At 33.3% G+C, this 72089-nt stretch overlaps 3 protein-coding genes across 3 annotated transcripts; 2 read left to right on the top strand and 1 right to left on the bottom strand.

Moving 5' to 3' along the window:
- Positions 1–41256: 41256 nt before the first annotated feature.
- LOC113689025 (U-box domain-containing protein 7-like) lies at positions 41257–46772 on the top strand. The gene is made up of 2 exons (XM_027206858.2): positions 41257–41661; positions 45721–46772. Exons 1-2 carry the CDS (start codon positions 41330–41332, stop codon positions 46529–46531), a joined length of 1143 nt encoding a protein of 380 aa, XP_027062659.1. The 5' UTR covers positions 41257–41329; the 3' UTR covers positions 46532–46772.
- Positions 46773–51574: 4802 nt separating this feature from the next.
- On the top strand, positions 51575–53869 carry LOC113690116 (uncharacterized). The gene is made up of 2 exons (XM_027207939.2): positions 51575–51690; positions 52161–53869. The coding sequence occupies exons 1-2, from the start codon at positions 51682–51684 to the stop codon at positions 53628–53630; spliced, it is 1479 nt and encodes a 492-aa protein (XP_027063740.1). The 5' UTR covers positions 51575–51681; the 3' UTR covers positions 53631–53869.
- Positions 53870–58703: 4834 nt separating this feature from the next.
- LOC113691099 (probable E3 ubiquitin-protein ligase XERICO) lies at positions 58704–61502 on the bottom strand. Its single transcript, XM_027209301.2, has 3 exons — positions 61247–61502; positions 60304–60370; positions 58704–59367 (listed from the first exon to the last, which is right to left on the bottom strand). Exon 3 carries the CDS (start codon positions 59352–59354, stop codon positions 58896–58898), a length of 459 nt encoding a protein of 152 aa, XP_027065102.1. The 5' UTR covers positions 59355–59367; positions 60304–60370; positions 61247–61502; the 3' UTR covers positions 58704–58895.
- Between the last annotated feature and the right edge of the window lie 10587 nt (positions 61503–72089).

Here is a 72089-nt window from a genome sequence, read left to right as displayed (position 1 = left end):
GAGAGCAGATGAGGCTAACCTACCCCTTATATCTAACCTTAAGGTTGCCTCGCCAGGAATGCGAAATTCAACTATTTTCGTTTTACAGTCCAGTTGGGCGTTATATCTGGCTAACCAGTCCATACCCAGGATTACGTCGTACCCCTTAATGGATAAGCTAATCAAGTCCCCTAGAAACTTCCTTTCACCTACCCATACATCGCAATCCCTATAAACCATACTAGTCACCAAACGTTGACTCCCCGTAGGTGTACTAACTTCTAAGTCATATGGTAAACTAGCAGGTTTTATATCGATGCCACACATGAAATCAGGGTTAACAAACGAATGAGTGGCACCAGGATCAATTAAAACTTTGGCAAGGCGGTGGAAAATAGGGATCGTACCTTCCACCACCTCGGAAGACTCTGGGATCTGGTGAGGCTCTAAGGAATATACCCTAGCCGGAACTTTTGGTTTGGATCCGTCTCCCTTGGCCGATCCAGTATTGGTTCTCGACGGTAGTTGATTCCCCTTTTCGTCTTGTTTCAGGACCGGACATGTAGCCAACTGATGGTCCGCACTTCCACACCGCAGACATTTCCCCAGTTTCCTCCAGCAATTGTCCTCGGTGTGGTTTGTCTTTCCGCAGTGCCCACAGGGTCCACGAGGTGCCGAAGCCAAGCCACTCTGGATGTTTCCCCTTTGCCCTCGCCCAGCTTGGCCGCCCCTGAACGGAGTCCCTCTGCCTGGTCCAGAATGACGACCACCTCCAGTTCCTCGTCCAAACTTGGAGGGAGTGCTCTTCTCACCTTGTCCAGACGTACTCCCAGGAAATCCACGCTTCTTAGCCTGGAAGTTTCGGACCTGAAGCCGTGCACTCTCAACTCGTTGGGCTTTTTCCATAGCCTCGCTAAACGTGGTAATTTGAGCCGCCGCGAGGTCCTTCTGGATCTCAACGTTCAAGCCCTGAATGAAGCGCCTCACTCGTCTTTGCTCAGTCATGATTAATTCAGGCGCAAATTTGGACAGGCGGGTAAACTGGCTCTCATACTCCGCCACAGTCTGAGCCCCTTGCCGGAGCCGGATAAACTCGTCTTCCTTCCTCTCCTGGACTAGAGGAGGGAAAAACTTGGCATTAAACTCTCGTATAAAGTTCACCCATGTCCTCGGTGTCTGCTCTCGCTCCCATTTCTGCCTAATTACGTTCCACCAGGAACGGGCAGCTCCTTCCAGTTGAAACACGGCAAAAGTGACCTGCCGTTCGTCCGGGTAGTGTAAAGCCGCGAATATATCAACCATTTTCTCCAGCCATTTCTCGGCGACGTCAGGGTCGGGTCCCCCAATAAACTTTGGTGGGGAAAACTTTTGAAAACGCTCAAGAGCTCTATCCTCGCTCTCAACGTGGTTACCAGGATTTCCGGGATTAGGGTTTGGGTTTTGGCCCTGTTGTTGCACTACTTGTGCAAGTAGGTTGGTCATTTGCTGCATAGCAGCAGCTATTTGCACATTAGGGTCTATTTGGGGTTCAGGATTCGGTCCAGTAGAAGCTTCTCCCGTTTCCCTAACTGGTGTGGGTTGCCTAATACCGCGCCCACGTCCCCGACCACTTCGCGTTCCTTCCATAAGATATACTTGGTCTAGGCAAGATTACTAAACCAAAGCAGTAACAAAGCATATAAGTAGCAAATAAACTTTCACTTAGCACATAACGATGCATTTCAAACAAGATCAAAAGCACACATATATACAAGCCAAACATATATACAAGCAGTCAGTCAGGTACGGCCAAAGCACGTACGTACACAAAAGATCCACCTGAGGATAGGCCTATCAAAAGAGATTTACACGTAGCTAACTCTACATCCAAAACGGTTAGCTAAGGCTCTATCCCTATCCCTATGTACACACAAGAGCCACCACTAGCCAAAAGAAGCCTCTAAGATCAAGGCCTAGTCAGTCGCCGGGGTCTGAGACCCAGGCGATGGGGTAGATTCCTCCCCAGCCTCGGCCCCAGCATACGAGGCCTCGTCACTAGACTCCTCAAGTCCGTCGTCGCAGAGGTTGAGGATCGCCTCAGCACGACCCCTCACTTTGCGAGCTCGCTTAGTCTCGCGCTCACGTGTATCTCTCAACTGATCACATAGATCATCAACTCTTTCCTCGACCTCTTGCACGTCATATTCTAGCTCTTTAATACGCGAGGCTTGCTTCTCATTGGTCGCCTTAGCCTGAGTCACCTCAGCTTCCAACGCAGCAACCACAGCTTCAAGCTTAGTATTTTCCTTAGCAAACTCCTCGCGTTCCTTTGCCACCGACAAAACTAGTGTATTTGGGTAGGCAAAGTTGCTACGACACCCACACTGTCGAACGCGGCTGGCCGGGCTCCAACGGACCACGGCCCCCTTCTGCCTAAGTTGATACTTAATCGGCGGCAACGTGCTATGAGGACGATCTCCTGCCGGACGGTCACTCGGGTCACCACTGGCATCCATCCTATAGCAAAGGAATAAACAACATGAATAACCTTAAAAACCATAATCAATAAAACCCTCAAGTCGAGCACTTCTATTACACCCAGGCTAATTCAAACCTAGGCTCTGATACCACCTGTGACAGCCCCACCTTCCCCTAAGGCGAACCAAAGGGGTTAGCGGACTGCCTGCCCAGCTCTCGCCAGGACTAACGGTACGGTTTACGTCAATCTAAAACGTTCCGGAACATAACATCGCGCGCAAACAAGTCAAAACACGAAATAAAATAAAACGAAAGAAAAACCGGAAGCCGAAATTTATCTAAACCATAGCCAAGCATATATATACAATGGAAATCAACATTTACAACCATAATGGCATGCCAAAACTATTTATTAAGGAGTACACATTCGATTTGCCTATCAAAAGGAAATGAACCCGTTATACATTAGGGTTTCACTTCAAGAGCTATACAAAAGACATTTACAAGCTCAGTATGGCAATTGACTATCCAGTCCATTTTCAAAAGCAATTATATCCCTGTAAGGAAAACAAATAACACGGAATGAGCTAAAGCCCAGTGGTATACCACCGAATAAGCAATCAAAGTCATATAAGAATGAACCTTCATTTAAAGTGCACAAATAAGCAATGAAGCAAAACGGTAAAAGGATACGGTCAGCTCTCAAGAGCCCATTTCCACGCTTGCAATCTTGAACCAACCTCATTGACTCTCCGTCAATGTTAAAATACCAAACCGTAGACAACTCTTTACTTCCATTCCTTCCACCCAACATACCCCAACCGGGCCCGCACTCCATTCAGTAATATTTTTGGTAATACTCGAGTTTACCGGAACCAAGGGTCTCATTACCACAAGGTTCCCCAGTACAGTCCCCGTGGCGATTCAATCTTCACGACCAAGCCCTCGCCGGCTCGATCCAATTGACTACCAAACGGGGTTGAGCTCAGTAATGCAGTAAGGCCGTTGGACATCGTCCAAACGACATCAATTCAGTTTCCATGAAATGGAATTCACCAACCAATATATCAAGTTCAGTAATGCAATAAAACGGTAGCCATTCAGTGACAATATCAAAAGAGGTGAGGGCGGTCAAGTACACCCTCACCTTAATCAATTTCAATATTCGAATAAGCCATCAAGGCATCACATAACATTTAACAAAGCCACATAGTAACAATTTAGTGAGTGGTATACTCACCAAGCAAGTAAGTGGTATTTCATGTACCACGATCACCAAGCCGTCGTGCACTACCTTCACGCCCTAGAATCATGCAACACATACAATAAGACTCCATGCCGAGCCATAAACAACACCAATTCACAACCCTAATAGGGTTTCATATGCATAAATGGGCATAATAGCAAACCAGAAATTAGAAAATGGCCTTAGTCTTGGCCCCAAATAGAAAACTGTTTTACACTCATTATGCGGTAATGGTACAACTCTCACTACAAATATCGGTTGGGGGTGTAAGACCCACCGTTTCGAAGCTATGAAACAGGGCTACAATAATGTAGAAGACCACTCAATCCAGTTCGTAACACAACTAGGTCAAATATGCCAAATACTAGCCCAGAATTCCTAAAACAGGTTCGCAAAACACAAAAAACTGTAATCAGTATATCTCAGTCCTTACAAGTCCAAATGCCGAAATTCCAAAGGCATATGTTAGCTAAGACACTCAGCTACATTTCATCAGAAGACACCAACTCCAAAATCCAAACCAATTCCAGTCAAAATGGCCAATTACTATCGCAGTTTTCGCATTCTGCTCAAAGCAGAACAGCTACAGTAATTTCGTCATAACTCATTCTACATTAATCCAAATGACCTGAAATTTTACAGGCACATCAACCTCATCAATACCTACAACTTTCATGTTTTGAGAAAAGTCAAATTCGGCCTCTAACACAGTGATCTAAAACCGGACCTGAATTGGGGTTCAAGAACCCTAACTTTCCATTTTCCACACCAAATCCAAAATTGATTGCATTTAACCACAATTCACACTCACAAGAGTCATTATCAACCATTACCATTCATCATACAAGGCCACAACATATAATTCATATTAAACCAGAAAAATTCCCAATAAAATAAAAACTTCACCAAAACAAGCCAAACCAAGAGATAAACCACATTTTCAACCACTTAAGCCACTTCTAAGCATCATGTAACCATTATTGAAGGTAGTAGGGTGTTCAAGCAACACTTACCAAGAGATCAAGAGAGAGAGGGATGTAGGACACCTTTGCTCTTCAAACAAAGTTCACCAAACAACTTGCTAGCACTAGAAGGAAGAAATTTATGGAGTAAAAACTAAGTTAAGCAAGTGGTTTAGTTGATTTGAGCTTGGAGTTGGCTAGAATATTGAAGAGTTTTGTCTTTCTTCTTGCTTAGGGAGGGCCGGCCATGGAGGAAGAAAATGAGAGAATTTTTGGTGAAATTTTTTGAAGATATTTACTTATTTGGGTCAAAAGTCAAAAAAATGTCAAAAGGTGAATAGTAACTCTTAAAGTAAGACTAATGACATGGTGACAAGTGGCACTACATTAAATGCAATCTTATCATTTCTTTTCTCTCTCACATCAATCACTTCACACACACTACTTATCTCTTAACACCCGATAAATTTATAACAGTATCCGAAACTTAACCTTATTGGCCGAATTTTTCTGAACTTTTCGCACTAGTGGGTCCCACGTCCATTATTTATCCTTAATTTTCTAAAAACTCGCCAATGCTAGAAAAATCATCTTAAAACTATAATTGCTCATAAAATCCTCTCAGAAAATATTTCTAAGCCAGAAAATGCAAAATTATGCAATTAAAGGGGAATAAACCCTAGGAAAATAATTAGGGTTTTACGGGCTCTCACATATATATATATAAAAAAAAGAGAGAGATGAGTAAGTAAAATAAATCCCTCTTTAAAAGAAAAATAAGAAGTTGATCATGAGATTAGTTAGCATCTTTATTGACTATAGGAGTTGCTTGCTTGCGAAATTGGATAAAAATAAGAATTTGAGTTGAATTGATAAAAATTATGGTATATTTAGCTCCTCTTTGCTTGATATGATGAGTACTTAAGGTTAATTAAAAGATCACATAAGGGTTATTTACCTTGATTTAAGGAAACGGAGTTGAAATACTACATATGTTTATTTTCAAATTTTTGGATCATTGATGGTTGGAATTTTATATTGCTTGAGGACAAGCAATGATTCAAGTGTGGGGGTATTTGATAAGAGTTTATTTTACGTATTTTTAATTGCATTTTATTAGTTAATTTTGAGTTGATTGTTTAGTTTTACAAATAAAATAAAGAGGTTTTTGGTAAAATTATATATTTTTGGTAAAAGTGGATAATATTGCATTTTTAGTGATTTTAATGGTAAAAACTTCATTTTTATGCAGGAATGATGATTCAATCACCAAAGGATGTCAAATGAGATGAAAATAGAAATTTGGTGATGAATTCAAGTGATAACCAGAAGAATGAAGTGAAAAACGTTCAAGTAAGGAAATGCAATACAAATCAGTGTTGACACTCTTCGGTATTTTGACCATATCTGGAGCTACACTTATCGGATTAAGGTGATCTTTATATCATTTTAAAGCTAAGAAAGAGACCTACAATTCGTATGAAGACATCGAAATCCAATTCGGCCATTTTCATGGACAAAAAGTCGGAATACAGAAGCTGCACTCTGTGGTCGGAATTGGAAACAGAGGTTTGACCAGGTGATAGTATTTCGACCATATCTCAGGCTGTACAACTTCGATTTGGGTGATTTTTATAGCATTGGAAAGCTAACTCAAAGGGCTACAACTTTTGTGTTTTGCACAAAAGCCAGTTCGGTCTTCATCATGGAGAAAATCGCAGTTGAAATAAGGGTAGAGTGAAAACGCGAGTATACAAAACGCGAGTTTATGCCGCGTTTTGTGTAGGCGCGTTTTGTAGCCGAAAATTTGCAATTTGCTCAGCCATTCCTCTTGTGTTCAGACTACTTTCCAGCTATTTTGAGGGACAGAAATCGGTGGCACATGCTTCTGCAACAAAAGAGAAGACCAAATGAGTATGGACAAAAGGAAATATCATATCTTTGACTTCTTTTTACAAAATCTGAGTGGAGGAAATTATGAAGTGAGAGGAATGGAACGGGGAACGTTCCACGTCCTGTTCAGGAGCGGCGACAGAAGGCTAGACATGGTCGCGATGAAGCTGGAACATCTACTTCAGCACCACCTCCTCCTCCGCCACAAACCAATTGGCAGCGGCTTTTCGGTCGCTTGGACGACATCGACCATCATTTAGCCCGACTGGATACTCGCCTAGACCACATTGAACATCATCTAGGCGTACATCCACCTCCCGTCAATGATGATGAAGATGACGATGAAGAGGATGATTGAGGCTGCCCTTTGGCTGGCTTTTCTTTTGTTTGCTTGTTTGCGTGTTATTTTTATCTTTTGTTTGAAAAATGTTAACTTACATTCCTTATTTTGAATATTGGAACTTGTGGCAGTAACTAATAGATCGTTGACTGTAGATGGTTGAGCGGTCGATGGCTTATCATTCAAGGCTTCACTGGACCGCAGCCATATCACTTGGGGAGTCACTTGTTCCTTTCTTTTGTTTCTTTTCTTTTCTTTCCCTACACATTGAGGACAATGTGTAATTTAAGTGTGGGGGAGAAATATGTGTGGTACTTGTGGATTTAGTTGTGTTTGATATAATTCTTGTGCTTAAAATTGTGTTTCTTGTGGTTGCTGGCAGGGAGTTTAGTCCACTTTTAAGGGGAGACTCTGTCAAAATTTTTCCAAAACCTTATACATATATATATGTTATTAACCATAATAAAATAAATAAAATTTTGTCACTTATCCTTTTAAAATAAGTATATGTGGTTTTGAAATTTCTTTTCTCATGGAATTTGGAAATGATTTTTATGTGATTATAATTTTTACATCTATAGGAAAGTATATCTAGTAATGTGGAGAAAATTATACCTACATTTTGCATATTTGATGAAAATGCTTCTTTTTATCTGATTTTATAAGATAAGAAATTAATATGGTCAATAAGTGTCATACTTTTCTCATGATTATTCTTAGAGGGAATTTTATTATATATATATATTAAAAAAAAAAAGGGTTTATTCTACTCCAATGGTTTTTGTACTTAGTAACCGGGAGTCTTCATTTACAAATGTCGATTTTCGCGTAAAACGGTACTTAAATTAAGAGTATGAAAGGTAACTTGAGTATGTGAAATGTTGAGTAACCGGGGATCTTCATCTAAAAATGTTGATCTTCGCGTCAAAAGGCATTTTTCACAACTTAAGTAATATTTAACCCTTAAAATATATATATATATATATATAAAAGAGAGAGATGAGTAAGTAAAATAAATCCCTCTTTAAAAGAAAAATAAGAAGTTGATCATGAGATTAGTTAGCATCTTTATTGACTATAGGAGTTGCTTGCTTGCGAAATTGGATAAAAATAAGAATTTGAGTTGAATTGATAAAAATTATGGTATATTCAGCTCCTCTTTGCTTGATATGATGAGTACTTAAGGTTAATTAAAAGATCACATAAGGGTTATTTACCTTGATTTAAGGAAACGGAGTTGAAATACTACATATGTTTATTTTCAAATTTTTGGATCATTGATGGTTGGAATTTTATATTGCTTGAGGACAAGCAATGATTCAAGTGTGGGGGTATTTGATAAGAGTTTATTTTACGTATTTTTAATTGCATTTTATTAGTTAATTTTGAGTTGATTGTTTAGTTTTATAAATAAAATAAAGAGGTTTTTGGTAAAATTATATATTTTTGGTAAAAGTGGATAATATTGCATTTTTAGTGATTTTAATGGTAAAAACTTCATTTTTATGCAGGAATGATGATTCAATCACCAAAGGATGTCAAATGAGATGAAAATAGAAATTTGGTGATGAATTCAAGTGATAACCAGAAGAATGAAGTGAAAAACGTTCAAGTAAGGAAATGCAATACAAATCAGTGTTGACACTCTTCGGTATTTTGACCATATCTGGAGCTACACTTATCGGATTAAGGTGATCTTTATACCATTTTAAAGCTAAGAAAGAGACCTACAATTCGTATGAAGACATTGAAATCCAATTCTGCCATTTTCATGGACAAAAAGTCGGAATACAGAAGCTGCACTCTGTGGTCGGAATTGGAAACAGAGGTTTGACCAGGTGATAGTATTTCGACCATATCTCAGGCTGTACAACTTCGATTTGGGTGATATTTATAGCATTGGAAAGCTAACTCAAAGGGCTACAACTTTTGTGTTTTGCACAAAAGCCAGTTCGGTCTTCATCATGGAGAAAATCGCAGTTGAAATAAGGGCAGAGTGAAAACGCGAGTATACAAAACGCGAGTTTATGCCGCGTTTTGTGTAGGCGCGTTTTGTAGCCGAAAATTTGCAATTTGCTCAGCCATTCCTCTTGTGTTCAGACTACTTTCCAGCTATTTTGAGGGACAGAAATCGGTGGCACATGCTTCTGCAACAAAAGAGAAGACCAAATGAGTATGGACAAAAGGAAATATCATATCTTTGACTTCTTTTTACAAAATCTGAGTGGAGGAAATTATGAAGTGAGAGGAATGGAATTTCTCCCACCTTTTATGCAGAAACACAGAGGAGAAGCCTGAGCCATACGTAGCTTAGCTTCTTACAGAAAAACATATTCTCTCTAGCTAGGTACTTGCAAGGGGCAATTGAGGTTTCATCTTGTAATCATCTAAGTTCAAGAAAAAGGAGATTTTTGGAAGGCTTCACCATATCTTGGCTAAGACTTTCTTTACTCTTTTTGTATTTGTAATTCATGATGATTTGCATTAATGAAGTTCTGAGTTTTTCATCATTCATGAGTAGCTAATTTCCTTAATCTAGGGAGTAGATGAAGCTTATGGTCAAGTGATATGAAGTGATTGTGATTTATACTTGTTATATCTTGTATATATTAACCTATCTACTTGTGTATGTTGGATTACTTGTTGTTGTTTGATCACCAATAGCAGGTTTGTAGTTGTTTTTACTCATTGAGAAATGGTAAAAATAATGGAATGACATAAGTAGAGCTTGAGTAGTATATTCATGAGAATAGAAATACATTCAAGTGGATGAAATTTACATTTCCTGTGTGCACAAAACAGATTTAGTATTTACCAAGAGATTAGGGAAAACTAATCTGTTTTAACCCATTATTATCATGAGAATGTGATTTTGGTATTGTTGGAAATGAATCCTTGGTTAAACAAGAGTAGTAACAAGTGTTAAATTCATTCGTTTTAGATCTTTTGTATTATAGGTGGAATCTACATCCCTAGATCTTAATATTTAGTGAATTCTACTCCTATTGTGAATTGCATTTATCTAGCTAAGAATTTTTGTAGTTGAATTAAATTCTGAATTTTCTGCTCAAATTTATTGTGAGTCTAAATAATAGATTAAATTAGTATCTAATAATTGTTTTAAATTGCTCCTCGTGGGATCGACCCGATACACATCTCGTACTACAATTGCGACCTGTATACTTGCAGTCCAACGGGTGTAAATTCGGAATTAAACTTGCACTTAAAGTAAAAAACCCGTCAAAATGATCCAGTTGAATTATTTGACTACACAGATAGTGATTAGGCAGATGATACAGTAGAGAGAAAGAGTACTTCAGATTATGTATTTTTATTTTATTGGTTCTGGCATGTTTTCCTGGAGTTCGAAGAAGCAACAGGTGATTACATTGTCTACAGTGGAGATGGAGTATGTTGCAGCAGCTAACAGTGCTACTTAAGTTTGTGGTTACATGGCTTACTTGGTGTTCTACAACACAAGCAGGTTGATCCTATGAAAATTTATTGTGATAGTAAATCAGCAATTGAATTGTCCAAGAATCCAGTACTCCATGGACATAACAAGCATATTAACATCAAATATCACTTCATACGTGAGTTGGTTTGAAAGAGAGAGATTGACGTTGATTATTGCAGAACTGAAGAGTAAGTGGCTGACATTTTCACTAAAGCATTGAAGTCGGAGTCAAGTTGAAGAAGATGTTGGATATGTGCAAAACTGAGGAATTTGGTTTAAAGGAGGCAATGTAGAAATATAAACCAAACTAGTGTTGATTGGTTAGTTTTATTTTATTGGCCACATTTCATTTCTTTATTCGCTAGTTTTATTGGTAAGTTTAAAGTCATGGGATAAAATCCCATATTGATAGTACTAATAAGTTGGGCAGGTCCGTAGGGTACATATGTTGAATAAAAGTTCTGCGATTTTTAGTTTTTTATTCTTCTGTAGCCGCAATCTCCTTCGAATAATAGAAGAGAATTTCTTTCCCTTTACCTCATATATCAAATTCTTGAGATTGTTCCTGTGAATTTATGTGTGTTTATTTGTTTGGGTGTTTATTTGTTTGGGTCCTACAATATTAAAGAAAAAAAAATATCAGCACAAAGTAAACTAAATGTTGTATATGTTCATGATATACAACTAACTTTTCATGTTTAACGTCTTCAAAATTCTATAAGTAAAATCATATAATTGCATTAAATATTCGAAATCATGAAATTTTTGTATGGAGAATAATTTTCACAAAATAGGATAAAATGAACAAAACTTCAATCTAAAGAGCTATAGTTATTGGACAGCCACAACACAAAAATTCATTTCAATCATTTATTTTTGTTTCAATTGGAGAAAGGTCATTTTTATTCTAATCGTACAAAAATCACAACCCATGATCATTGAATATCTTATAGAACATAAATTTGATTGAAACTTGGTGTATAGTATACTTCCTGGCAAAAATTACTTTACCATGTTGCTTCGTGTACTTAACATTATCTCTTATCCTGATATCTGGTTTTAGATATATGGTTTTTTTGCATCTTATCTTCATACATAATTGATATTGATATAATTGTAGGACTCTTCATATAAAATTGATATTGATATAATTATAGGATGGGAGAAGGGTTGGCATTGTCCAAGCCTATCACCTGACAGACATGGAACCAAATGATTTAGCTTCCTTCATTCTTCGCCAGCCAATTATAATTGTAATATAAGTATCACGTGCATCTTATCAGGGAATATTTAAGAATGACATGGGTTTTAAACCATTTGAGCGTGATTTCAAGGGAAAATTAATAAGAACGGGCTGTGGTTGTTATTGGCTGGTACTGTTCTAATGGGGAGGTGTCATTTCTTATTCAAAATTCATATGGAAAGAATTGGGATTTTCGAGGATGCAGATATATTCATCAATCGTGTAGGTTGGGAGTTGGGACCGGTCATTGCTTCCGATCGTGTAGGTGACTTGTGAAATTTGCAAGTCTTTTTTGAATTTTTTTGGTGTATTCATTATCTAATTTGATTTGTTTAATTTGAGAGAAAGGAAGGCTATAAGGTGTATGCAAAATCATTTTAATGATGTTCCCAAAGAGTCAATTAGGCCTAGCTGGATTTACCACACCTAGCAAATGTTTCTTTTACACTTTTTTTCATTGCTACGAAGAATCATTGCTACGAAGAAGAGAACTTCTGGAACTTTGTCTTTGACATATTCTTGTCAGATTCTTGACTTTTGGTTTATTGGATTTGTTATTTGGACTGAAAGTTGTCAAATGACAAATTGAGTGTTAATTTCATTATCAAATTAGATGGAGATGAAGATAGTGACAATGATAAAAAATAAAAATTAAGGATAAGAAGTGGAATAGGAACTAAATATAGGTTATACTGTTATGGTTATCATGAAAAAAGTATTTTTGATATATATTTATAGCTGCATTGTGTTTCTATTTTTTTATTTACAGTTATTAATATTATTCCTATAGAGAGAATTTGATAGATTTTGAACTCTGTGCCAGTGGAATATATTGGATACTGATATTAGTAGTGATGGTTTAGATTATTTTGTATTAAAAAGGTGGCAGCCATGGAATTGAAATTTAAGAATATTGATGAATATTGTAGTATATTAAGTAAAATCTGATATTGTTATGAAATTGTAGATAAGTTTTTGGGTATATGATATAGCATTAATAGTTGATACAATGGTCTGCATCAGAAATTTTTAAGTAAAAGCGGAACATTAGAACAAAAATAAGTGTTTATTTAGTGGTGATTTAGATGTTGATAAGTAGGTAATAGTGGTAAGAAATAAATATAAATGAATAGAAACTGTAAACTATTTTTTTCCTTTATATTTTTGTTGTGAATTATAACTAAAGGACATTATAAAATTTTGAAAAAAAGTATAATTTTTTGGGTCTAGAATGTTACTTAAATAGTGAAAATAAGGGAGGTAGGTGCAATTTTTAGAAATTGAGGAAAATTTTCTGCAATTGTTTAAAACCTCAGGGGAAGTATGTGAAATTAACCCTAAAAAAGACATACAAGGATATTGAGTCAAATGGACAAATCAATCAACCACTTCAACAACTATGCCAACCACTCCAACCACTATGACAACCACTCAAACTACTATGCCAACCACTCCAAAAAAGAAAGATAAAGAAAAAGGTGTTAGTATGGCATTCAAGGCAATTTCAAACGACTTCTTGATGAAAAAGATGATGCAGAATCTCGAGATGCTTAAAGAATATTTGGATTATTTACAAAAGCAAGATAAGAAGGAAGAAACCGACAAAATTGAAGAGTCAGCTGGATCATCCGAATCTACTTTTGATCCTTTCGGAGGACCATGCGGACAAGACCCAAATGACTTTTGAAAAAGATGTCGGCCACATTTCAAATGAAAGCAAGATGAAATTCAAAAGATAATATTTACAGTTTTCTCTATTAGCTGTATTAAAGAAAAATTAATACCTCAGGATTAGTAGTATGAAATTTTGATCTTTCTTCATATTGAATATCTGGAGGGCTAGGTCTTGGATAATAATTTTTTGTACTTACCATTTTCCAATCTTTATTACTGTTATTATAAACTCTTCTTCTTCTTATTTTATTTATTTGATTATCTTCTTTTTCTTCAAATTGGGTTTTTATTGGTAGTATTATATTTTCTATATTTGAATCTATTGAATCTTCTGATGAATTATCTGTTTTTTCTGAAGAATCATCTTTTATTATTTGATGTAAAGTACTTATTCTAGGAGTTGAAGGTTTTACTTCTGTAGTTAAGTTTTGTAATGCTTGAGATATTTTATTTAATATATTATCTGTATTATTAATTTTTTGATTATTAATATTTTGTACTAAATCTTGTTCTTTTTCTTTTGTTAAACTTCTTGGTTGAAAATGAGGTGCTGAAATATCATTAGGGAATTTTAAGTCTGGTTTCTTTATGGTATCTATTTTTGTATTTAATACTTCCATATGTTGAGAAATTGTATGAAGAATTTGATTTGTATAATTATTTTGTTGATAAATTTTCTTAATATCTTCTAAATTTATAGTGTTATTTGTACTTGATTCAGCTTCTCTTCCCTTTTTAAAGGTGAGGCTATTATATCTCCTTGTCCTATATTTATTTTTACTTCTTGTAATGGAGGATGTATAGATGTTATAATTTGATCATCTTTTAATTTCCATTTTTTATATAAATTGGTTTGAACATTTATTTGAGATGTATTATAAATATTATTTATTCCTAATTTTGACGTATAGTATGCTATCCATGTAAAAAAAAGGGAAATCAAATTTTTGCTTATTTAATTAATTTTTCCATTCTATAATTAATTTTCTTTTATATTCAGATTGTAATTGAAAAAATCAAATTCTTTTTTCAGTATTTTCTTCATCATCAAAATCTTCTTGTAAATATTTATGATTTATTTTATATGGTTTATTTATACCATTTATTTCTCCTTTCATTTGTGAATGAGTTGAGAAATATTCTGATTGATTTTGATTTATAACTTCTGGAACAGGAGTTTTATATTTAAAAGTTGAAGTACTTTCTAAAGGAAAGTTAATTTCAGTTGATTTATAATTAGAATGTCTTGGTGGTAGTCAGGAATAAGTTGAATTAGGTCTTTCTCTTAAGGATGAAAATCTTATTAAAGTTTTGCCATCAGGTTTTTCTATAATATTTTCTACATTAGTTTGTTCTATATTTCTGGCTATTTGTGGATTTTGTATTTCAAATTCACTAGGTATAGTAATCTCATTCCATTTTAATCTTTTTGGAGTATAAGTTGTAGGTCTGTCGGCATCTACTTGTAATAAAGTTGTTTCTTCTTTAAGAGTTGGAGTCATTATAAATTTGGGATTTAAATGTGAAGATAACGGTCTATAATATATTCTATATATTACTGCAAAATTCTTTGTGTGTTTTTCAAATTCATTTCCTTGTAAATGAATATCTGGTATGACTGAATTCAAAATATGTGGGTCTGTTAAATCTATTAAAAAATTTGGAGCACAGTTAAAATATATGGGTCCATTACAAACATTTGTTTGAATCATAGAAAGTAAGGAAGTTTTATATTTTTTAAGTCTAGTGTCTCTTAATGCCAAATATATTGGTGCATCGACTCCTAGATGAAATAAAGGTTTTACGGCAATTTGTATTAAACCTATATGAATATATCGATATCCTTTACTTAAATATTTTTGAATTGTACTATGATTTAATAATGGAATAGATTGATATTCTTCTTGAATAGATATTGTTTCTTCATGTGTTTTAACTGATAAGGCTGTTTTGAAATCTAAAGGACCTATTCTATAAATATGTTCTATCTTTTCTTCTGGAATAGTCCAATCTAAATTATTAACAGGCATATGATATTCATGACTTTGTATTATATTATCTTGCTTTGAATTAGATCCTATTTTTAATTGTCTAAGAAATGCAGTCATGTTTTATATTTAATTAAAGTTTTACCTAATCAGGAACAACTGAGCACTATGCCGGGAACATCCTACCCTGGACTTACCAACGGTCTAACAAGGCATCAAAGTCTTACCAATGATTTCAGTAAAAGTTTAATAAAATATGTAAACATAAATGCATGAATTAGCCAAGTCAAAATAGAAATGTAATTCAAATAAAATAATAGTAGTTCAAAATCTTAAATATGCATTTGCATGTATAAGTCTGTGGCTCTGATACCACTTCTACCCAGGCTACTTTTTCTATTGAAATGTTCATAGAAATTTAGTATAAAATTGGACTTACTGGAAATTTAGAGTGGCCTTTGATAACGGAAGCTTGTTGAATGATGTAATCCTTGATCTTCTTATTAAAATAGTTGGAAGGATACAGAAGAAATTGAATACAAGAGTAGTTGAATAAAAGAGGGTTTGGGAGATTTTTCTAAGGATTTTACAAGAGGAGGATTTGTTCACTCATTCACCGATGATTTGTCTTCTGATCTTGAATCTATTTATAGGGACGTTCCTTCTTGCATTTTATTTGAATTTGAATTTCATCTTGTTTTCATTTAAAATGTGGCCGACATCTTTTTCAAAAGTCATTTGGGTCTTGTCCGCATGGTCCTCCGAAAGGATCAAAAGTAGATTCGGATGATCCAGCTGACTCTTCCATTTTGTCGATTTCTTCCTTCTTATCTTGTTTTTGTAAATAATCCAAATATTCTTTAAGCATCTCAGGATTCTGCATCATCTTTTTCATCAAAAAGTCGTTTGAAATTGCCTCGGATGCCATACTAACACCTTTTTCTTTATCTTTCTTTTTTGGAGTGGTTGGCATAGTGGTTGGAGTGGTTGTCACAGTGGTTGGAGTGGTTGATTGATTTGTCCATTTGAGTTTGTCTCCAGTTGTCAGGAATCTTATCACATTTGTTTGATCTCCATATTCTTGATTGAATCATGTCCACCATTTGATCTTGAATTCTCTGACTAAAGACATTGGAAGGGGTTTTTCTAGGTCTTGATGAATTTTGAAACTCCAGCAAAAAATCCATGGTACTTTGAATTCTACATGGAATAATATTGGCTTTGTATACTCTTCCCCCCTGGCTTTTTTGAGATAGGTTTGAAATCCCATTAAGACATTTGGAGGTAGTATTTCTTTTTGAGGGCCGAACCATTGCCACCAATGGCTAAACCAAATTGAAAATTCTCTGTTGCAACTTTCTTTGAAGGTAAAAAATCATGAATGGTTGAATGGTCTGTATAGGAAAGCACGATACCAGGCCATTTTGTAATCCTGATATGTAAATCCATCTGGAATAAATCTAACTGAGAATGATTTTTTAGAATAAAGAGAAGTCCATTCATTTGGAGAACAAATCTTCTTTATTATACACTTTGAATGACTGATTATATTTGGATTTTTTCTATCTGGAATAGGGAATATTTCTACAGATTGAGTATCTATAAGAATTAATTCATAATAATCCAAATTTTTTGAAGGATCATCTGGTTGCCAATAACATTTTTGAGGAAAGATTCGTTGAGTAAGCTGGTTGAGTGTAGAATATAATGGTATTTCTTGGAATCTGGTTAAAGTAATATGTTGAGTGAATGGTTTTGTGAAATAGGAATTTTCATTGGCTTTTTCTATTGGTTTTGGAATTTGTTGAAGAGGTCTTATTTGAGAAGAAGACGGAGTACGAGCAGCTTGACTGTAAGTCAATGCTGGAAAATCTTGTAATATTTGAAATCTATTTTGAGTTACAGGAGTAAGACTTATCTCATAATCCTGAGGAGTCTTTGGTTTAGAATTTCCTGCTTTTGAATCCATTCCTGCAAAATCAATAAACAACATCTTTAAGTTGGTTAGATAATTGTTTATTCTGATCTTTGTAATATTGAAGAATCTCCTCATTTCTTGCTGATCTCCGAAGAACTTGAATTCTAATAGTATTTCTTTGAATTTCTCTCTGGAGAAGAAAAGCTCTGTCTTTTGGTGTAAGGGTTGCATAATGGCTTTGCTGAATATATACTGTATTATGTTTAGGAATTTGATAGGCTGGAATGCTTTGTCTTCCATTGCTGGTCTGAATAAAATATTGATATCCTATGGATTGAAGAACTGCTTCTTTGATTAAGAGTTTAGGAGAATCTCTTTGGGTTCTTAAATAATTTGTATATTCTCGATCATTTCTTTGAGCCATAATGTCACGATCCATGTCCGTGTAAAAATTCTCTAGTAAGAAAATCTGGTAATGAATTATTTTCTCCTTTAATAAATTCAATTTCAAAATCGAAAACAGATAAAATAGCTTGCCATCTTACAAATATTTGTTTTGAAACTATATTTTGAACATCTTTTTGTAAAATCTCTTTAGCAGATTTACAATCTATTCTAATTAAAAATTTCTTATTATATAAATCATCTTGAAATTTTGATATGCATAAAACTATTGATAATATTTCTTTTTTAATTATTGAATAATTCTTTTGAGGGTCAGACCATGTTCCTGAATGAAATCTAACTAATTCTTCTTTTGATTCTGCTATTTTTTGTTTTAATATACCTCCATATCCTAATTCTGATGCATCTGTTTCAACTATCATGAATGCTTTAGGATGTGGTAAACATAAACATGGTAATGATTTAATTTTTTCTTTTAAGTATCTTATTTTTTGAGTGTGTTCTTCTGTCCATGGTTTTGAATTTTTCTTTAATCTGTTAAATAGTATTGAGCATTCTTGTCTTAATTTGGGAAAAAAATCTGCTATATAATTTAAGCATCCTAGAAATCTTTGTAATTGATTTTTATCTTTTATTTCATCTGGAAATTTAGTAGTAAATTCTAAAGCTCTATTAATTGGTTTTATTGTTCCTTGGTATATGTCATGTCCTAAAAATCTTATTTTTGTTTGGAATAATTTCATTTTTGGAGCAGAAACCACTAATCCATTTTTCTTAACTATTTTTAAAAATATATTCAAGTGTTTAAAATGTTGTTCTAGTGATTCAGAAAATATTAACACATCATCTATATAAACTATGCTAAATGAACTATAAGGATTGAAAATATCATTCATTATATTTTGAAATTCTGACGGTGCATTTTTTAATCCAAATAGCATTACATTCCATTCATAATGACCAAAAGCTGTTGTGAATGCTGTTTTATATCTATCTTTGGGTGTTATTAATATCTGCCAGTATCCTGATTTTAAATCAAATTTTGAAAATATCTTTACTTTAAATAATCTATTGAGAAAATCTTTTTTATTAGGAATTGGATACCTAATCCATTGTAATACTTTATTTAATGGTTTATAATTTATTACTAATCTTGGAACTCCTCTTTCTTTTTCAGCTTGATTCATGACATAAAATGCAGCACAACTCCAAAGTGACTTTGAGGGTGTTATTAATTTTTTATCTATTAATGCTTTTATTTCTTTTTTACAAAATTCTAATAAATCAAAATTCATTTGTATTGGTCTAGCTTTAGTTGGAATATTTTTTTCATTGAACCCTGTTTCATAAGGTAATTCTACCATATGTTGTTTTCTATCCCAAAAAGCATTAGGAATATCAGCACATATTTCTTTTTGTAATAATTCTTCTATTTCCGAGATTCTTTTTTGTATTTTATCATCTTTTAATTGTTCTTTAATTTTTAGATAAGATTTTTCTTCCTTAATATAATTTATTTGTTGTCGTATTTTAGTAATACTATTTATTGTTTTGTAAATAGAAGAGGTTTGTAATATTTGTAATTCTCTTTGTTTTACTGGGGTTAAAAATCTAAAGATAACCGTTTTTCCCATTATATTTATTGAAATTCCTTCATGGCTTACAACAAATGGATATATTTGAATTAAAAAGGGTGTTCCTAATATTACATCATGATTTATATTTTTTACAACTATGAAATTATGCCTAATACAATATTCATTGTTACATATTGATCCTTTTGTAAATTTATATTTTACTTGTAAATTTTCTCCATTTGCTGCCATTAATGTTTCTTTTGTTTTTTCACAATATTTAGTAGGAATTATTCCTTCTTTAATACAGCTTGTATCAGCTCCACTATCTATCAAAGCTACATATGTTTCTTTGAAATCTTCTACTGTGATGGTTACTAAAGCATACCATTTTTGGAATGTCATTTTTTCTATAGTATTTAAATATTGAATTTCATCTGTTGGTCTTACGGATATATTTATTTCTTCTGTTTTAGAATTAGAAGTTGAAGGCTGATTTTCTGTTAATGTTAGTTTTGCTTCTATTTCTAAATCTTTTGTTTTTAGTTCTATAATTTCTTGTTGCAATTGTTTTACTTGTATTTTAAGATTATTAATTTATGTTTGAAGATCTTTGGTAGTTTCTTTTTTCATTATATTTATATTTGGATATTTATTTATTAATTTCGAAATACTAAAAGGTTCTACTATTTTTGGCATTTTATCTTCTTGGATAATTAGACTTTTTAATCTTTCTAAATATTCTTTTTTAGCTACTGGATCTTCGATTTTCTCTATTATGTCTAATAGGAATTCTTTATCTTCTTTCTTAGTTATAACATTTATATATTTTGCAGTACTAGAACAATTACAATTTTCTTCACTTTCTGAACTATATATATCATCATAATAATAGTCTTCAGAATTGTTATCTTGTTCATTTATTAGTAAAGGGAATTGACAAGGTCCAACAAAATAATTTGATGATGTTGAAGAGGAAATTTGAACTTATGACGATGGAGAAGCCAGAGTCTATTGAGTCATATTTTTCTCGTTGTTAAATATTAAAAACGAGATGAAACTCAATCAATATATCCTTCTTGACAGAACATTTGTTGAGAAAGTTCTTAATACCCCACCCACGAAATTTGATCATGTAGTAGCTGTAATCCAGGAAACGAAAGATTTTGAAGATTTGAGTATTGAAGACTTGCATGGGTCATTAATTCTACATGAACAAGAATTAATGGCAAATTGGAGAATACCCCGGAGAAAGATACAGTAGAGAAGGCGTTGCAAGCACAGTTGAATTTGAGAAGCAATAATGATGTCAGGGAGTAAGGCGAATTCAATCAGAGGAGCAAAGATGGTTACAATAACAGAAATGGTCGTGGCAACAATAATAGAGGCCAAGGAGGTACATCAAATCCTGAATACGATAAAGGTAATAATTTCAATTTTAGAAGTGGCCCTGGTAGAAGCAGAGGTGGTAATTTTGACAGAGAAAATAATTTTAATCAAAATAATTTTCAGAATAATTTTTGATAGAGAATTTAATGCTATAATTATGAAAATTAGGCCATAGATGATTTAAATGTAGATTTGGAAAAAATATAAACAGAAATTTTCAAACAAATATTGCTAACAATTAGGTGTAGGATAATAATAAAAAATTTGAAACTCTATTATTGGCTTATAATGCTGTTGATGTGGTTGATAAAAATAAATGGTACTTGGATACGGATTGTAGTAATCATATGTCTACAAGAAAGAATTATTTATTGAGTTTGATGAATCTGTCCGTGGTAAAATTAAAATTGGAAATAACACTGTTTTACCAATGATTGGTAAGAAAAAAATTCCTATTAGTCTAAAAAATGGGTCTACTGATTTTATTTCTGATGTTTTCTATGTTCTTGGGTTGCATCAAACTTTGTTGAGTATGAACAGCTGTCTAAGAGCAAAAATATGATATTCGTATCAGGAATGGTACTTGTACTATTTTTGATAAAAATATTGAAATGATTGCTAGTGTACCAATGATTTCAAATCGCTTATTTTCACTGAATTTGAGTTGTGCTAATTTTTTTTGTTTGAGTACGGTGATAGATGACAGTAATTAGTTATAGCATATGCGATTTGGTCACTTGAATTTTGATAGTTTGAGATTTTTTGCCAATAAAAGAATGGTTGGTGGACTGCGTAATATTAGAAATCCTGATAGAGTCTGTGATATTTGTGTTTTGGGAAAGCAACACAGGGATACTTTTCAAATTGGCAAATCATGGAGGGTTAGAAGACCATTAAAAATTATTCATTCAGATGTTTGCACTATGGAGATTCTTTCTAATGGTGATTGCAAGTATTTTATTACCTTTATTGATGATTTTAGTAGAAAATATTGGGTATATTTTTTGAGACAAAAATTTGATGCATGTGATACTTTCAAAATTTGTAAGACTTTTGTTGAGAGGTAAAGTGGGTGTCAAATTAAAATTTTGAGAATACATAGGGGTCAGGAAATATTTGATGTGTAATGAAGAAGAATGACACCTGGGAATTGACTTCTCTTCCAATTGGTAAGAAACCTATTGGAGTGAAGTGAATATACAATACAAAATTTAAATCTAATGGAGAAGTTGATAGGTACAAGGTGAGATTAGTGATGAATGGATACAAGTAAAAACCCGAGATTGACTATTTTGAAATATTTGCACCCGTTGCCAACTTGACACAGTCCGTATGATAATTTCTCTAATTGCTCAAAATAACTAGAGAATTTATCAAATGCATGTCAAGTCAGCTTTTTTGAATGGAGTTCTTAATGAAGAAATATATGTGGAGCAGCTAGTAGGATTTGTCAGAAGAGGTCAAGAAAATAGGATGTATAGATTGAAAAGAGTCTTATATAGATTGAAACAAATCCCAAGAGCGTGGTATACAAGATTGAAACAAAATTCTAAGCTCTTTCCACCTTTATTTTGGAATGTTCAAAATCCCTTCCATCTTTTTGTTCTATTACCAATTAGTAGAATTCTTGTTAGTTTAATCAAAATTGACTATAAAATTTTTAACAAACTATACTAGTTATTTTTAAATTATTTTTCTTTGCTAATTTTAAGATATTGTTCATTTAAACTTCTGTGCAAATGTATAGGGATTTTTTTTTGGCACTTGACATAGATAGTGAAAAATAATAATAAAGAGAGAATATGAATGTTTAATTTCATGTGATTTAATTTTTTGTAAGCTAGTAATTGTCTATTATTTAAAAAAAAAAAAAGCTAAGTGGATATTCATATTTCAAAAATAATGAAATATTATAATCAAATTATTTGAATAGGTAAGTACATAAGTTATTCATAGTATACAAAAAAAAAAGGGTCAAAGTTCAATATGTTAAAGTTCAATAAGAGGTAACAAATGGCATAGCACCAAAAAAAATAGCAAAACACTAATAAACAAAATATGTTAACACATATAGTGTTCAGTAATAGATTTCAGGGTAATTAAGTTAATTTTATATATATTTCATTCCACTCTGGCATCTAAAAATTGATTGTACCAAACACTGAAAATGAAGTAGATATTCCATTCTGACATGCGTACCAAGCAATGAAATGAAAATTTACTTTTCATATCATTCTAACAGGAAAGACATTAAGTAGAAAAAGTTTTCCATTTTGAGCATTCCAATATACCAAACGAGGGATTAGAGGCTATATGATCTCGTAATTATGGAGCAATTCTTCAAATAATTCTTCATGCTGGGAAGGAAGTTTGGAGAGATCCGAACCAATTTCTAACTTATTTTAGGTCAGCATTCCAAATATATCCCAGTACTTGGATATAAACCAAATTTGATAAACTTCTCCGAAATCCATATATTGCCTCAATTTTTTTTCTCACAGTATTTTGTAGAAATTTAGGATCGAAGTTAAAAAGTCTTTTCTCATTCATTTGAGAGGAGGTGATAAAGGAACCAGGATTTCAAAACTAGGGTAAGACATGAAATGTAAGCTAATATCTTTTAGCAAATCATATTCGTAAGTTTAGAGGGCAAAAAGACAATTTTTTTTTTGTGTTAAAATTTTATATTCGTATATAAAATTTTAAAACCTTTGGGAGGCAAAATAAATTGTATGGCAATAATTGCATGCCATATTCTTTGGGTGGGAAATTATTTAATTACAATAACTTTTTAATGGAAATTTTGACGAGACAAATATAAATTATAATTCTTAAAGGGGCATGGTAAGATCTTTGGGTGGGAAATTATTTAATTACGAGATTAGTCCGGCTAGAAGTTAGTAATTTAAAATTTTACTTTTGTAATGGGCCAAGTCGGAATGGAAGTTAGTTAATTTTATAGCAGCTCTACCCCGTTTAGTATACTTCTAACAATAACAACAATAGAACTCTATCTTTCTTTGTCACGGCTTGAACCCGATAAATATCCATCTTACCTATAATTATTTTACAGCAGGCATACGTAATATGAAATTATTTGACAACTCTACCCCAAATGTGAATCAAAATTATTTTGTGAAACAAAATTATCTGGAACATCTGTTGCTCTCGTTAATATCCATACACAACATTCATCTTTGTTTAAATTGAAAACATTTTGGGGGTTTATCTAATACTGCTAACTTGTTGATTCCATACACTTCTACTATGGATGCAAAAGCCAAAACGATGCATATCATATTAGCATGACCTGTTGTTATTATAACCATTGAAAACCTATCTCAACTAATAGGTCAATGCAAACGATATCTCATATCATTAGCTAAATACCAAACCTTATTTTGTTAATTCGAGTGGTACATTTTCTTAAAGATTAAAGATTACGTAGGAGGGAAAAACTTGGTCAAAGTAGGAAGTTAGCCAATCGAGTTCAACTTATATAAAGTTGGGAACTCATCAAAATGTGTGGTACGTTTCCTTAAAGATTAAAGCCAATATATTTCAATATAGGTGAAAAGGGAGGACTTTGTTTCTCTTTCCTTTTCTCATGTATCTAGTGATCTAATCTAATTATAATTATACATCACCACTTTAATAGCTTATCAGTTTCTTTTTATTAAAAATGCCAGGTGGAAACAACTTATTAAGGAAAGCTTTTGACAAATCGATCCAAGTAGGAAAGGTATTAGGCAAATGTGATTGTAACCAAATCTTGACCTTATCTCTTAATGAAAATGGGAACAATCTAAGCCTAATTGCATCATCATTAACACCATTAAATTTAATTGTATCACAAATTTCTAAAAATGTAGACAAATAAGAATTAGGATCTTCGGTTGCATTACCTCAAAATTGATATTGCTGCACCAGTTGAATTAGAAAAGGTTTAATCTCAAATTTATTAGCATTTACCGTATGTCTCACTATGCTAGTTTGCAAACCATCACCTCTAGGCAATGCAAAGTCCCATAATGCTCTTCTATTCGCGTCCTCAACCATAGGTTCAATTCGTGGAAGTTCAATTGTTATTTCACTTTCACCTTGAGTCTTCACAATTTCTCGTAGTGCTTACCTTCGTTGCCTCCTTAAAGTCGTTTCAATTTCGGGATCCAATGGAATAGTGACTTATAGACCTCTCTGCATATACCACAAGGAACTACAATCAAAAGATTAACAAAAAATAAAACCTAGCAATAAATTACTTCAAACTACTCTAACTACTAAATCTAAATATATTCACAATATAACACAATATTTAGACTAATAAACTTGCTTAGCCTCAATATTACTGTGATTCTTGGGCAACAGTACCAAAAACTTGACGAGGTTCTAACCCACGTTCTAAATTTTAACCTAATTCCCTCGTTCAATGCAAGTATACAGATCGTGGCTCATAGTACTAGGAAGTTAGGATCAATCCCACAAGAATCACTTCCAATTACTAAGCCTCTTAGCTCACTTTATTATCTAAACTAATCAAGAATTTTAACTAAGTAAAATAACCACAATGCTGAAACAATGCAAGAAAAATTAACATGAAGAAACTCAGCTAAATACAAATATCCTAAGGTATAGAATCCACTAAATGCACCAAACTACGGATGAAATAGTCGATTATCACTAATGCTCGTCTTGTTAAGGATACATTTCACTCAAGCCATTGGAACTCGCTCTCACCAATGAACCGAATTTGGCCAATACTATAGTTTCCCTACTCTCATAGTGAAATCTAAAGTGAGACTTAATCTAGATCTAGAAATGCCAAAAATATCCACCTAAGTGTACCGCTACTTTCGTGTGCCTACTCCTTAAGTTCCACCTATTCCATTTCCATCATTGTCAAATATTCTCATAGATTAACGACAACTACCATGACTTGTAAATGGTAATCAAGCATTCGCAAGTGTTAAAGCAAGAATAAGTGAAGTAGCAAGTACAAGATATAATAATAATCAACTTTATTTAACTATAATCAAGGCACAAATAATTTCATTTATCCCTAGAACAAGCAGATTTAACTAGACATAGTAAATTTAACAACAAAGATCATATGTTCAATGTAACTAAATATTAATGAAACAACAAAGAGAACAAAGAGAAAGAAATGCTTAATCACGTGAAGAAGCAAGATCTTCAAGTGTCATCATTTTCATTGCCATCAAAAATACATTGTTACATCAAGAGTTCTTCAAATGAAATGAAAAACTAGATCTCAAACTACACTAAACTAAGCTAGAGAGGAAAAAGAAGAAAAAGTTCTTCTTGTCAAGAGCTAACCTCTCTCCTCAATAATGTGTTTCTTTCTAATTAAGAGTCAAGAACAGAAGCTCCTAGATACCCCAAAAGTTGGTACAAGTTGTTTCTTTTTGTCTTGTCAAAAACGGAGAAATAAATAAAAGTCATGCAAGTTGACAACTTGCAACCGCCATGAATCCCTCAAGGTATTCTCCCAGGGATTAGGCAAAGCAAGTGATTCTCTGCGAAATGAACACTCTGCCTATAATCCCTGGCAAAATCCATAAAGTAACCCTCGACAATTTCTCTCTCTATTTTTTTTTAAAGAAAAATCCTTGAATTGCACCACCTCTTTTAAACATTGTTGTGACCTCTCAAGCTTCTAATCCTCGCTCTATTAAATCACCATTTCGCTTCCAATTGAGCTTGATCATTTTACCTACAAAAACTAAGAGATTTTATAAGTAAAATGACAAAATCACAACAAATTCATCTATCAACTCAAGGTGCAAATTAGTGACATAAAATGGATAACTTATACCAATTAATATTACAAATTGACTCAAAAATAATATAAAACACATTCAAAAGACTCACAAATTTAGCCACTATCAGGCCCAATTTAGAAAATTATTTAAATTTCTTCCTTTTTGATGCATGAAATATTCAAATGCATGGGTAGGTATTGTTCTCCCACAGTTACAAGATATAGTTTGTCACATTGGGGCTAATCTTGGTTTTTGTTAATATTGTAAATATTTAATTAATGAGAATTAACAAAAGTTATTTTGAGCACACTAAAAGTTTTAGTTTTTTCTAATTAAAAATATAAAATCTAAATACAAAAGGAGACTGGAACACACACAAATTGATTTTTAAAAATTAGGATTTAAAATTAAGAGTAACTCTGGGGAGATTAAACATATTTTTAACCTTTTTGTCTTTTGACAAATCTAAAACCAATTGCAAAAGAAAATGAGCAAATAAACAAAATAATTTTTAGAAATCAAAATTTAAAATTAGGTAAATTAATCAAATGAAAACACTCATGTCGCTCTATATTTGGATAGAAATTCCAATTGACTAGCTATTACATGACGGAATTTAATTCCCTTTTCTTTCAAGAGTACCAATACTAATAATTAAGTCACTTGCTGTGTCCAGGAGATAATAAAATGGTTTGTCCAACGAGCGTTTACTAGTTAAGATGGAGTTTAGGTGTTCATATTTTTAAAAATAAAAATAACTAGAGAAATTTTATAAGTGTAATATAAGGTAATAATTGTTATATTTACATTTGCATGATAAAATGTGTGTTATCTAAGTGTACTAATCTGGTGGGCATCCGTTAGAAAAACACATCACAAAATTATGGTTATGTTAAGGAATCATACTAATACAAATTGATTTTCCATTTTGATATAAATTTGTAGAGAATATTATGGTTAAAAAAATTTGTAAATTAGTATTTATTTGGTAGTTATCTAAGTCGTGGATAGTAATTGACATTCATCAATTTCTTTATAAAAGAAATATAAAAGGGGGAAAAACTAAAATAGAAAAGAACTAGGTTTTTTTCCATGCTATGCACGAGATTTACACATTATTAAAGTTTTAAAATAAATTATTCACCATTATTATTATAATGAAAAGCTATCTAAAATTCTTAGAGTCAGTTCCGTATGAATGGACTGTGAAGTTTGGCATAGATATACGAAAATTAATTATTGTCTAACTTTTTTGAAAGATGTAGGTATTTTTAGCACCAATCAATCTTCAAAACATGTTGCACTAATATAGGATATGGTAACTAGCTAGATTATACATTGACGAGTTGTAAATGTAGAAGCACGATATTTAGATGATTACACCCTTTTCCTAAAATAAAAAAAAAATTTGAAGTACGTGGTGTATAATACAATGGTGATAATTGATATTCATTTAAATAAGATGCAAAGCAATGGAGGATTATTTCTGTTTGTTTACATAAAGCCCAAGTTACATGCAATCAATTGAATCCAAAATGGTAATAAACTAAATATATTCTTTGTTAAACTAATAATCACAATATTGCAAGATAGTAATCTATTTTACATGATTATTGTATTTACAACGTCATCGCAATTAACCAAATTATTTTTTCATAATGTATAAGTACTTCCAAGCCATATATTGTGCAATACTCATTCGACATGTCTTTTATATCAATGTCTTCAATGTAGCAGAAAAATTGAACCTTTAAATATTATGATTTAGATAAAATAGAATGACAGACTAATAAATGTATTAATTTTTTTTGTAGAACAAAATTAATAACTTACTTTAGGTTTGGGCTCGTAATTAGTAATCCATATCTTTTAGGCATTTGAAATAAGTAATGAGCTTGACATCGAGAATTCATTGGTGCGCATCCATACCATTAACTTTTGAGCACAGCAAAATTAATAACAATAGTATTATGTGTGTTTGTAATTTTGAATATTAAATTATAATAAAATGTGTAAAACTTATAAGTTTGCAACATAAAAATGCCAGCTATCTGCAATTTAAATAGTTGTATTGTATAAAAATATTTAGTTTATAAAATACAAATTTGTAGCATACCTTAGTGGTCGACCAAACTATGTTGGAAATGTGAAATATTGGTATGGAACTAAATTTGCTGGCCATTTTTTTGAGCAAATTAAATAATAGATTTACAATTAAATAACACAATTTAGTGAATATTCTGATGGAAATTCACGTTATTGTTGATAGTGTGTTATTAAATTTTTTACCATCTTGTCTAGCCCTTTTTTCCTTGTAGTAGATGTTATGTGTCATCTTGGTCTAATACTTGATTCACCAATTTCAAAGTTTGAAAATATGAATAATCTCCTCCTTTTCATGCACAACTTTTTTTTTTCTATACTCTCTTGCCATCTTGAATTGAAGGAACTTTTCATTCATTTTGAGTATTTGAAATGAAACTCATATTCAAACGATGTAATTGTTAAAATATGTGCATGGAGTAACCTAAAGAAAAGGTCTAACAGAGAAAAAATTAAAGTTACACATAAATAGCAATATAATGAAACTTACACCAAGTGCGTTTGAGTAGTTGACGGCAAGTGAAAGAAGGTTTGATAGGATAGTGAAATGGAGATTCAGAGATTGGAAAGAGATTAATACAGTTTGCTGGTGAAACAGCAGAGGTACTATTTAACATAGAGTTTGATTGGTTTAAATTTTGGATAGTTAAAGAGATTGGATTTGGTAATACTTTTTTAACTAGTGTGAATACCCGTGCTACGTACAGTGCTGACATTATTGAAAAAATGAAAATAAAAGGGTCAATTAAAAAAGGTTAAAAAATTATACCAACACAATTAAAATATAATATATATCTAACAATAGTTTGAAATATGATAGAATGTGTATATTATTCAAAAATTACCTTTTCTCGGAAGATAGATCCTGAAAAAATAATAGAAAATAAATGATATATGAATAACAATAAATGTAATTAAATATTGTTAAAATGAAATACTTACAAATATTATGCATTCAATTTGATAATCTTGCACGAAGGTGCGAACACTCTTCACACCAATCAGCTTTTAGTACGAAAGCCAAAATTGGTGATTTAATTTATTCTGTTGAATTTTGTGGAATGTGTACTACAAATGAAAATACACGATCTTTGCATGAATTGATTCGTTGGTTGAACAACCTATCACCATTGTCCTAAGAATTAAGTACGTGCAAAATTCAAAATTAGTGGATTTTTTTTTTACACAGTTTATAAATAGTATTATAAAAAATGAACATATATCAAGAAATTCTACCTTCCTTTGTAATTCTCTAAGATAAGAAACATCATAGCCAAATACGAATCGTGCATGTCTGTCCTGTAGATTAAGATGCATCTTACCACTGGAATCTTTAATTTGTATGTTAACATTGTACCTGTTTGACAAATAAAATGTTATATACAATACAGAAAAATTTGTTGAAATTAATTACCTAACAACAGTGTCGACCACGTAATTACAATGCATACACACTATTTTTGAAAAATGACCTTCACATAGTTGTCTACAATTTTTGCATAGCTTATAGAACATGTTTTCTATGTTAATGCTCTAAATGTAAGCAAGTATTCGAAAATATTTAACCTAATAAGAATGAAAGAAAATATAGGTTATGATTATAAATTTAAAAAATTTGTACAGTAATTAAATTAAATAGAGTAAGTTTACCGTAAGCATGATTGTATATTCGAATATCCATATTCTCTTTGAATTTGCTATCAACAATGCCTGTAATGTTGTAAAATTGTTTGACCTCAACCACGTAACTAACTTTCGAACACATGTATCATTTTCAAACTTACAATTTTTTGAAATACATGTTAATAAGAGTATGAAATAACATTAAAAGTTTGATGAAGTGTTACTGATGGAACTCACTAACTGCGCAGGTATCGAACAAAATCTAAATTGTGATTGATATACAATTTGTTAGCTCCAATTGTACAAAGTAATGGTCTTGCATAGTATGGTCATATTCGCTAAAAAACTATTCAAATTATATAAAGTATAAGTAAAAGCATTTAATTTACCTCTGAAATTTCGTATGCAAATACCACATGCTAGTAAAATATTATTTTTTGTAGGAGATTGATATTATAGGATTTTTATTATATTGAATAACTTGATACTCAAATCACCGATGAGGCAAAATTTGCCTAAATAAGCTTTACAGTATCTTAACTCCTTGTAAAAACAAAAAAAAAACACACTAAATAGTCCTAATTGGCATCGCAAGTTACGGCAACGTGCTAGTGGCATCTATGCCTAATTTTTTTTGGGAGGGGGGGTCAAAATCTAGTCCTAATTGGTTCTGCTGTTTTTTGATCATGTTGTATGGTTTTGAATTAAAATTGTATTAAAATAGCATGTGAAAGAGCATTTGTCTTTAATTAAGGAGTAAAAAAGATGTAAAGTATAAATAACAAACTATAAACAATTTATGAAGTTAATTATGGAAAAGTTTTAAATTTTAAATTTGGTTGGTGATAGGGTTGGTTATAACCTATTACTTTTTATGTATTAAAATAAATACAAAAATCTATAACCCACTCCTTGTTCCATTTTTGGGATTTTTTTTGGGTTAAATATAGTAAGCCCCTTAACTTTACATTTAGCTGCACTTTACCTCCTCAACTTTACATTTAGTTACACATTTGTGATTTTTTTGAAACGTGATTGTAATTTGCAAGCTCATTTGTAGGGGTGATTATAGAGTTAGTGTGGTGACAAATATTTCTTAATTATAAAAATGTAACATTGTATTAAAATAGCATACGAATGAGTATTTGTCTTTAATTAAGGAATAAAAAGGATTTCAAGTATAAATAATAAACTATAAACGGTTTATGAAGTAGATAGTGAGAATGTTTTAAATTTTAAATTTGATTGGTGATAAGGTTGGTTTTAACCCACTACTTTTTATGTATTAAAATAAATACAAAAATCTAGAAAAAAGAATGAGAAGTTTGGAAGCCATTGAGAGGGTCTCTGCTAAAAACACCTTCTGCAATACATATAGATATAGATATATAGATAGTAATAATCTATAAAATATTTAGCCACACAAACCATAGACGCTCAAAAAGATCAAAAAAATAACATGAGATATCGAGATATAGTTATAATAAGGGTTAAATACCAAAAAACCCCATGTGGTTTGACTAATGTTTACTTTACCTCCTTATGGTTTGGAAACCTACAATTTAACTCCCTGTCGTTTCAACTAAAGTGAGAGTCTAACAGAAAACACCTACAATAACGGTATTTCTTTCAAACTTTCACTTTAGGTGAAACGACAGGGAGTTAAATTGTAGGTTTCCAAACCATAGGGAGGTAAAGTGTACATTTGGCAAACCACATGGGGGTTTTTGGTATTTTACGCATTCTCAAATGCACGAAACATTCTTCCAAGTGTTTGACTTATAGAGGGGCAATTTTGACATTTTCCTTTCAGACGTTAGTTTAGATGTTTTCCGTCAGACTTTTATTTTAGTTGAAACGACGGGGAGTCAAATTGTAGGTTTCCAAACCATAGGGAGGTAAAGTGAACATTAGTCAAACCACAGGGGGGTTTTTGGTATTTAACCCTTATAATAAAGATAAATGACCTTTGCTATACCTTTGCAAGCAGACTGGAGTACACTACAAAGCAAATACAGAACCACACACAAACCAACTAGATTGTCTAAAACTTTACTGTAACTTACTGTAGAAGTTTTTAAAAAAATTTTTTGAAATGTGTAGATTTTTAAATATTTTGAAGTGTATAGTTTAAAAACTTTAAGAAATTTTTTGAGATTACTGTAACTAAAGTTTTTAAAAAACTTGTAGCAAACAACTTGGGTTCCAGACAAGGGACTTAGTTGTAGGTAGAGGTGGCAATATGGATAAATGGTTCACAATTGGTTTTGACTTAATAAACGGTGGATAGTTGTAGGTAGAGGTGGCAATATGGATAAATGGTTCACAATTGGTTTTGACTTAATAAACGGTGGATGAAATTTATCCAATCCATTTAGATCCATTTAATAAATAGATCTATATGGATTAAATAAAAACTAATTATTAATTTATAATTCATTTAAATATTTTGGTAACTTTTTTTTTTTTGTCAAATCCCTTGGTATGCAATAGCCACTTTGGGTCCTAACTAATCCGAAGTAGAGCCAGGTTGCACCCCTTTAGAGGTGCAAGCTCTCCCAACACCCATCTCTCCATTCACAGGACTTAAACCCGAAACCTTGCTTAAGGGGAGCCAAGTGCCTTGCCAGTCAGACCAAATACAGCACTTGGCCTAACAGCAAGGGTGGTCCCTCTCGTTTCTCAATATCAGATGAAACTTTCATCACGAAAGCATTTCTTTAAATGCATGCCACAATAGCAAAAGACAAAAACAAGGTTTTTAAGTAAATGGATATATATGGTTTTTGTGGATAATTCATATAAATCCATTTAATTTAATGATTTTACTTTGGTCAATCATTTAAAACCATTACTATAAATGGATAATTTAAATCTATTTAATTATGGATTATATTGATGGATAAATGGATCTTAATTCAAATTGTCACCTCTAGTTGTAGGCATCGCATCAAAGGCAGAATGATGAACAACAAGAAGCAGGGCTGGACCTTCCTTGTGATTCAAGGCAAGTTATTCAATTAATTCTTCCAATCTATGTCTAGGGATGGCAATGGGGCGGGGGTTCCTTCCCCCATCCCCCGCCCCGTTGTCAAATAACTCCCCCCATCCCCCGCCCCTTGCCCCCCACCCCCCGCCCCGTCCCCGCCCCGTTTCCCCTGCGGTTCCCCGCGAGAAAAGAAATCAACTTATCATAAAATGTTCATTTACAATAATTCACTGAATTTTTTATTAGGTTGCACTTGATTGCCCCTCTATGTATATCTGATTTTTCAGTTACTAGCCCATCTCCTGACCAAAATATATCATTTGGAGTTATTTCAGCATTATACGTATATTCATGGCTATCTTTTTTTTATATAATACTAAAATCTTAAACCATTTAATTGCCGTAAAACGAGTATTAGTACATAAGATGCCAGAGATTCATATCCAAAGCCACATCATAGCTTTACAACAACATAGAGCTTTTCCCATTAAGCAATAGCATTCACAGGTCTCCTGAATTAATTAGCTAAAGATGACCCCCACCATAATAAGTTATATCCATGGCTATCTAAAATGATTAAACAACTCAGAAATAAAACTACAAATGTCATTTAATTTTGCTCAGTTTATGTGTCCTTGAAGAAAATTGATCACGGAAATTCACTAGCTCAAACTACATTTTGTCTTAGAAAACTTGAAGAATTCATGTCTACACGCACTCATTCTTGGAATTTGGTAATTGTAAGTCATGAGTGCACAAGATCCTATGCTGTGAAGCATCGTGGATCCACTTATTTAGTAGTAAAATCAAATCAATTATCCCTGCCTGAAGTATCCTGTCAGATCCTAGTGTACTGAGGCTCCTAAAAGAGGAGAGGACTAGTTATTGTGAGCAACTACTGCCACGACTTGAAGCTGCAAAAACTGGACGTAGTTGTTACTTTTATGTATTTATATATATATATATATATATATATATTTTATGCAGGGGACGGGGCGGGGGATGGGGCAGGTGTATGTTGCCCCATCCCCCGCCCCTGCCCCCGCCCCCGCCCCGCCCCATTTGTACCCCTGTGAGGCGGGTGCCCGCGGGTGCCCGTCCTCGTTGCCATCCCTATCTATGTCCCATGAAAATGCCACCAAAATTATGTTGCTCCATCCGTGGACTAGCATTGAATAGCAAATCAAAAGCATCATTATTGGAAGCATGAACAGGAGCTTGACGGATTATCAACCATGGACCACGACCAAGAGCCATATTGTGTTCAGGGACCATGCTCGATCTTGATCTAATATCAAAATCAAATTCTTATCTGCCATCCTCTGTTGTACACAAGCAAGTGCGTCCACAATTCCAAATCCATGACCTGAAAAAGGTTGCATAAATCTATCCTCAGAACCTTTCTCTTTGGGTTCCCAACCCTAGGGTTCTAAAATGCTGACCATTGCCAAAAGTATTGCTTCCAACTTCATTAAGCTCTTGAACAAAATCTCCATCTCAATATAGACATACAAGATCACCACTTCGAGGCTAGACTAGTCAGCTGCATTGGTAGAACAAATGTGTGCTACAAATGTGTGTTTCTTTGACTTGACATCATTTTTGTCCAATGTGTTAACTAGTCAAAGCCTAAATCACAACCTCAATATATAGGTCATCTAGAGAGAAGATTGAGATCAAGAGAGAGATGACGATAGCTGAAGTGGGGGAGAGGTCCCTGAAATTGATGAAATTGATACATATGAGTGATAACCTCTTTTCTGATAAAAGCAAATTTCATTAACAAATTAGCAGGAATTAATCGTCCAGTGCAATTTGATTAACAACAGTGCCCTAATGGTAAGTTAAACATGTACTAAAAATTATAGATCTACAATTTTAACAAATACAATAGATCCAAAAAATTATGAATATATGTTAAAAATACAAGAAATTTCAAAGTCATATGAGTGATAACTTACTAATTTGTTGATGAAATTGATACATATGAGCGATAACTAACATATTAATTGGATTAACAAATGCAAGTAGATTTGATTTAATAGTAGTTTTTGAACTTTGTGCACATAACTAACTACAAAGTTTAGATAACCAAGAAGATTGGATTTGAAATTTGAACAAATACCTGAAAACTAACTAACTAATAGCTCTCATAAATATTGTAAAACATATGTCAGGCTCTAAAAGTATTTTAAACCTTCTAGAAGATATAAAATATGAATAAACAGAGTAAAATTTTTCCCATCTTATTTAGCCCCTCTTTTTCTTGTAGTAGATGTTCTGTTTCATCTTAGTCTAGTACTTGATTCACCAATTTTAGAGTTTGAAAATATGAATAATCTCCTCCTCTTCATGCACAATTTTTTCTACACTCTCCTGCCATCTTGAATTGAAGGAACTTTTCATTCATTTTGAATATTTGAAATAGAAGTCATATTCAAACAATGTAATTGTTAAAATATGTGCATAGAGTAATCTAAAGAAAAGATCTAATAGCAAAAATAATTAAAGTTACACATAAATAGCAATATAATGAAACTTATGCCAAGTGTGCTTGAGTCGTTGACAGTAGATGAAAAAAAGTTTGATAGGATAGTGAAGTAGAGATATTTAGAGATTGGAAAGAGGTTAATATAGTTTGATGTGGAAAAGCAGGAGTACTATTTAACATAGAGTTTAATTGGTTTAAATTTTTGTAGAGGTTAACTGGTTTAAATTTTAGATAGTTCAAGAGATTGGATTTGGTAAAAGTTTTTCAAATTCATAGAGATATCTGATAATTAACAACTTGGTTGAATGTAATTTTAAAAGTGACCAAAGTTTGGATGACCAACCAGATTAATTTTAATAATAATCCTTGAAATTTGTACAGATAAGTGATAACTAATTAACTAATCCTTTAGTAAGTAGATTGAATTTAATATTCTTTGAAATTTGTGCAGATAAGAGATAACTAAGTATCTAATCCTTTAGTAAGTAGATTGAATTTAACAGTACTTTGAAGTTGATGAAATTGATACATATTAGTGATAACTAACCTTTTTTTTTTTTTTTTAAATAGGGATGCCATCCCTTAATTTATTTATAACCGAAAAAGAGTACATCAAATTAAAGAGAGCCAAACCTGACCTCTGTTAAAGGAAAAGAAACATCTAATGATAAAAAATAAAACGCACATATGAAGGAATTTTAAAGACATAATAGATCAATCCAAAGAAATCATCCACACGAAGGTGCCCCACATTTGTGTGACTGCGAGTGAGCATAGTGATAACTAACCTACTAATTCATTTAATGAAAACAAGTAGATTTGATTTAATAGAACTCTTTGACTTTAGTACACATAACTAACTAACTAATACCTTTGCTAAACGTTTTAAGAGTAACCAAATTTTAAATAACCAAGGAAATTGGATTTGAAATTTATACAAATACCTAAAAACTAACTAATTAATAGCTCTCATCCACATTGTAAAACATATGTTAGACTCTAAAAGTATTACGAATCTTCTAGAAGATGTAAACTTGTGAATAGATATATATATAAACTAGCTTTATAACCTATGCTATGCACGGGAATTATTAAATTTTTAAAAAAGAATTAAAATTTAAAATAAAGATGTAATAGTAAATAAAAAATTATCTAAAATCCTTACAATGAAATGCAATTCAAACTAAGAGTGCATGAAATTTTTGTGCAATTGTGTAAATATTAATTCTTTTCTAAATTTGAGATTATGCTGGAAAGATGTAGGCATATTATTCTATAACATTTAATTTTCAACAATTGTGGTTACAACTCTTTTCAAGACCCTCGCGCATATACTTGTAAATATAAGTACTTGCTTCATTCTCGTGTTTAAACATAGAGATGAACTTGATTGAATTTGTTGAAATCAAGATAAAAATAAAAATCTATTGCAATTTATTGAAACATTCTATAAAAGGTATATAGTGTAAATTTGTTTAGATAATTTTTAATTCATTAGAAAATAAGAAGTCAAGAATAAGTTGAATATTTGAAATATTAAATTAGATTAGTTTATCATAACAACCTAACAATCTACATAACTTTAAACATTTCTACTATATTATTATGTTTACAGCAAGGATTAGGGAAGAGGTGGAGTTTAAGAAGCAGAGAGGGAAAGGAGGTTTAAACCTAAGAACTCTAAATTCCAAAGCTTCTACCTTAACCAGCTTATTTAGATATTTAACCGTTTCATAATAGGAAATGTGCTGCTTGCTCCATAATCTAATAGTATCCTTTGCAAATCATGTTTAACTTCAATATATATTAAATAATATTTTCTTTTTTCATAGCTTGAACCGCATAGAGATTATCATTCTTCATCTTTTTCAACCAAAGCTAGAGCTTACAAATTTTCCAAAAGAAAATGAAACAACATATTTTAAATTTTCAGTATATGATACCCTTAAATGACTATGACACAACTAAGTTATGAAAGATAGTTAACATCTCAAAATTCATAATTGAAACACTTATGATTGTGCCTTTATTTTATGATGTTATGGTTTCCTCGAAATATGTATATACTTTATTAAAAAAAACAAATAAAAAGGAATATTGAAGTTTTTCTTAAACTTAAAAATACAAAAGAAAACCACTAATAGCAATGCAAACAAAGGCCTACCTAAACATAGTGGTAAAATCACTCTATCTTATTTCCAAAAGGCATTCGAATAACCAATCACCCCAGAAAAGATAAATATAAATAAAACACAAAAAAGAATATTGAGACTTTTTTGGTCGTTTTTATATTAAACATATAATTGAAATATTGTGCAAGAAGTAATAGATAGAAAAGGTCTATAATGGAAAAGAGAAAAATTAAATTTATGCATAAATGTGAATAAAATGAAACTTATAATAGCTGCCCTCAAGTTATGGATAGTAGGTGAAAAAAAATATGATAAATTAGTTAGACAGAGAAATTGAGAAATAGGGAAGAGCTCAACTAATTATTTAAAATTAACGTAGTATTTAAAGTAATAAAATTTAGACAGAATTTAACTACTTTGTTGTTAAATTTGAAAGTAGATTAGATTTTGTTAAATTTGCAAGTAGATTAGATTTGGTAGTAGTATTTGAAATATGTAAAAATAAGTGTTAACTAGTAAGTATGTAGATTGTACTATTTCAATAGAACATAATATTGTAACAAAGTTTGGATTGACTTTAATTGATTTGTTGAATATGAAAGCAAATTAGATTAGAATTCGAATAGTGGAAATTATTAGATTGAAATTCAGATAGTGGAATTATACAAAAATTGGACATGTCAGTTAGAGCTTTTAATGATTTGAATCGAGCCAAATACTTGGTGTTCAGGCTCTTCTCATATATTATGCAACCAAGTTTCGAGTTCAGATCGAATATTAACAAACTATAAGTATTACTCGAATTCAATTCGTTTATTTGTATAAATATTCAAGCTCGAGTTCGAGCTTGACTCATTAAACTAAATGAGCTGAATTCAAACTTGAGCTCGAGCTTGAATTTGATTTTGGAGATGATTTAATTATATTTTAATAAAAATACATTATTTTGAATAAGTGTAATCCTATTTTTTAAAAAATAAATAATACTAATTTATATATATTTACTTTTTTAGTAAAACATATTATATATTTAATAATATTAAATGTATTTGTATTTATATTTATTTATTTTTATACTTATATATGTGTTCACGAACTATTCAAATAGTTTACGAATAGATTCATGCTTGGCTCGATTACTAAACAAACGTAATATTGTGTTTGAACTCGACTTTTTTATTAAACGATCGAACTTTTTTTACCTTGAATAAGCCGAACATGAGTATATTTGCGAATAGCTCGGTTCGTTAAAAACTCTAATATTAGCCCTATATAACGTAACATGTTTAGTATTGGAGAATGTTAAGTTATGAGTTTAAATTTTTGGAGCGCTCAAAAAAGATTATAAAACGCATATCAAATTGTTAGTATTAGAAAACTTCTAGAATATCTCAACTGATAAATAGGTAGACTAGGGAGGTTTATTCATTAGTTAATTTAACTATGATTTTTACTACCTATAGGAAATTTTAAAGTAACATATTTTGCTTAGACAATTTTATGTTAAGTGTTGAGTTTAAAATTTTTGAAGCCTTCAAAAAAAGATTATAAAACACATACCAAATTGTTACTATTAGAAAACTAATAAAATATCCGAATTGATAAATAGGTAGATTAGGAAGTTTGTATATAAGTTAGTTTAACTTTGATTTTTACTACTTATAGGAAACATTAAAGTAAAGAATTTTACTTAGACAATTTTTTGATTAAGTTAATTTAACCTTGACAATTCAAACATTTGAAGTAAACTAATAGATAAACTAACAGATAAACATTTGAAGTTAGTTTAAGCAAACTTTTTCTTGTTGAATTTAAACATTTGTAATAGATAAGCATCACATACCATTAATCAAATTCAGATAAAAAAAGGTTAGGATAGTGAAATTATAGGAGGACATGTTGTCCTTATGTAACACAACATTTATGTTTGGTGTTCGAGAATGTTGAGTGATGAATTTAAAATTTTTGGAACATTACAAAAATGATTACAAAACACATACCAAATTGTGCTAGTATTTTTTTTTTTTTTTTGAGGAATTGTGTTAGTATTTGAAAACTTCCAAAATATCTTAATTGATAAATAGGTAGATTAGAGAGGCTTATTGATAAGTTAGTTTAAAAACCACATATGGGAAAGGTTTTACTTAGACAGTCTCTTCACTAAGACTCTGTTTGTTTGATAGGAAAATCGTATAAGAAATTGTGTCATAGGAAAAGTGAAGCAAGGAAAAGGAAAAGGAAACTTTTCCAGATTTGTTTGGTTAACAAGAAAATGATGCAACAAAATACAAAATCCTTGTGTTTGTTTAGCCGAAAAGTCATGGAAAATTGGCTACTATGTTCCTTAATAGAAAATATTCAATATTGAATTTCTCCATTTTTTGGTATTTAATATGTAAAAACATGTAATTTTGCTGCATATTGGAAGAGTTGTTTACTTAAAAAATAATCACATTCTTTAATAATAAGTTTATGTGTGTGTGTGTGTAATATGTGTATATAAGTTATTTAAAAAATATATAAATATAAAAAAGGAGCATTAAATGATTCAATAAATTACTAATTCATTAATTTTTAAAATAAGAATAGAATGTCTACCTACAAGCCAGCTGTTTGAATTGTAAATTCTAAGATATACTAATTTATGTAGAAGTTTAGAATGGAGGAAATAGTTTAGAAAAAAGAAGTAAAAAAAACTAATTAGTTGAAACTTTCTTGTGACTTACTTTCCTATCAATTTCAGTAGGAAAAATTTTATAGGAAAATGAGTGATTACCGAAAAAATTTATGTGATGGGTCCCATAAGTTTCCCGGCGAACAAATATTCAAAATTTGTAGGAAAGTTATTTTCCTTCACTTTTCTTCCCTTTTCCCCACAAGCAAACATGGATTTAGCTCCTCTCTCCATTTCTCACAATACATATCTTGATGCATGACGTGTGTCTTTATTTACTAAAAAGGGACATGATCATTTTAAATTTGAGTAATCTTAACCATTATTAATAAATGAATATACATGTCATACATCCAAATGTGCACCATGCACTGCAGAAAATGAAAAGAAAATCTACTAGAAAGGAGCTAAGTCCAATAAATCCAATAAACACTTGTGTTTAATCTTGTTGCTGATTTAAACATTTGAACTAAATTAATAGATAAGCATTTTGGAAAGTGATGCATGTCATATTATCAACAAACTACCTGACAACTAGTATATTTATAGGTGGACAAGGGGCCGAACGATTTGTCAGAAAATCGTTCGAATCGATTTTGTGTAAAATACACAAGATGTATTTTATATGCACACAGTATAATTTACTTTCAACAACGTGTAACTATAAAATAAAATTTTATAGGCTCCACTAATATAAAAGATGCAATCTAAACCTTTTTTTTTTTTTTTGGCTAAATCTTGACTATGAACCTTCAAGAATCATTTCGCTTCCTCTGCCCCCTCCTCCATTATAAGTATAGATTATTGACATAGATAGTGATGCTCCATAGAACTAAAAGACAAACTTAGATAACTCTGTAAAACAGAAAGATAAACTTAAAACTGACAAAAAAAAAAAGATAAAATCGAAAAGCAAAAATGTTACCTACTTAGCATTATATAACCCCCAAGATTAGAAACGGGAAGACACTGAGAAGGAGAGCAGTAAAGCAGTCTTATTATCAAACAGATGGAAGACGAGCTGCCCCGGAGCACCGGAACATCACCGGCGGCAGAATCTACGCCGCCGCAGCAGGAGGAGTTGCGGCAGCCGCTGCCGCATAATAAGGAAATCGAGCAAGTGGTCGAGAGACTTCTAAGAAGTGGGAATTTAAATGCCCAAATAGAAGCAGCAAAAGACGTGAGAAAACTCGTCAGAAAGTCGAAATCTTCTTCCTCCAAAACCCGTTCTCGTTTGGCTGCCGCTGGCGTCATTCCGCCCCTCGTTTCTATGCTTCATCAGCCTGCTGCTCGAGAGCCCGCCCTCCTTGCCCTCCTTAATCTTGCTGTTCGCAATGAACGGTCCGCTTTTCTTTTCATATAATTTTTTTTTCAAAATGTTTTCCGGTTCGCCAATTTTTTGCTTCCCTTTATGTGCTGAAAAGCCTCAAATACGTAATATTGATGTTTCTGTGGAAGTTCGAGTGAGCTTAAGATTTAGTGTTGCTGGAAAATGGTTTGTAATCGAGGGAAGGATTCAGAAATTTGATATGTAATTTAGTTGTGCGAATATTTGAATACTCCTCTGCCCAGTTTTAATCTGTAAATCAATTAATTCGTAGGAACAGGTTTCTTATGTGAACTTATTTTGGTATCCACTGAAAGTGGGATTGTGGTCAAATTAATTTCTGTAGATTTGGTGTCTCTGCTGAAATTAGATGATGCACGAAAAATTGAAATGATTGATAGTTAAAGGATTACTAGCTTTTGGTGCATGAAATCATTTTTAATACCAATATTATGGTTTTTTTTTTTTTTTTACTTTTGTTCCACTGTGTTGGTTACTTTTTTTGCGTTTGGAGACTACTCTGGTGGAACAACTTGCTAGTATATGAACTTTTTTTTTCTCTTTAGTGCCAAGCAATAAACATCATCAATTTGTGCCTAATGTGATATGGCATGCCTAAAGAAAATCAGTGACCAGAATGAAATGCAATTGAGGCAAATCAGCTGCATAGCTGCTTATAGTTGAATGAAACTTAGCAATATTGACTGAAATTTCAAACATAAGCACCAGAATAAGAGTCTTACTTTTTCAAGTCTTTCTATACCTGTCTTTAGTCATTCCATTTTGCTTTATTTTCAAGGGAAAAGTTTTGCCCTGTCTTGTGGTAGGAAGTCAGAAGAACTTAACTGTTACGCTGCAAGGCAAGTTTGTGAGGATGTTGTCTTTAGGAACCAGAGCTGAGAAAAGCTGGTTTCAAATTTTCTCCCTTGGTTCAGACAAACCATGTGCACTGCAAGAACTTCCTTCAGGAGTTTTAATATTTTATGAGAAAATGATTGGTGCATTTCACTCTAGACAAGTAAACAGGATGTGCTACAATAATATAATAGAATTATAATCGGTATGATGTTACAATGACAAATAATGCTACAGAAACAACAGCACATGAGATATGTAGTTACCGTTGTCAGTTATTAGTTATAGTACCCTGCAAGTCGTCATGCTAAGTTATCTAGAACTTTGATATGTCTTATCTGTAAAACTGACATTTTTAAGAGCAAAAATTAACATAAAACTGATTTTGAACTTGACTTCAGTCAACCCTGCATTATGAAACCTAGATATGACATTGAGTTAAGAACTCATCAATAGACTACCTGTGCTTTGGATATGTTAAAAATCATGACTTATTGGATTAGAGACATTCACAAACAGATATCTTCAGTAACATCATGAAATATGCTAAGTTCATACCCTGTACAGGGAGACAAATAACATCAGTGCCATTACCTGTTCCGATCTAAATAAAGCCTTTTCCACATGTAGCCTGGGTAAGGAGATGCAGATAGAGAGACTAGGCAAGAAAAATTCTTACAGAGGTGTGTTTATTACTGGTGTTTTTTCTTTGATAAAGAGACTCAAAGATCAGAAAAACTTTGGTGGAGATTTTTAGGTGATCTAAGCAAATGGGAGGGGAGAAAGAAGAATTGGAAACAAAGGATAACAGGTTTGAAATGTAGAATGAGGGTTTAGCTATATAGATTGCTTGGCAAAAGGCCAAGTGGTTTTCCTTGCAAATGGCTCATATGCGAATTCCTATGGATAAGTAATTAAAATTTACCAAAATTATTTTAATATACAGATCCTGGCTGTGGCTGTCAGGATTTTGACATTAGCAATATGATTTTGAGCTCCAGCTTCAGTCATTGGATCTTGGCACGACAAGTTGATGCAATTTGAGCAAATATTCAACCTGAGATCAGCACCAACCATTTTCAAGAAAAAAAACTGTTGTGATAGTTGCTGAAAGAAACTTGATGTTGTAATAGATTGCAGCAGATGTTTTGAACCTGATGTAGGTAAATATAGAAAATTAGAAACATGAAAATGGATATAATTAGAATATTAGTTTGAAAGTGCTTATCAGAGAATATTAGTTAGAAAGTGCTGATCAGAGATTATTAGTTAGAATATAATAATTCACTTGCCCTGTAAGCTCAGGTTGTCTTGATGTGTTTATTCAATTTAAGATGATTAGCTTATTTGATTCACCAAAGATGTTGAAGTACAGATATTCTAACTTGAAAAAGTTTGGTTTAGCTTCATATATGGTGGTATTAATCCCGAGTACCGTCTTGCAATATGTGTTTCAAAATGTTTCTGTTTCAGAAATGGAGATCTTGTAAAACTAATTTATACAGCATTCATGGTATTGCTTAGTGGATATGAAGACCTATGATTGACCATATTTACATTTGGAATGAAAATGCTAAAACATATATTGATTGCTCGAATAGCTGTTCAATAGCTGCTGTTTGCTACTGAGCGTGTTAATTTTCTTTGCAATTAATCACAAATTATCATCTTTTTCCTTCTTAGAAGCTAATGACAAAATTCTTCTTGTTTTCGAATGCTTTATAATCCATAAAGAGGAACGGTTTCAAAGTTTCCTAATTGGTCAATTCACATGTTTCAAACTTTCTCTTCAATGTTTCATTGAATTATTATATTCTCAGCTCTCTTTAATTGTTGTGCCTTGCCAAAGTAAAAGATACAAATTTGGAATAAAGAGAGTTAATCTTGTCTTTGAAAGATAATTGAGATGCTTAAGTTCTTCTTTACTCCTCGAGACTGTGCCTACTTTTAGGTGTATTGGTATGTCTTTCCTACCATTATTGAAGACAATGGCCGAGCTCTTCTATAAATTACAATGTATTTAGGGATGTTGAAGGAGGTTACATGCTATTCCATAAACAGTTACATAAGGATCACTATTCCAATTTATTAATCCTAAATCAGCATTTTAACTTCATTGGGAAAGAGTTCCAGAAAGGAGTTGGCTAAGTCCCATGGTTCGATTAAGATAAAAATGTTTGATATCATGATATTGTAGAGTAACCATCTTTTCTAGGTTCTGAGTTTTGATAGGAGGAAAGGTATTGTGCTTAAAGCATTCCATTCTAGGAAAGTAGATAACAGTTTAGAAACTAAAAGATGGTAATTAAGATGCTGGTTTTGACACTAGAGGAAAAAATTTTTTTCAGCAGAATAGCAACCTTGACGTTGCACTTGTTGTCACTTTTCCCAGAAGTGCAGTGCAGAAGAGCCAGGCCATTAAGAACACCAGGCTGTTATTGAGCTTGGCTGCAACTGAATTTTCCTGATTTGGAATACGGCATCCTTTTTTTTGTCATAATTATGTCTAAAAATTTTCCACTAGTATTTTTTTTAAAATTATGATTCAAATACTCTCTTGTCAATAAAGTGACCAAAGGGCTATGTTCCTGAGTCATAAAGATGTTTGGCATTATGGTCATTCATGCTAGAAGTGCTTTTAGTTTTAGAAAGTACTTTTGAAGTGTTTGGTTACAGATTTGAGTACCTTTTCTTTGGTTAATTTGGATTAGTAGTACTTCTTGATGGAATTTAACCTCAGAGCTTTTGCATTAAGAGGCATAATCAAAATGCAACTAATTTGCAGATGACTAGATTCAAGATAAAGCTCGAGCTTTGATTTTTCACTTTTTTTCGTTATTTTTCTTTAAGTGTGCAAGTAAGGAACATGTTTCTACAAATAGTATTGTATTAAACATGGCCACGCTCACAATTCTTCTTTGTAGGGGTAATTTCATCATTGTGTTTGCAGTTGAGTGCTTTGTGAGTGAAATTTGTGTTGTGATGTGTTGTATTGCTTTTGGAATTTCCTGAGCACAAGTCAAGAAAGCAAAGAGCTTCTTTTCTGAATTTTGAATTGTTAGTGGATCTAATTAGACAGTTATGTTAGGGTAATACCTTACGTACTGTTAGGCATTTAGGTGTTGGGCATTTGTGAAACAGAAAGGGAGGGGGGAGGGAGGGGGAACTCGTGTACTGTCAGATTGTCTGATGCTGTTATTTTCACTTACTATTCCCAGAAACAAGATCGGGATAGTTACGTCTGGTGCTGTTCCCCCTCTAGTTGAGCTCCTGAAACTTGAAAATGGCAATTTAAGAGAATTGGCAACTGCAACTATGTTATCATTGTCAGCAGCAGCAGCTAATAAGTCAGTAATTGCAGCTTCTGGAGTTGCCCCTCTTTTGATGCAGATACTTGTCTCTGGAAGTGTTCAAGGAAGAGTTGATGCTGTCACAGCTCTCCACAATCTCTCAACTAACAAAGAAGAACCTAAGCTGGTTCTCGATGCTAGAGCAGCTTCTCCGTTAATAAAACTCCTTAAGGAATGCAAAAAATACTCAAAGCTTGCTGAGAAAACAACAGCCCTACTTGAGATCCTTTCTCATTCTGAAGGAGGACGGTCGGCAATAACAAATGCGGATGGTGGAATACTGACTCTAGTTTTAACAGTTGAGGATGGATCTCTTGTTAGCACAGAACATGCAGTTGGAGCTTTACTGTCGTTGTGCCAGAGCTGCCGAGATAAATATAGGGATCCCATTCTTAATGAAGGCCCCATTCCAGGCCTCCTACGACTCACTGCAGAGGGTACACCTCAAGCTCAGGAAAGAGCTAGAAAACTTTTGGACCTGCTTAGAGACTCCCCTCCTGACAAAAAGATGTCATCTGCTGTATTTGAGAAAATAGTATATGATTTTGCTACACGAGTTGATGGAACAGATAAAGCGGCAGAAATAGCCAAGAGATTAATGGAAGACATGGTTAATAGAAGCATGGAGCTCAGCATGAACCGTATGGAGATAAGGGCTTCATCCTGTACCCCTTCATAGCTTTTGTTCATATTACTAATGCATTTGGTTTGGAGATCAGGTTTCTACTTAACTAGTCTCAGTTTTTTCCCTCAGTCATTCATGAAAGTGAAACTGCATAGTTAACTTACGTTAGATAGCACAGGCTGGTGATACGATTTTAGTCCCTTTGAGGTGATTTTTATGACCTTGCTGGGATTTGGACATCTTTAACTTTGATCTCACAAGTTCAGAAGATTAATTCTTGTAAACTACGTTCATAGATCGTGTTGTAAACATGAAGGCAACGCCCTGAAACTGGACAAGAAGAAAGTATCTCAAATTGTACAAATCATAATGAACTTAACCATTATGTTGTTATTCCCATCCACAAAAATAACTTGGCCTATTGGCCGCTTCGCAGATGATGAATAACATGTTCTTGCTGCATTAATTGTGAAATATCAGAAGGAACGTGGGACGTGCATCTGGTGCTGCCACTGTAGAAAGACATTATAACTTTGCGGTTGTATATCCTGTAGCAAGCAAGATAGCTAATGCAAGATTGGAAGTTCTTCTAGTTTTAAAGCATCGGTTAAAAGAGAAATCAAACTGCCCAGATAGTCGAATTGAGCATGACTATCATGAGGTAAATTTGAGTTTAGTATCCCAATTAATCAAGCAAAACAAGAATAATAGTTTATGTTTGTTAATGTTTTGAACTTGACTTCAATTTGCTTTTCTTTTTTTTTTTTCTGTGGGACTACTAGATTGGCTTGATCAGCTAAAATTTGAAATGTACATTATGAAAATGCAAACTACTTGAATTAGACTTAATAAAAGCTGGTTTTGAGTTTGGCTGGTTAGAATAAGGCCCCATTCGAGGTTGCGGTGTTTTTGGTAAAAAAAAATATTTTAAATGTTAAAAGCCCTTTATAAAGTGTTTAGTGAACATTATCCCGTAAAATTAGGGGTGAAGTTTTTGATGTTATAAGCATTTTAACAAAAACTCAAATTTGATACTTTTAGAGTAACTTTTGTGATTTAAAAAATAAAATATTAAATTTAATTATTTTATCCTATATTATAAACTAAATAAAGAGATAAATACATTTAAAAAAAATTAAATTACATATTATTCTATACAATAAGTACTTATTGAACTATATCGCCAAATAATATACTTAAAAGCACTTAAAGCACTTAATAAATATTTTTCAATAAACTATGACAACCCCAAATGGTCATAAATAAAGTAACTTGAATACAATTTTAAACTCATTAAAATGAACAAATAAGGTGACTGGAATACTTGAAGAGTTGGTCTTCAGTTAGATGTGACAATTCTTAACACGACTCGAATCTAACACAAAATTAGTCGGTATGAGTTTGCTCTTCATGAGTTCAATTCAAATTCAGGCAGGTTGACCTATCTGATCTATTTGAAATGTTTAATATATAATTTTATAATTCAATGGGTTAAATACCAAAAACCCTCCTATGGTTTGACTAATGTTCACTTTACCTCCCTATGATTTGGAAATCTACAATTTAACTCCTTGTCTTTTCAACTAAAGTAAAAGTCTAACAGAAAACATCCACAATAATGGTATTTCTGTCAGACTTTCACTTTAGGTGAAACAACAGGGAGTTAAATTGTAGGTTTCCAAACCATAGGGAGATAAAGTATACATTTGACAAACCACAGGGGGGTTTTTGGTATTTTACACATTCTCAAATGCACGAAACATTCTTCCAAGGGTTTGACTTATAGAGGGGCAATTGTGACATTTTCCGTTCAGACGTTAGTCTAAATGTTTTCCGTCAGACTTTTACTTTAGTTAAAATGGCGGGGAGTCAAATTGTAGGTTTCCAAACCATAGAAAGGTAAAGTGAACATTAGTCAAACCATAGGGGGGTTTTTGGTATTTAACCATAATTCAATTAATAAATTAGAGGCACAAAGTAAATAAAAAGAAAACTAACTAAGGCTATAAGCTAGTATTACAAAAATGGAATCATGAATATTATGTGAAAATAGGTATTTTATTTGTGAAAGTGTCGTAGTTTTGTTTTTGTTCATGATTTTTTTTTTTGTACAAAAAGAAAAACCAAAAAATACTATGAGATTGGGTTGCAATTTTCTATATTCTTATGGAAACTCATTATTAAAAAAAAATCAGCCATACTATCAAAGTGAGAAGGTTAAAAAAATAAAAAAAAAATGGTTAAGCAAACAAGTTATTCAGGTCGGATTCGGATAACCAGCGAAATTAATGAGTTGTATTCGAGTAAAAAAAATTGATCCATTTAAATTTTGTATCGTATTTTGGTTGACGTATTGTTCAAAATACTTGAGTCTTAACCTGATCCGCTAACCCGCACCCGACCCAATTGTCACCCCTATCTTCAGCCCAAAAAAGAAAACTCCAAATCAAATTTTAGGGTTTATAAATTCCACATTAAATACAATCCAAATAAGATCTTGAGATCTTTATTTGTTCAATTGGCACTATTTTATTGATCAAAAATCAACTACAAGGCTTGCTAAAAAGTTAATCGTCATAAAATTTTGGGTTAATCACATTTTATCCCCTTAAAGAATACCCCATTTCTCAGCTTACCCCCTAACCTTTAATTCTGCTCACTTAACCCCCTTTAGGACAAAATTGCTCTTGCATTATTTTGACTTTTCATTTACCTTGTTTTCCTTTCTTTTATTTCTTTTTCTACTTCTTCTTTATTTAATTCGTTTTCTTTCCCACAAAAATCTTCACCTTGATGTTTGAAATTAAAAAAGAAGAATTGTAGAGATCTATCTTCTTCTTAAATGATTAAAAAAATATTCAAATCACTTTCTTAAAATACAATTTTTTTAGCCTTTCAATTCTTTTAATTTTGGGTTTTCCTCTTTCCTTTCTAGTTTCTCATTTTATTCACAAGAAAATATCATAAGATGAAATTGTTTTCCTTTCTTTTATTTCTTTTTCTTTTTCTTCTCTCTTTCACCCTTCCCGATAGAAATTTCATTTCAACGAAAATTTTTGTTTTGAGTTTGTAGTTGCATATTTCTGGGTGAAGGTTTAAAAGGCATCAAAAACTAATTTTGATTTTTTGTATGATGCCACGTGTCACAAATTTCAATTGATGATTATTAATCAGACCACAATTTCATCTTAAAATATTTTCTTGGGAATAAAATGAGAAACTAAAAAGTAAAAAGGAAAGAGGAAAATCCAAAATTAAAAGAATTGAAAGGCTAAAAAAATTGTATTTTAGAAAAGTGATTTGAATATTTTTTTAATCATTTAGGGAGAAGATAGATCTCTGTAATTCCTTTTTTTTTTAATTTCAATCATTAAGGTGAAGATTTTTGTGGGAAAGAGGAAGAATTAAATAAAAAAGAAAGAGAAAAAGAAATAAAAGAAAGGAAAATAAGGTAAATGAAAAGTCAAAATAATGCAAGGGTAATTTTATCCTAAAAGGGATTAAGTAAGCAAAATTAAAGGTTAAGGGGTAAATTGAGAAATGAGGTATTCTTTAAGGCGATAAAATGTAATTAACCCTAAAATTTTTCTGCAAGTAGCCACACAGATGATGCCATCCGCCAGTATATTAATGAGTTTAATCACATTCTTTAACATTAGTAAGAGCTCGAACAAACAAGGGTTATTATTACTTTATTCCATAACGTTTCGTGCCACTATCAATTTCTCCCTTAATGTTATCTTTTAGTCACTTTACCCCCAAGACTAACGGTCAAATTTAACGGAGTTTGTTAATTAAAGTAAAAAGACAAGTTTAGCCCTTAAAGTTACTATCACTTTACCCCCATAAACAATAGTCTCACTATCAATTTATCCCATAGAGTTATTTTTTAAGCAATTTATCCCACTATTAAACCAATTTAGCAAGTTAAAAAACTTTAGAAGAAAGTATCCTCCTTTTTATATAATAAAAATAATAAAAAATTTAGAATGACTCTTCTTCTGTTTAGTATCAAGAAAAAAAAAGTCAAAGTATTAATCTTTTTTTTTTTGCAATCTTATTAATATTTAAAAAATATAGAAAGATCGGGAGGGGAATGGAGGGGGGAGAGAGAGAGCTCAATTCTTTTTTTAAAAAAATACAAATAAGAAAGAATTAAATGTTTTTATTATTTAAAATTATTTTACTTTATTGTTTACCATTAGATTTCAATTCTAATTCCAACAACCTTAAATTAATACGATAATGTTAGACTTTTTTTTAATTTTTTTCTTTGCAAAATCTAATTTTCTGTCTCCTTCTTTTCTATCTCTTTTTCTTGTCCTAGTATTAATAAGTGTGAAAAAAGAAATTTGAGAAAACTCTTTTATTTTTATATTTTTGGATCTCTTAAAGTGAAAAAAAAAGAAGAATAATCATTCCAACTTTTTTATTTTTAATTATATATATAATGGTAAATATATTTAAATTTTTTTTATCATACTAGTTAGATTAACGATGAAGTAAAATACTTAGAAAATAATATTAGAAATTAAAGTAATTATATCACTATAATTTAAAGGAATAAAATAGTAATAACAATTTAGTAATGCTATAGAATAAAAGGGTATTTTTGTTCAAAATTTATTAACATGTTGAGTTGAATTACTTATAGGGGTGAAATGATTGAAAGATATCATTAGAAGGTAAACTGATACTAGCGATATAGTTAAAAGGGATAAAGTGATAATAACCCAACAAACAATCTGATAACACAAAAGCCTTAGGTCAAGTGAACAATTGAACGCTTCTTGCAAATCCAGATCCAAAATTAAATTCTACTATTAAATTAGTTAATAAAATAGGATTCTCTTCTAATTTTAATGCCCAAGTTCATTCCTCTAATTACATTTCTGCCACTGGAAACAGACCCAACTTGTCGGTGTTTTCATTCCCTCTTTACCCCACCGCTCCCAGCCATTTCCCCACTTCCTTAGCACTTAAACAATCCAACGGTTGACATCACACATGGTTCCACGTGGCATCATCTTAACACCCTAACAAAAATTTAGTAAAAAAAGCCCTACCAATTATTATCGCATCGAAACCTTTGACTGCATTGCAACATTAAAAATCCATAAATCATCTTTCGGAAGAACACACACTCCTACACACAGTTATGGTGATGGAAAGTGTGTATCCTCTCCTCATAACCAATCTGGATCATGCATGAGGTAAGACATTAGAAACCATCTTTGTAGTTTCTCATTGCCATTTCCAGATCTGTAAAACCCTTTGATTTCCTGCATAAATCTTGTGTTTCTTGGATACCTGTTTGCTTCGTTTCACTTGGGTGTTGCTGTTTTTTCCACTGTCATTGTGTTTGCGGTCAATTTTTGTATTTATTCTTTTTGAGCTTGGTTATAGTGGATTGTGATTCAAGAAACCTCAGAAAATGTATGGTCGATCTCAGATTTTGCTCTCTAGGAATGGTAATTTTAGGCCAGAAAATTTAGGACCCAATGCATTAGCAATGATTGGGAACCTTTGTTTCAGCATGTTTGTACTTGGGGTCTTGATTTTTACCATAATTGCTGCAACTTATAAACCTGAAGACCCTTTGTTTCACCCTTCAACAAAGATCACAAATTTTCTTACATCTACTTCCAATGCCACGTTTAAATCTGATACTACTGTTGTCAAGACCGGTGAGGACTTTATGGCTGCGAATCAGACTGCATTTGCGACGTTTATAAACATTACTGATGTGGAGAATGCGGTGCCTGAGGCAGCCACTGAGAGTAGTAAAGACAGTAATGATCGTGAATGTGAGGGGAAAACTGATGAACCTGTTGATTGCACTGACCCCGAGATATTCCATCTGCTGATGAAGGCTGCTATTGAGAAGTTTAAAGATATACATTTTTATCGGTTTGGAAAACCGGTGCGTGGGAATGATGATAGTTCCTGCCACATGGCATGGAGATTTAGGCCTATGGAAGGGAAGACTGCTGCATTCTATAAAGATTACAGGAGTTTTGTAGTTTCTCGGTCAGAGAATTGCACGCTTAGTGTAGTTAGAATTGGCGATTATCATTCTGGTGGGAATGCGAGGAAGAGGAAGAGGAATCAGAAAGGATTTGAGAAGCCAATGGCACAGGCACCCAAACAGACAATTGTCCTCCCTGAGGTTGGCGAAAGTGTGAATGATACACTCCCTGTGGTTGAATCAGAGGGGTCGTTCAGCCGTGGCAAGTACTTGCTTTACACCAATGGTGGGGATAGGTGCAAGAACATGAACCATTATCTTTGGAGTTTCATGTGTGCGTTGGGTGAAGCTCAGTATCTGAATCGGACTCTTGTAATGGATCTGAGCATTTGTTTGAATAAGATATACACTTCATCTGGTCTGGATGAGGAAGGGAAAGACTTCAGGTTTTACTTTGATTTTGAGCACTTGAAAGAGTCAGCATCTGTACTAGATCAGGGTCAGTTTTGGGAAGATTGGAAAAAATGGTATCAAAAGGATGGATTAACCCTCCATCTTGTGGAAGACTTTAAAATCACACCAATGAAGTTAGTTGGTGTTAAGGATGCTTTAATTATGAGGAAGTTTGGGTCTGTCGAGCCAGATAATTACTGGTTTAGGGTGTGTGAGGGTGAGACAGAGTCTGTTGTCCAAAGGCCTTGGCACTTGGTATGGAAGTCTAGACGGTTGATGGACATTGTATCATCTATTTCTTCAAGGTTAAATTGGGATTATGACTCAGTTCACATTGAGAGAGGGGAGAAAGCTAGAAATAAGGAGTTATGGCCTAATCTTGATGCAGATACATCCCCTGAAGCTCTTCTCTCGACCTTGCAGGATAAAATTGAAGATGGCAGGAACCTCTACATTGCAACAAATGAACCGGACACAGCTTTCTTTGACCCTTTGAAGGATAAGTATGCCACCCATTTTCTTGATGAATACAAAGATCTGTGGAATGAGACCAGTGAATGGTATGAAGACACAATGAAACTTAACAATGGAAATCCTGTTGAGTTTGATGGTTACATGAGGAACGCTGTCGATACAGAAGTTTTCCTCAGGGCAAAGAAGCAGATTGAGACTTTTAATGACCTCACAAAAGATTGCAAGGATGGCGTTAATACCTGCACCGCTTCCAGCTGATTGATACACATGAGGTTCCATGTTTTGCTGCTGTATCATTTCTGCCTGTATGTTTACATTCCATGTGGTTTCCCTTGAAAAGTTTTGGTTATTGGTAGTTCAAATTGTTGAGCTCACTGGTGTATTGTAATTTATTGGTAGTTCAATTTACTAGATTGTTTCATTAATCAGCATCCTGTAGTAGTTTCCAAATAACAGTTGCATTTAATTATACCTATGTACTTGCCATTTAGTATCAACTTGGGTCGCCATTTCTGTCTATTTGGTCAGCAATTTACATACTTTTTGTCCTTCAACGAATGCTAATAATTTAGGCTCCCTCTTTTATTACAATTGAAAAAACTATTGCAACATATACGCTGAAGTAGGTATAACTGAAGGAAAGGGTAGTAAATTTGCAAAACTAGCATTTGTTCCGTTTGAAATGAAGATTACTTTGAAAAATTGTCCCCATATGTGTGGACTGCGACTAAAAAGGCTGCTTTTGCAATGGATAAAGGATGACAATATACTTATATACAGCAGACCTTTTTTCTTTTCTTTTTTTTTTCAAGTCAAAGTATGCGGTTTGTTCTTGCTTTATGCAATGGAAAGATAAGGTCCATCTGTTCCATATGTATCATTTTTAGTTCAATATTCGCCACAGTTGTTCTTGCTTTATCCATAGGAAGATGAGATCTATCTGTTCTATAAGATGACATGTCTCATTGCAAACTTGCCTAGCAGTAGCAGATATTGAATTCTATAAGGCATTTGTTAGTCTTTCTAACCCTGAATTTATTTCTTTTTTGGCTGGCAAAATGTTCCTGGGCATGTCAGATCTTCAAATCCTAAGGTATTTTTAATTTGCAAATTGGAGTGGGGAGCCTTTGACAAACTCTTTCCCTTGTCATTTTTTTCATTGTCCACGGGGCTTGGAAGATGGCTGGGCCAGAATGCAGTTTAAATGCAGTAGTTGTTGTTACTGGCCTATGCTGAATTATCACTTCGTGAGCATGCTTTGTTGTAGACTCTTTAATTTACCACTTTACTGCAGTTTCTTGATTTATATTGAGATATATGCATGGAATTGATGTGGTCTCTCCTGATTTCTGGGAATTGCTTCTTAGATTATGCATATGCGATTGAGATAACCAAAAATCCTTGCTATCCCCGACTGAGACCACCTCTGTTATCTGCTGAATGCTCGGTGCATTATTTGAAGGTAGTTTTTCATGTTGCTGTAATTGTTGTTATCATCATTATATCTGTACTTTCCTGTAAATTTACTGACTTTTCTAGCATGGAAAATTCCAATTTTAAAGGACATTGGAAAATTGCAATGAGCAAAAGCATGGTGATTTTGCTTTGAAAAGTCATCAAATCAGCCTATTGTTGGATTTTCAGGGCTTCTGCTTTTAGGTTGTCATTCCTAATCTTCATTGTGTAAAGTTTTGCTCTCTACAAGAGGTTCAAGAGCTATAATACTCTAGATGTTAGTACTTTTACATTTTGATTACGATATATCAGTTCATCTTTTTCCACTTTTTGCACAAAATGTCCCTCTTACAGAAAAACATTTAACCCGTTTTTCACACAGGCAATTTTTGTCTCTAATGGTCAAGCACTTCACTGGATTGATGCCAATTCTACAATGTTTCTGACTTAATCCTTAACAATGAACATAGTTGCATCGAGATGAACTGGCCAGAATATATGTTCAACTTTGTGGAAGCATTTGGGCTTTTCTGTGACAGAAATTAAAGTAGTCAAATTTTACGCATTAATCATATATAGGAGCAAACTGCATCTCTTATTAACAGAAGCCGAAGCAGATTAGGTACAAAAATGCCTACTATAATTCCAAACACGATTTGTGATGAATACGAACCATTCAACCATAGCCGAATTGGCTAAAGTCGATTTGATTCCGCCAGTAACATCAAGTTCAAGTATACATGAGAAATTCCCACGGTAATATCAAGTGCACATGAGAAATTTTGTTCATATAACAGAATTTGAACACATGAGCTTTTATGAGAAAGTGGTCCGTCTTTACTAACTGAATCAACTTGTGTTTGTCCTCGTTCGTCTGTGTGTACTAGTATGTACATGTTACATATAAATATATCTATCTAATTATGTATATAGGTGGACCTGTTTACGTGGTACTGCTTCTTATAAAAAAAATAAGAAAATAAAAAGAAAAACACTAGAAGGTTTTGTAGGTAACTCTGTTTGTAAATGGTGTAACTTATTTTCAATAATGTGTAATTCTAGAATAAAATTTTGTAGATCCCACACATGTTGTTAAAAAGGAGGTACAAGATGAGATCTGGACCGTATAATTTTTTTTTTTTACCAAATCTTGGCCGTGAACTGTCAGAAACCGTTCTTGCCCCTCTTCCATTAGTTTATGCCGAATTTCAATCAATCCAACTGGATAGAACTGAAACTAGAAACCCCATTTCCAGTCCACATGTAACAACATCAAAGGTGGACGGAGAAATAATTTAGGGGAATATACTAGTATAATTTAGATTGTAAGGTACACACCTTCTGTCACTCCCGACGGGCGCGTGCGGGCTCGCAGCGTGACACCTTCCACATGTAATCTCGAACTACTGCAGCCAAAATTTTTTTCTTAGGTGGCTCTAATTAAAATAAAAAGTAATAATAAAAAGAACGGTGTAAAATTTAGGATTTACCATCACCTCACGTTCAAAATTGGAAAGAGTAAATAACGGGCCTTGCTGTTTAACAATTGGTTAGGGGAACCCTAGAAAAAAAAGAACAAAAAATTCCCCAAACTGCAAAACAATGCAAAAACCTTTCTCCCCTGTTTCCCTTTGTTGCATTGACAAAATAGGAAATATCAGAGCAACTCTGCCGCTCATATCCTGCATTGTTATCAACAAAGCACATATTCCAGGTAATTACAAATCCATGTATATTTGGGGTCTTTTTCTTTTGTTTATATTTTCAGAATTTATAACAATGTGCAATGATGTTTCAATTGTTCGTTTTGTACAACATTTTAACCATATTGATGTCATTTTCTTTAACCAAAAAAAAAAAAAATCAGAATCCACCCAAGATAGGACAAAAAGAAATCAATTGCAATGATTTGAAGCCAAATGATTGATGAACCTAATAGTAGTATCGTACAATTTCTTTTGCATCGAAACTTAAAAGCGTGATTCCTTCATAGATTTCAGAAGATTTTCATGAACTGCACATCTTGGAATTGTAGCCTGCATCTTGGAACCCCTTGTATTTATTGTATCTTTTGGGAGAAATGTTGGAAGATTTGCATTGTAGCACCTATGACAAAGACTGTATTTGGGATAAAACGGTGGTTGGAGACGTGAGACCTGGTAAAAGAATCAGGCGAAAAACTTTTTTATTTGCAATAGCTTTAAGATCAAACAGACAACTTTTACCAACTTAACCAAACAACTGGAAGTGTTACACTCTATTTCTATTATATCTTTTAAGCAACTTTTATGTTAGAGGTGTTTGCCTTTTTGTATTAAACGTTGATGATCATACAACACGTTTAATTGACCCACATAAAATTATAGAGGACACCCAGCAAAGGTGTCTAAAATTCAAGGTTGGGGATGGATTTCTTCCATGAGACTGTGAGGTGTCTTTGAAAGTGTAAAATAGGTGCATTTTGATACATTATTGTTATCTAAAAGGAATTTTATTATTCCTAAACACGCTTTTGAATTATCTTTATAGATCCCGTCTACGTTTTATCTCAAGTGCATCACATCGCAGTGAGCAGCACAATAAATAACTCTTTAAGCTAATAGACTAATGGATGGATACAAGGATGATCTTTACGGATGATGATCTGCTCATGAAATGTTTAGGGGCAAGTAGTTCACTTTCATAATCTGATGCATCAGAAAGTGTTTCTAATCTTCATGTGGTTTTAAATTTTCTCCTAGTTTGTCCAGTATAATACAGGACAAGGATGGCTGAACAGCCAAGAATGGGGGAACAACCGGAGAAGCCAAAGATAGTTGTGCCACATATATGTATGGACACGGTGAAGAGGTCATCAAGAGAAGCAACATCAACGCCAACATCACCAATGTCGTCGAGGAAACAGTCAAGTGTCAAGTATAACTGTCTGTGCTCGCCTACTACACACGCAGGATCTTTCAGGTGTCGATACCATAGGAACACCAGCTTGGTTCACAACAGCATGTCCGTTGGCTCCAAACTCTCCGAATTAGCGGGTAAATTCAACTGACAAATGTATTGCTTTACAGCAGCATTTGGCAGCAGTTTCGCAACCTGAGGCCGTCTGGAGTAATGCTTGGCACCCTTGTGATGATTTGCATGTTCTTTGTTCCTCTTCCATGGAAGTTGACTGGTGTGTGTGGCAGGACATGGTTTGGGGATTTAACACCACCTTGCTAGACTTGCTTATTGGTTGACTTCTGTACTTCTTGATGATGTGTAATATAGTATGCGTTTTGTGGATGATTGTTCTGCGAATAGTTCAGTTTTAACTGCAGCTTGCAAATATGTATACACAATATATACATGTATACACACACACACACACAAATGGTTTTATATGTTATGACAACCCTGGTGCACAAAGCAGGGAAAGCAGCGAGTGTCTCTTGACAAATTATTCAACTGTATTTTCTTTGGACCATACTGTAACTATGGAACTCGAACCATTTTAACAACCTTTAAACCATTTTGTGGCTATTGTCTGTTTCAACGGCAAAGACATGCCTGTTCAAAGCTTTTGTTCCGTGATCAATTCGTCTGCCAAGCCATGGCTGGAAGGATTTGCACATTTACCCGAGAACTTCCTAGAACAACGCATCTTGACTGGAGGAAGAATCCCATCTCAGCTGCCCTAACAGGCATCCTGAAAAAGTTTGAACTCATAATCACATATTACACTTAGATGCTGATGCCTTGCTGCTGCTTTCACCCTAAAATTTTTGTTCAATATCTTGTCATCAGAAATTATTTAGCAATTATCCTTCCCAGCACAGGATAAATAAGTAGCAGAAATTATTATATCAAGAAAACAATTCTAGAAATGAGACCAGGGTGTTGCAACAAACTCAGATCAGAAGCTCAACCGCATAGAGCATAAGCTTTTGACAGAATATACAATACAAATCTTGGCCACAAGGACCCGTCACCATGAAGGACGCAAAACAGGGGTCACTACAAGCAGTAAATTGTTTGTACACTGCTATGCTGTACAACTAAAGACACAGTTTCAACAGTTTTGTATTATGCTCACATAGGACAAGTGTTTTCAAGCCCTTCTTGAGGTAGCATATAATTCCGGCAAAGAGGACATGTAACATGCCAATATTTCAACCACTTTTCCAGGCATAGTCTATGAAATACGTGGCCGCAAGAAAGGTGGTTAATCTCTGCATCTGGCTCGAATTCTGTCAGGCAGACTGGGCACTCATGGCGGGGGCGACTGCAGCTATGGATTGAATCATAACGAATTGCTGGAGTTCTGCTTCGGAACTCCTCCATATAGGACTCAGAGGGGCTTCCACGACATTCTAATGATTCCAAGGTGTTGTCAACGGAATAATCTTCCCAAGCTGCAATGTGAATGCCAACAACCTGAAGGATTGAACGAAATATCTCCTTGACTATGGAGATTGATATGGCTGTGTTTACTAAAATTACACAAAACACTCCTCCATCGGCTGGAGCTGAGTAAGGCGAAAGACCCATGGCAAAATCAAATCTGTTAGATGCAAAGAAAATGTCAAAAACTAACCAGACTTTATAAAACAATGCAAGAAAACGGGTACAATGTTAAAGGAAAACTGATAGAGTAACAATCAGTTTGACACCTTTTACGCAAACAAATCTAAAACTGCAAAAGTAGTCTGAAGTGATGAGATGATTGTAAACCAGCTTACATGAAATAGCTGTATCTTTCACATTAAAATGTAACCATGGGCCATGAATTGTTTCTGTGACCCAAGCTCCTAAGCCATTACAGAGACACTAAGTTCCCATACCTTCTATATTTCCTTTATGCCCAATACTTCAAAAGTTGGAAAATTTATGCCTACTAAATCAACAATACCTATCATATGAACTTAGAACAGTTTCAAAGCATCCCAGTCTGAACAAAACCAAAGTCTGTAGTATGTCCCTTGTGAAGCTTGTTGAAGCAATTTGAAAAGAGATTCTCACATTTCTTCTATATTTCCTTTATGCGCGGGACTTCAAAAATTGGAAAAAAATATGCCTATTAAATCAACAATACCTATCATATGAAACTGAAAACAGTTTCAAAAGCATCCCTGTCTGAACAAAACCAAAGTCTGTAGTCCGTCCCTTATGAAGCTTGTTGAAGCAATTTGAACAGATACTTCAAAGGATACACCAGTTAATATATTCATCTGATCATCTCCAATATTTCACTCTTAAAAACATTGAAGGTGGTCCTTGACAAAATTCATGTGTACACTACTTACATGCCAGGGAACGAAAATGTCAGAAAATACTTATTTTGTTTTGCATGAACTCTGTCTTAAGCTCCATCAGTACTAACTGTTAATCTAGTTTCCTATAAAGCATTCAAAAGAATCATGGTATTGCAAAGAGCAACTAAACATAGTTTTGCCCCATTCACAGGACAACCAAAACAGTTGCACTAACAGCAACATACCTTGTGATTCTTAGGCAAAATCTTGATCGGACTTAGAACCCTAGTAAAAGCGACAAATAAAACAGACCTGCAAAAGAGAAATAACACATGGTCAAAAGGATGACTCATTCAGCCATCAAAATGGTAATGTGTGAAACCTAAATTTGACATGCCAGGATGACAGATTGCAGCTTGCAATGAAGATGAATGGCCAATATTCAACAGCTAAAGGATGAGGTGGGACCTTTAAAGAATTACATAGCCTGCTAAATGGTGAAACAGAACTTTTTCTAAGTCAAATAAGCTAACTAAAGATAGTGTATGCATTTGATCCAGATAGTATATATCTTATTCAAGACACACAAGTTTCTTGTTCTTTCCCTTTTAAGTTTTGTCCGGCAATTTTACGCCAAACAAAACCAAATCATTTCACGTTGCTTTAGCCCATTACAGAATATGCACATTCCCCTATGCCTAGACATCCAAATGAAAGAAACCAAATCCCCACCCTCATCTTCTCCCAGCTCCATAACTGAAGATAAACAAGAAACAGGGTAAAGGGAAAGGTCGTATGAAGAAAGCAGACATATTTTCTTAAAAGAAAAACAATACCTAGAAAAAATGGAAAACAAAAGAAAAAAAAGTTATTGGGTTTGAATGATTGATGACGGTATTTGGTTCACTTAAATTCACCGAGAAATTTAGCACTGAAGAAGAGTGATCCAAGAAAAGAAATCAGTGTCACAGAATCTTGGAAAAGGGCTCTATACATAAAAAATCAAATTTACCAACAAGGGATATTTAGCAGGAAAGATAACAAATCCAAAATCACCAGAATTTTGGAAACTTAAGATCTATAACTAGCGGTAACAGATCATGCAAACCACCTTTCTATGCAAAACATATTTCCAAAAAGAGATTAAAAAGTAAGGCTTAATTAAGAGAGGAAAAAGAAAATACTTACAAGGTGAGCTGGAAAAGCTACAGAAAGTTAATAATTTGGAGACTATTGTTAAAGAAAGAAGCAGGGTGGCTCTGAAGGGGTTGGTGAGTAGAAGATATTGGAAGGATTGAGAAAGAGGAAGAGGGAGCTGATAGCACATAGGATCCCGAGACGAGGGTCTGAGGAGGGATTAAGACAGTGGTTGTGTTGATAATAAAGGCTGGCTCACGCTGCCGAGCAAATGGGGCAATCATATTTTATGCCACCCTTCAAGATCAAGACTTCCTTATTTTTATACATATATAAATGTATACACCCCTAAAACTCGATAGAAACACTTATTATTTATTGGCCCACCACTACCATTATTATCACTTTTCTCATCCTCCAGGCTCCATCCATTCCTTGCTGGTAGCTTTCTATTTTCTTCCATTTAGTCCAATGATTAATTTTTTTAAAATTTTTTTAGGCATTGGAGGGGTGGAATTTGGAAAAATGGAAAGAGAAAAGGGAGACTTAAACTCAAGTTTAAGCTGGCTTGAATTGTGACTTTTGTTAGAAAAATTTTAAAATATTCATTCAATATATTTTTCAATTACTTCTTTTATTTTACGTATGTCACATTGTTACAGTGTATTTTTTGAGGTATATAAAACTGTGATAGTGTATATAAGATTTACTCTTCTTTTTATTTTTTTATAAAAACTCTAAAAATTTAATATCCAAACGGGCTAATTTCTTGAGGTATTAACTTCCTCGACCTATTTTTAAGTTTTGTATGTTAAAGCTATATTATAGCATTTATTGATTGGCAATAATATCATTAAAGATACCATACTATTTTCGAGCCTTTTTTTTTTCCCTTTTTAGTATACGAATGAGCAAATTCGTCTCTCACTTTTTAAAAAAATTGTATTTCTTTGTATCCATATTTAGAATGATGTAAAATCATCCATTACATTTTGGAAACCTGCCAATTTTGTCCGAGAATCCAATTCTGACCTACTTTCTGGCTAAGGGTTGTATGGCCCAGCCACATGCATATTCTAATCTAGGGCAAAATGGGAAGATAAAAGTCTTTTGTCTAAAATGAAAAGAGAAAATGACCAATTTCGTCCTCTACATTATGAAAAATAATTTTTCTTGTTTCTAAAATCGGGGCTGTTAAAGAAATGAGCGGCTTATGAGCTCACAGCTTAACTCAAATTATATAAGTTTGACCTTGGCTCATTTGTTTAATTAAATTAGTCGAGCTCAAACATCAAGTTAGGCTCATTTTTCTAAATGAGCCTGGCTCAACTCATGAATAGTTTGGGTATGTTCATCTAGGCTCATTTGTACATTTATTCAAGCTAGTATTACTAATTTTTCTTAGTAATTATGTAGATTTATTTTTTTCTTGATTGTTTAGGATTTAGTTTTATTTAAATATTAGAATATTCTTATATTTAGAAAACTTTTTTCTCATTCAATAGACAAATTAAATTGGTTATAATTTTTTGGTTGCAAAGTTGTATAAGATACTCAAGCGCATTTGAGCTTTTTCCTTTTTTTTTTTTTTTGTTTAAGTCTAGCTCACTTATGTCATACGAGTCAAGTTTGAGTTCTAACTCGATCGAGATAATTTTAATGAGCCAAGTTCGAACACAATTTTCAACTCATTACATAAACAAACTAAGCTGGGCCGAGCTCGACACAATGACTTAATGAGCCGAGCTTGAAGGCTAAATGTTCGGTTAAATTCAACTCGTTTGTAGCTCCATCTAATTTTTGAAAGGAATTAAAACCATTCTTGATAGCATACCAATTTCTTTCCAAAACTAAAATTTGATCAACTTTTAGGGAAACAGTCGGCACGATCTAGCTACTTCTATATTATTTCACGGCTATTTAATTATTTAAATGATGAAGACAAAAGAAGACGACAAATTAACCTCGTTACACCAATGACTAATACATGCTTGATTATTGAAGAATATAGTTATGCACGTACGCCGAAGATGTTAATTCGTCTATGGATTTGTTGCTATAGTAATATATACAAGTCTAGACAAAATCCGTCTACGTTTCAACAGTGTCTGCTAATGTTGTTTTGTTATTTTTTATGCGACTTTTATCTATTGTTTCATCAACAAATTCAAGGACAAATCATTCTAGTTTTGGGGACATGATTAAATTTGCTTCAAATAATCAACATGTATCAATCAATGAAACCGCGAGATTTTTAGTTTGACTTCCGCTTTTATTTTCACCAATTGGTTGACTAATAGCAACTAAGATGACATTGACACGGTTAGAGCTTACGACTCTCAGGCGAAAGTTGATTTGGTTTTGGTTTTAGGACAAAATTATAAGTTGTGATGATTTGGCATCATTTTAAATGTAGTGGATGGGAGAAGGTTGGATTAGGGCGCAAGGGGGTGGATTATAAGTAGGAATTCTTGAATTTAAGACCTTCTACTCATTAAAAAAAATTTAAAATAAAAAAATATAGTGGATGACAGAAAATATTTTAAAATGCAGAGGGACAAAATTAGTCATTTTCTCTTTTAATTTTTGGAGGGAAAAAAGTTTGTTTTCCAATAATGCCCCTAATTTATGTGGTTGGGACAGGTGACTCTATATTAGAAAGTTGATCGGAGTTGGGTAGAGATGGCAATGGGTAAGGTAAAATCTAATATCTACGGATACTCAACCTAATAGTTAATCCAGATAATTCATTACAGTTTGATAAGAGAACCGTAAAAACCCGAAACCCAATAAATTGACATAAAACACACACACACACACACACACATATTGCACATGAGCATATGTTGTGCCTTAATTTTATCATCCAATAACGATTATTGATTGACCCTCAAATCCTCTTGCTTATCATCCCATAAATCCTCAACCTCTCAATTCTTATCATTTTAAAATTAACGTAATGTGTTGATTTAACATGATGCATGTATTAATTTAATTTGATAATAGTTAATTACCTTTTTCTGAACTATTCAAATCACAGGTAAAAGGTATCCGATGAATAATCTAAACTCAAGATTGAAAGGATTTGGTAATGAAAGTTAAAATCCGTAGAGTTACCCGATAGGGTTTAGTAAAAGACATAGACATATGGATTAGGATTTAGTAAGAGAGATTTTTTAGAGTACCTAACTCGCTGCCATCCTTGAAATTGGGTTTTGAGTAGTTTCAAAACTATAAGAGATCTTTTTTTTATCGTTTTAAATGTTAGTGACACAAATAAGTCTTTTCTAAGAAAGTGAGGGGCGAATTGGGTCATATTACTTTTTTACCCTTCCTCTTTTAATTATTTGCATACTTTTTCCATGTTTTAGTGGACTTTATTAGTCCAAATCAATGCGAGATACATACTTTAGGCTTTTATTTACACTTTCAATGCTACATATAATCCTACATGTTAAGTTAGATTTCTGTTTCCTCATATCCTACTGAATTTAAGAATAATATGTTGCCTTAGCAAATGGTTTAACATCAAATGTAGCACAGAAATTGCAACATATGACCCAAAACTTGTGCTAATTAACCGGCGGATCTAATAATAGGGGACAGGGAACGTGGGACCGTATCCCTTTAAAATAATTGAAATCTACATTTATATCCTAAATTTTATAAAATTTTCGATATTCCCTTAAAAACATTAAAGTTTTCCACTTAATTGTTAGTTTTTGCTCATCAAAATTTGTATAATGTATAAGGGTACTTATTTAAATGCACATTTTTACTAATTTTGCTCCTCCCTCTCCCTCAGAAACTTAACCTCTAAGTTCTACCATTACCCTAACTAGTCCAAAAGTCGAAGCTGCCACGACTAGCCAAATAGAGAAGGAAAAAGAAAGAAGAAAAAGCCATTGCTTTATGGGTAATACAAATTGTGAAGGGACACATGGAATTTTGGAAAGCTTCTTTTATTTTTATTTTTTTCAATAGAGGAGGGGAATGTAAAATTTAAAAAAGTGGGGATACATAGAAGGCTTCATTTGCTTTATTCACCTGCATCTAATAAATTAGAAAGATTTATAAGTTAGTTTTCTAAGCAATGTTATGGGTAAGTATTTTTTATGAATTCTTTGCCGTTTCCTCAAAAAAAAAAATATTTTTTTTTTGGCCATCCAAAAACCCACCTACTACAATGTCATAATCTATTTATAGAGATGGTTAGTTTAAGAGAAGGTATTTAAGTAGTCATGATGGTATCTAGTGTACGTGAGAGGGTTCGAATTTAAAATCTCTTACTTATACATTTTTTCCCAAACCACTCAACTCATCCCCTCTCCTCCATAAGTATATAAACTTGAGTAGTTAATGCTAAAATAGTAAAAGTAAATCGATCTACCAGAGGTATAGTTATTGCAAATTAATACACAGTTGGCCTTAGAAATAATTAAAAAAAAGGAGAGAGTTTATACACAAGCAACACAACTAATTAAACGTGAAAGAAGAATGAATGTCCTTTTTTGCCTTTTTGCTTATGGAAATTAAAGAATTGCAATTGTCATCTTCAATTTTAAATTTAGCTCAATGTTACTGTGTTTTTTCTTTCATATTAAATGAAACTATCATAATATACCCTATTTTATACCCACATACTTCTACCACCTCAATTTTCATTGCACTGCAAGCCAAATTAGGGTAGTGAGGTAATGTGGATGCCAATTTTGGTATTTTAATGCCAAGATTTGTTTCAAGGTTTTTTTTCTATTAACCACATTGAAAAGGAAGATAGGCCAACTATTAAGCCTTTAAAATTACCATTTCCTCCCTGAATTGCAACGCATTCACCGAACAAAAAAAAAAATTTTTGCAAGGAAAAAAAAAAAAACAGTTTCACTTCTTATTTAGTGCCCTCAGGCTACTAAATAGACAAACACTTGTTTCAAAGTTACAACTCCATAGTCCGGGCCGTGTTCATAAATTGGACCTGAACCACTGAGCTCTATCTCAGTGGCCACCACCTCTCCTGATGGGGTAGGAGGTCAAGGGTTCAACTCTTGCCTCCCACCAAATTGTCTGTCCCTCATGGGCAGTTCGGTTGATCTCAGCAATCCTCCTTAGGAGCTGGGGTCTAGTACTCGCAAGGGTTCGAATCCCGTGATTATCGTGTTTAGGGAGATGGGGCCTCTCCTCCCGAGGCGAAGTGGGATTAGTCGGGCCCCGTAAGAATTGACCCGGACACCCACTCTATTAGTAGAAAAAAATAAAAAATAAAAAAATATAAATTGGACCTGTGAAAATAAGGCGACATTTAACAACCTTTTATATTTAGTGGTCAAATTAATATTCAAACATTTGAAGATCCATTCGACGTAATTCTACTACTTCGATGTCCAAATACACAAAACCGAAAGGCATTGTCAGAGACTTAAATTAATTAAATCTTTATATTTCAGAGGCCCGTACTCACGCTTAGTAACGTCAACTTATAGTAACTGAAAAAGTAGGGTATACATTACTATAACCTTGAAGGCCCCAAGCCCTCATAAAGTGTAATAACACTACAAAAAAATTGTATGCAAATTTGGTAAATAAATCAGTTAGGTACTTTAATTTTCTTATTTAATCGGGGAATTGATACTTAAGCTACAATATTCATAAAAAATTGATATTTAAGCTTCAACCCTGAATGATTCATGTTATTCAACAAATAACCTCATGAATTTCATAAAAGAAATGTAAGATAATAGATTAGCACTAATAGATTACACTATTTTTTAAAGTAAATCTTTATGCACTATATCATATTTGTAAAATGAATTGTTTATTGACCCCATCAATTAGTCAAATAAAAAGGGGATCATTCCTTTGAGAATAACCAATTAAAGAATTTCGAATTATAACAAGATTTGACTCCTACAATTACTTATTTGTTGATAAAATAACACACAAGAAGGGCTAATTTGCGGATGAGAAATTGATACACCGACTTACTTTCATCCTTTCCCGCAACTAGAGCTATATGCATTATATGAACAAAAAGCAAACGCCTGGATCATTCAATACAATAGTAAGATCTTCTTTGTTTAGGGCGATAATACCAAAATCTCAAGTTGGCTCAGTCGTCTTTCTTACAGTGTACATAGTAGAGGGTTTAGAAGCTTGTCATATATATAAAGTTCGGTGTTTAAATTCAAATTGAAATGATGTAATATGTATCTAGACCTGTTAGTGCATACGTTGACAGTGTACAAAAAGTAAATCCTTTTTTTTTTTCTTTTTGGGTGAGTAAAATTCCACTACTTTATGTTCGATTTTAAGTTCCTATACTAATCATATGTGCAATACCTTGGAGCAAAATCAATACGTCTAATTGGGACATATATCCAATAAAGAAACTTCATCGACTAAATTCAATAAGTACTAGAAGATTAATGCCCGTTTGGAATTGCAGTGCGTTTATAAAAAAAAAATGCTTTTAAGTGCTAAAATTTTAGAGTGTTTGACAACTAATTTTTTATAACTTAAGGAGTCCATTTTTGATAACTTAAAAGCATCTTTGTTAAAAGTATTTGTGTTAGAGGTGTTTATTTTTAAATTCATCACAATCCAAACGGGGACCTAAGGACTAAATTAAAGAAGGCTTGGTTATTGTCCTTGCCCTATATTTATGGGTCAGATTTATTTGCAATCATGGCCCCCTTATGGCCAAAATTTGGGTAAACCTAATCTTCATAAATTCAACGATCCAAATTGTGCCACACTATTTGGTGAGATGATATGACATAATTTGGACCATTGAATCTTTGAAAACCGTCTACCCAAGTGTGAGCCGCCTCTTATACTCATTTTAACAGTCGAACACTTGTAATTAGTTCATTGTTCATGTGATGAAACACCGTCAATGCCTTCGACTATTTCTTGTCTTGACAATATTGCCATTTTGACACTGAAAGCGAAGATATGGTTCCATTCTTACCCCTGCACTGGAGAAATGAAGCCATATGATAATTAGACGGAGAAAGATAGTTGAAAGAAAAGTAAAGCCTTTGAGCATAAATCGAGCAAAAACAAATTGTCAAAATTCTTAACAATTATTAACACATAAAAGAACATCTTGGTGGCTTGAGCTATTAAGATATAAAGTAATAAAGAATAATTAGTGCTGAAAAGAAGACTATTTTTGTCGATTACTGTAATTTAGAAGATATAGCTTCGGAGAGATTTTCGTCTAGTGATTAAGGTTGAAATCTAAAAAAATTAGAACTTTAAAGTTCAATCTTCCCATTTTTCCTCTCCACTTCTTATATCCAACTCCCTGCTTAAAAAGAAAAAGGAACTGAAAGATACAGCTTATATTTTGACTGAATAACGATAGGGGAAGGTCAATGCAAGGCCACATATTGACAACTGAATGCAGCAAAATACTAAATGGGGGCCAAATATTTTTGAATTTGGAGCCGCAGACATGGGTTGTCCAAGCAATTGCTAATTGTAGAAGGACTAATTGCTCTAATAAGGTGTATCCAATTTATTGGACACATTTTAACATTTATCTACGCAGTATTAGAAGCAATGTGCACATTCACCAAGAGGCAAGTCACCATGAATAAAAAATAAGGTGCGTTTGATAAGATGGTATTAGAATCACGAAGTGAAATGATTTTCATACTAATTGTTTGGGCTATAAGTATTGGATTCAAAATTTTTGAATCAAGCCATTTGGATGGCGAATTTTTTAGGTGTCTGTCATAAATTTTATTATAACTTACAATAGAATTTACAAAACAAAAAACTTTTTGAGTTTTTTCTTTCTCTTTTTCTTTCCTCTCATCTTCTTCTCCGCCACCCTACCACTCCTCTTCCTCTGCCTTCCCTGCTGCCCACCGATCGCCAATGGAGTCATCTTTTTCTTTTTTTGGTTTGTTCTCTCTCTCCCTCCTTCCCTCCCTCTCCCCCGTCCTCCACCCATCCTCACCTTCTCCCCTCTTCCCCTTTCTTCCTCTTCTTTCTTTTTCCTGCCACCTCCACTCCCTTCTCTCCCACTCCCTGCTACCCTTTCCCAGCCCTCACGGCATAACTAGAGGCTGCAAAGGGAGGGAGAGGGAGAGAGGGGAAGGGAGAGGCAGGGAAAAGAAGTGGTGGGAGAGAGGAGAGGAGAGGGTGAGAGGGGAGGAGGAGAGGGAGGGAGGGAGGAGGAAGGGGAAAGAGGGAGGAATAGGAGGAGAAAGAGGAGAGGGAGAGGAGAAGGAAGAAAAAAAAAGAGACTGTCGGTGTCGGCAAAGTGCCAGCCAACAGTGGTGGATTGAGGTGGGGAATGAGGAAGATAAGAAGAAAAAGAAAGTAGAAATTTTGTGTTTTTTGATATTTTGGGTGCGTATATTAAAAACTTTAGGGTATTTTTAAAAAATTACTACAGACAAAATTGTAAACGAAAAACTTGTCTATTAAAAACAGGGCAAAAGATTTAGTAACAAACAGGCCGAAAATTGCACTGTCTTTGTAGGTTCGAATGTAGTTTAGTTGTTAATCAACATTGTTCTACGGCATGTTCCATCTTCACCATTAATTTCTTACACCAATTATCATTCTTTTGCCTAATTTGCTATTTTGATACTTTTAATCAACAATCACGTGCCAATATCTCTCAATTACAATCACCAATAAGTTCTTCAAAAGCTCCATTAGGCCTGAAACGTTTAATTTTATATGTCCTTTTATTCATTTCAAAACCATGACAAAGACCACTTGGGATTCTCGGTGACATGTTTTCTATGCTAACTCAATGCCACCAATAGTGTTGTGCCAAGTGTCTTGTTATTATTTACACTTTAATTTTTTAATAATTCAACTTGGCTTGGTTTAACGCAAGTTTAAATAATAACATGACATTTGGCGCAACACTATTAGTGGCATTAGATTGGCATAGAAAACATGTCACTGAGGATCCCTAGTGGACAAAGACTAAGGAATGTGTTCCATCATGACTGTTGGTATAAGCTAACTAGTTATACGTCATATTTCTATGATTTTACCAATCTAGGTTACCAATCTAAGTACAAATACGTTTTGAATAACCATAATTATGAGCAAGAGGAACACCATTCAACATATTCTGATTCAAAACCTAAGCCTCCTTTTGGCACCCCTATTATTTTTTCACGTGTTTTTAATGGACAAAGTTTTTTTAATTTTAATTACAATAATTTTTAAAAATTACATTTCAAAATACCTAAAAACATGCACTCATTTCCTCGTTTATCACAACCCTCCCTAACTATTTCATTTTTGCCACCACCGCTGCTGCCCCCACCTGATCCCACCATTGTTGTCGCCACCTCCGTTGCCTACCGCTATTTTCGCGGCCACTGTCACCTTCCTTTCTCTCTCCCTCCTCCTCCTCCTCTCCTGTCACTCCTCTTCTCCACCAATACCTGCCACCTTTCCTTACAGTCACCTCTTCTCTTTTTCCCTTCCCTTCTTCTTCTCTCCCCCTCCTCCTCCTTTCTTCTTCTCTCCTTCCCCACCTACCAGTCTCCATTCCCTTCCCCTTGTCTCCCTCTCCCTCCCACCTCGGATCTGGGCTCGCAACCAAAACCACCTCCTCCTCCTCCTTCCCTCTTTCTTTTCCCCCACCAACCTCCCATTGCATATAGAGAGACTTTCCTCCATATTTTATTGTTACTGCACTTGTTGCGAACAATATTTTAGATTAATGAAATTTCTCTTTTTCTATCAAAACATTTCTATTAGCCCATGCGAGCACCCTCGGAAAAAGCAAGGTTGGGGCGAGGGAATGTTTAAGCAATAGGGTGGGGGCAAGGGACCCTGCCTTAGTGCTGCTGCCATTCCTATCCCCTTTTCCTAGGTGGTGGTGAAAGGAATTGATCGCAAGTGGGAGAGTGGGGTGGTGGTGGCTGCTTGTAGGTGTGGTGGTGGGGTGAGTGATGTGTGGTAGGTGATTGAATTTTACAAATATTTCCCATATACACAAAATTTTTTATAAAAATTTTACAACAAATTATAGTAAAATATTAGATAAATTCAAAAAAAAACAAAACACGTCATCCAAACAGACCCTAAATATTATGAAGCAAAAAAAAAAAGAGTAAATTTTATATACACTGCCAGTATATACATTGTTACGATTGGATGGATGATACTTGAGTAAATTTTAACTTTCAAATTCAAATTTGACACATGTGAAATATATCTAATGATAATAGTTTATACACTAATAATATATATAAGATTAATCAAAAAAGGATATATCCACCGACTTTTTCCCTTTCCCAACTCCCTACACCCTTGCCCCGGAACCCAAAAAATAAATAAAAAAAGGTCCCCTTGCATTTGCTTCTGCAAATGGGCCTAAGTTCATACAACCAAGACTATAGCAAGGAAAGGTTTCTTGTCCGGATAAAGACTTGATGATATCAGCTTTGCTCAAATTGTGTGTGTTAAAACTCCGGGAGGGTTGATCTTTTCCACCATGCCTGGAATCTTGTCATTGTTTTGTTTGTTTCTTTGGCTTGATTGTCTTCTTGCACCAGGTTGTGTCATTTTCATGATTTGACACCAATTTTCAGCAATACCGACGATATTGCCACCTCATGCACATAATTATAAACACCCGTCACCCCATAACTCTTTGTGCCAATGATACTAAAATCCAAGCTGCATTTGGACACCAATTTGAACCTCATTCATGTAGTTTTCCACCTCGTATGTGTATATCATGCATACTGTACTACGTGTCAGAGTCTGCCATGAATCCTCACCAATATGTCAGCATTGAACGGGCCCTCCTTTCACAAGCACCATTGCCAAGTGGCAAAAACTTGCCATATTCCCTGGAAATGTGATGGCGAGGACTCTATAATGGGACAAAACATATATGTTTGCA

This window comes from Coffea arabica, chromosome 5c (assembly GCF_036785885.1).
Source record: "Coffea arabica cultivar ET-39 chromosome 5c, Coffea Arabica ET-39 HiFi, whole genome shotgun sequence".
Taxonomy (NCBI): Eukaryota; Viridiplantae; Streptophyta; class Magnoliopsida; order Gentianales; family Rubiaceae; genus Coffea; species Coffea arabica.
The sequence above is the reverse complement of the archived record's forward strand: the minus strand, read 5'-3'. Positions and strand labels throughout refer to the sequence as shown.

Bases quoted from the DNA above. Each gene is read 5' to 3' on its own strand.
- LOC113689025 (XM_027206858.2), top strand. From the start codon at position 41,330: ATGGAAGACGAGCTGCCCCGGAGCACCGGAACATCACCGGCGGCAGAA. The intron at 41,662-45,720 runs GTCCGCTTTTCT...TACTATTCCCAG, and splicing joins CTTGCTGTTCGCAATGAACG to AAACAAGATCGGGATAGTTA.
- LOC113691099 (XM_027209301.2), bottom strand. From the start codon at position 59,354: ATGGGTCTTTCGCCTTACTCAGCTCCAGCCGATGGAGGAGTGTTTTGT.